Below are 72,089 nucleotides of genomic sequence, written 5' to 3' on the forward strand. Positions count from 1 at the left end.
CTCTGTCACCCAGGCTGGAGTGCAGTGGTGTATTCTTGGCTCACTGCAACCTCCACCTCCTAGGTTCAAGCAATTCTCCTGCCTCAACCTCCCCAGTAGCTAGGACTACAGGTGAGTGCCACCACACCCAGCTAATTTTTGTATTTTTAGAAGAGATGGGGTTTCACCATGTTGACCAGGCTGGTCTTGAACTCCAGACCTCAGGTGATTCGCCCACCTTGGCCTCCTAAAGTGCTGGGATTACAGGCATGAGCCACTGCACTCACTAAAAATAAAATTTTTATCTACAATCTAAACTCATCAGAAACATTTGCAAAATTGTTAGTCCTATCCACACCAGTCACTGCTCCTTTGCTTATTAAGATCCTTGCTCAATAAGTTATCCAATTACCCACAATTTACATTTTTTGGCACTATATTAAGTCCTCCACATTTGCAATCACCTGTATGCTACTCATCACTCAAAGATGAATGGCTGACCTATGTCATCAGGACAACAAATATTTCTTCTCTTGCACTTATTTTGTATACAATACAATTGATCTAGCTCCCAAGTCACTATGGGATGCAAATTCTATACTGAACATTCTTTAGCACAGCCATTTCTATCCTCGCTTCTTTGCCACTTTTTTCCCTACAACATGGACACCAGGTCAATATCTAAAAGAATTATAAAATATTTCTCTCTGTTAAAAGAACCTTTAGGAGATACTCCAGCACAGCCAGTGTCAAGCACTAAGGAGACAATCCAAGAGGGAATAATATCTGCCTCTCCTCCTACTATGCTTATACCACCCATCCAAGCCAGAAATAGGAGACCCAACACCACAGGCCAGTGAAGATGATGTGTCAACTCCAACTAGCTCTTTCCATGACAGTAAGGCATGTGGATTGCACTCCACAGCAGATAATATTCCAAAAAGAAGAACATGAGAAGAAACCATCATTGATTGAAGAGGCACCTGACCCTTGGCAATACCAAAGACTTTTCTAGGACTCACCTCACTGGGAATGACAGGGAACAGCAGTTCCTCAGAACTCACTGCCTGCCTCAGCAAGTACTACATAACTCATCAAATTTTCTAACAGTCAACTTGAAATGGAAGTTTGGAGGAAAATAGGAGCCCCTTCTTTCTGACGTCCTTAAATAGGACAGGCTCACCAAAAATATGACAGAAACAACATATTGAAATCTAGAATCAGGGGTATCCAAGACAGAGAATATAGTCATGGGTTCTTAATTTCTGTTTCTGGTTGGGTCCGTAAAGTGCCTTTCTCATCCCTCTTTTCCACTTGTCATTAGAGACGGAAATTAGAAACCATGGTTTCAGGCTGCTAAAAGCCTAAAGTAAAACAAATCAAAACAACAACAACAACAAAATAAGGCAGGCTGGATAAGCTTGATACATGTATTGTTTCCATTATTTGGCCAGGCTCACTTTTGCTCTTGTATTCCCTAACTCTCTGATCTTTTTGGAAGTTTGACTTTGACTCCAATAGTCACCTTTGAAGAGCTTCAGTAAGTATGCATTTCAGACACACTCCCCTGGCTGGATCCCCTGCAGTCATTCAGTCATAACCTAGTTTTCACTCACAGGTTTTAAATACTATTGATGGTAAGTAAAAGCTGTTTCTGCCTTCTTCCCACGTTAACATGCCTCAAGGAATTCTCCTCAAATTAAACAGACCTAAATTTTTATATAATTTTAATTAAAAACCAAATATATACTTTTAAAAATATTTTCTTCTGAACTTTCGAATCTCTTTATAGCCCTTTTAAAATTTTCATAAAGTAATTTAGAGCCAAACAGTTTTACAAGTCTTGTGGAGGAAAAATATTGTCTCTTTGCTAACCTATTTCTTGCCCTACTTAAGCAACTGTTTTTAACTCTTTCATAATTTTTAACTTGAAATAATATGATTTGCTTTTCAATTTTATCCATTTTTCTGTTGATTTCTAATTAATCAATAATTGTACAATTTTGAATAAGGATTTCAACATTGTAATTAGAATAAGTTTTCGGTAAGAAATTTTCAGAATCATTTTTGTTACACATAGAGTGACAGATTCTAATTTAATCATTCTCTCTTTTGTTGGATATTTATTTCTAACTTAGAGGAGAGATGGCCCTACATAAAGTAAAAATTAAAACACAATCCTGATTTAGAAATCCAGGCGGGAAGGTGACATTAACCTTCTCACAGAATGATGGTTATGCCTGGTGTGACCATGCCTTTAGGATTCTTGACAGATGAACACTTGCTTCAACAACAGGGCTCCATGGAGTTGTAAAGCCTAACAATATATTTCTAAGAACTAACACTCAGTGTGCCAGATAGCTGGGAAATGTAATTCCTGGTGTCTTGCTGGAAAACAAAAGCAAAAATAACTAAAAAGATGGCCTACTGCTGAACAATCCTTTTCCTATGATACCAATCAAAAGGCTTATGAAAATTAAGGTTTTCCACGACAGGAGGAAGGCTGTAGAAGGTGATGAGTCATTTTGTCTAAAGTCAATCCTCATCATCTAGAACAGAATAAAAGTCATCTTAACACTGCAAATCAGCTGCCCTGCCTTGACATCCAGACATGGATGTCCTACAGGGAGAAGAGATGAATGATAATGAAGATGACAAGCACTGGCATCACCACGAGTCTTGGGGAAAGGTCAGAAAAGCTAGAAGAGAAGCTGTGGCTTAAATAGCCATCACATGGCAGCTTTCAGGTTCAGTCATTTTTTATTTTTTTCTTTTCTTATGAAAAGGATCTTTTACTACTCAAGTTTTAAAGAAGTGGTCGTAATTCTAGTCATTGTTGGTATCTAGAACTATTTTTCAGTTTGCTAATTAAAAATTAAAATACACAATGCCATAAATGGTAACAGTAGTGCCACTCAACAAGGACTGTGGAAGTGCTTTCCCAGAGTGCACGCATAGGTATTTTAAGTCTCAATGCCTTTGCATATACCATTTTGTCTACGAGAGTCCTCCCTGCTCTCCTCCAACCCTCCAATCTCGTTAGCCAAGGAAATACCATTTAAGACACAGGCTCCAACAAGCCCCTCTCCCACAACTTTCCTAGGACCTAATTCTCTACTGACCAACAGGCAGAAACTGTTCTACACCTCCCTAGGGCACGCAATGATGCTGCTTCTTATGTTCCTATTCCACAACTGTCCTAGCTCACCCTTGTCCCAAGACCATTGTCCCTGTCTCCACAAGTTTTCCCACATCCCTGTGAATTTCTCTGAGACCTCTCACCTTGGTGCTGGAGATGGCTTAACTCAGAGAGAGACCTGTTCTGGAAAGCTGAGTGGGATTTTTCTGCAGCCTAGGTAAAGGTCCCACATGCTGAGCTCAGAGAACCACCAAAGCTATGCCATCCATCTCCTTTCAAGAACCACTTAGAAATGCCAGTTCAAAGACTATCCTAACAACCAAGACTACCCACATCCCAAGATATTTTAAGGGGAGGACTAAGAGAAAGAAGGCTACCCTTTTGGGTGCTTCAGGTTTTTAAAAAGAGACTATTCCCATCACCACACACCTACCCTCTCTACCGTGGTAGGAATGAAGAGTGGCTTCTTCTATTCCCCAAAGCAAAGGAAGAGGACTCCAGGAGCATCAATACTAATGTAACTTAAAATATAAAGTACAGTTTTGGCTGAGCACGTTAGCTCATGCCTGTAATCACTAACTTTGGAAGGCCAAAGCCAGCAGTTCACCTGAGGTCAGGAGTTCAAGACCACTCTGTCCAACATGGTGAAACCCTGTCTCAACTGAAAATACAAAAATTAGCTGGGCATGGTGACTCATACCTGTAATCCCAGCTACCTGGGAGGCTGAGGCAGGAGAATCACTTGAACCAGGGAGGCGGAGATTGCAATGAGCCAAGATTATACCACTGCACTCCAGTCCGGGCAACAAAGTGAGACTCCATCTCAAAAAAAAAAAAAATAAAAAATAAAAAAAAAAAAAAATATATATATATATATATATATATATATATGGATAGATAGATAGATATAAAACATACAATTTTATTTTCCTAATTTAGGCTCTTCTATAAAAAAACACCCAAGAGAAGAGCTCAAATGCAAAATTAATTTATTAGGAGGTACAAGAAATATTAGTAAGGAAGAGGAGAAATGAGAAAGGGAAGGGTGGGCAACTGGAGGTTAATGTCTTTGGAGAAATTCAGAGTCAGTGTAAACTACAAATCTGAACGTGTTCCCTTATGTGCAAGAGAGCTGGAGCATGTATACATCAACTCCAGTGAGTAATATGTTGAAGATTGCCTACAGAGAAGGGTGTTAGTATGCCAGCACTCCAAGCTTACTTCAGGTAACATAGTGATGACAAACTGGACAATGCTAGCAAGAGAGAAGGCTCTCAGACGAAGACATACAGGTGCTGAAAGTTACAAGATGGGCCTGGTTGCGCTAAAGTGGCAAAGACAAGGATATCAATGGAGCACTAAAAGCATCTGCTATATTTATTATCATTTTGCCAGTAAATGGTAGCTGTACATCACACTTTATATTGCATATTATCTACTGTATATAGAACATCAGTTTAAGTACAAGGTTAACACATACAAACACAGTGTGATTCTGGATAATCCCTTTTGGTCTCAGTTACAATGTACATATTATTAATTTTTAAAATTGCCTCACCAGATATTTTCAAGAGAGAGAAAAGAAAGACTACATGGTGTGAAGCATGTAGGGTGGCGGGTTGACTGGAGTCCCACTAAGGGTGTTATCCAGTAACTGAGCAGGAGTTCAATTTTTCTATATTCTAGAAGTGCTTTAACTGTACGAATTTAAAACTTTTAATTCTCAATATCCGTTGACTTATTTTATTTGACTTCGTCTTTCATATGGAATGACATTTCAATGAGAGAGGAAACTGCTTCGTATATTCATGAATTTTTCAAAGATTCACAGCCAGTGACAGTTTGACCTAACATTCAGTCCTCTTCTCAACTCAGTATTCTTTCCATTTATGAATCTCCTAAGTTCCTCCTTGACTTTCAGTTCTTAAAATTAACCAGAGCCCCTGGATATCAGCACAATACTAACACCAAAGTATTGCTATTGCTTTGAAGACAATGTTTATTTTCTTGTCAAACTGATGTTCATTTGATGATATCTCTACAGAAACAAGAACGCATACAATGTCAGACACACACGAATAAAGTGGAGGATCTATATTTTTAAGTGCATGGTCTTTTAAATTTCGTCAAAATATTCAGTACCAAAAAGATACATTACATTTTTAGAATAGGCTTTAGAGTTTCCTATGGTAATATAAAGGGTAGTAAGTTCTTTTTATTTCCTGTGCTGTCAGATATCCCAATAATGGGAAAAAAATGTTGTAATGAAACTAGTGGAAAAATACTGTCTGTACTGAGAGCCATACAATAAGAATGATTGCATTAGGTAGGCTTCATCTAATAAAATATATTGCTGTATTCCTGAAAGGGGAAATTTGGAGATGTGGGAAATGGGAGAAAGGCCCAGAGCACAATATAGTCAATAAAAGCTTTCCCTATAAGAAGGAGTATTATTTTTCTCCTTTTGTAGAGAGCTGGCACACATATTTTTAAATGAATGGTTACTTTAATTGGTTTTTGACATTTTGGAGTTTCTCACCTTAGAAGTACCAAAGGTTCACACTGGTTTTCTGCTTATAAACAATATATTTCATTTGGCCCTCCATTTAGACTAATACAATGATGATTAATGGTTGTTTAGTAAGTGTATTAGTCAAGTGGAGCTGCATAGCAGAATACCATAAACCAGGAGGCTTAGGTTTAAACAACAGAAATTTATTTCACACAGTTCTGAAGACTGAGAAGTTCAATATCAAGGTGCTGACTGATTCAGCTCCCCAGTGAGGGCTTTCTCTTCCTAATTCCCAGTTGGATGCCTTCTCACTGTGTCCTCACATGGCAGAGGGAGAGACAGAGGGAGAGAGAGGAGAGAGACAAAGAGAAAGAGAGAGAGAGAGAGAGAGCATTCTATTCTCTTCTTTTTCTTATAAATACACTAATCCCATTATGGCTATCCAACCTGTATTAGTCTGTTCACATGCTGCTAATAAAGACATAACTGAGACTGGATAATTTATAAAGGAAAGAGGTTTAATGACTCAAGGTTCAGCATGGCTGGGGAGGCCTCCAGAAGCTTACAATCATGGTGGAAGGGGAAGCAAACACATCTTTCTTCACATGGCAGCAGCAAGGAAAAGTGCAGCGTGAATCGGGGCAAAGCCTCTTATAAAACCATCAGATCTTATGAGAACTTACTATCATGAGAACAGCAGCATAGGGGGAACCAACCCCATGATTCACTTGCCTTCCACCAGGTCCCTCCCATAACACATGGTGATTATAGGGACTACTATTCAAGATGAGATTTGGGTGAGGAAGTTCTCCTGGATAACATCCTGTCATGTGTTTTCCAAGATGGTTCCATTCTCCTCATCACTTTCAGATATACCAATCAATCGTACATTTAGTCTTTTCACATAGTCCCATATTTCTTGGAGGCTTTGTTCAGTCCTTTTCATTCTTTTTCTCTAATCTTGTCTTCATGCCTTATTTCAGTAAGTTGATCTTCAGTCTCTCATATCCTTTCTTCCACTTGATTGACTCAACTATTGATACTTGTGTATGCATCATGAATGCTGTGTTTTTTAGCTCCATCAGGTCATTTATGTTACTCTCCAAACTAGTTATTCTAGTAAGAATTTTTTGTAACCTTTTATTAAGGTTCTTATCTTCATTGCATTGGGTTAGACCATGCTCCTTTAGCTCAGAAGAGTCTGTTATTACCTCCCTTCTGAAACCCACTTCTGTCAATTCCTCAATCTCATTCTCTGTTTAGCTTTGTGCCCCTGCTGGAGAGGAGCTGTGATCATTTGGAGAAGACGCATTCTGGTTTTGGGGAATTTTCCGTATTTTTTGTGCTGGTTTTTCCTCATCTTTGTAGATTTATCTACTTTTGATCTTTGAGGCCAATGATCTTTGGATGGGGTTTTTGTGTGAGGGTCCTTTTTCTTGGTGGTGTTGTTTGTTGCTTTCCGATTGTTAGTTTTCCTTCTAACAGTCAGGTCCCCCTCTTCTGCAGGTCTGCTGCAGTTTGCTGGAAGTCCACTCCAGATTCTCTTCACCTGGGTATCACCAGTGCAATACTGCAAAATGCCAATATTGCTGCCTGCTTCTTCTTCTGGAAGTTTCATCCCAGAGGGGCACCAGCCTGATGCCAGCCAGCACTATCTTGTATGAGGTGTCTGTTGACCCCTGTTGGGAGTTCTCTCCCAGTCAGGAGGCACGGAGGTCAGGCACCAACTTCAAGAGGCAGTCTGTCCCTTAGCAGAGCTTGAGCCCTGTGCTGGGAGATTCACCCTTGTCAGGATCAGCTGCTGTTTTCAGAGCTGGCAGGCAGGAAAGATTAAATCCACTTGAGCTGTACCCACAGCTGCCCCTTCCCCCAGGTGCTCCATCCCAGGGAGATGAGAGCTTTATCTGTAAGCCTTTGACTGAGGCAGCTGCCTTTCCTTCAGAGATGCCCTGCCCAGTGAGGAGGAATCTAGAGAAGCAGTCTGGACACAGCCATTTTGCCACACTGTGGTGAATTCTGCCCAGTCCAAACCTCCCAGCCTTCCTTAGCACTGTCATGGGAAAACCATGGGAAAACCAGCTACTACTAAAGCCTCAGTAAGGGCAGATGCCCCACCCCCCACCAAGCTGGATTGTCCTAGGTCAACTTCAGACTGCTGAGCTGGCAGTGAGAATTTCAAGCCAGTGGGTCTTAGCTTGCTGGGCTCTATGGGAACAGCATCTACTGAGCAAGATCTGGCCTGAGAATTTCAAGCCAGTGGTTCTTAGCTTGCTGGGCTCCATGGGAGCCATATCTACTGAGCAGCATCTACTTGGCTCCCTGGCTTCAGCCCCCTTTCTAGGGGAGTGAATGGTTCTGTCTCACTGGGTTTCCAGGTGCCACTCGGGTACAAAAAACCTCCTGCAGCTAGCTCGGTGTCTGCCCAAACAGCCTCCCAGTTTTGTGCTTGAAACCCAGGCCCCTGGTAGTTTATGCACATGAAGGAATCTTCTGATCTGTAAATTGCAAAAACCATGGGAAAAGCATAGTATCCAGGCAGGGTAGCACAGTCCCTCATGGCTTCCCTTGGCTGGGGGTGGGAAGTCCCCCAGGTCCTTGCACTTCCCAAGCGAAGCAACTCCCTACCCTGCTTCTGCTCACCCTCCATGGTTTGCACCCACTGCCTAACCAGTCCCAATGAGGTGCCCTGAGTACCTCAGTTGAAAATGCAGAAATCATCTGCCTTCTAGGCTGGTCTTGCTGAGAGCTGCAGACCAGACCCATTTCTTTCAGCTATCTTGGCTCCTCCTCCCCAAGGCACACATATTAATATGTATAAATTCTACTTAATATCTAGAAAGGGAATAAAAGAGTTATTGAGAAGATTATCATCTTCTCAATAATTCTGATGTCTATCAGAGATTTTCCTACAATATTAGAACATAATTTGATCATCTATGTAATAGTGGGACAGAAATGAGTGTTTCTACCTTTAAACATTGGAGCTTTTTTTTGTGTGAGTGATTTAGTTCAGAATAACCTCCTAATCAAGCCTAAAATGCAGCTCACCATTACATTTACAGAGTGTGAATTTACTACACAATGTGGTAAATCATTCATCCAACAAATATTGTCATGAGAAACGAAAGATACAAAGGTGAATATTTTATAGCCTTTGACTTATTGGAGATTGAACTCAAATGAGGAAAGCATTTAAGCAGACAAGAATAATGCAAAATAAGTACAAATTAGGTTGTAGTGAGAACACATAAGAGAGACAATCAACTCAGATTTGGGGATTCAGGGAAGGCTAGCAGTTGGTCGTGAGAGACATGGAAGGGCCCTTATATATTCCAGACAAAGGCACTGACACAAAGGAATGCACACCATCTCTGGGAAACCAAAACTAGTTTGCTGGGCTACAGAGTAGTGAGTAAGGACTATAAATGGTAACAAATGGGCTAGGCAGGTGGAGACCTTCCAAGTCATGTTAAAAAGCTGGAAATTTGTCTGAATATAATAATAGTTATTTAAGGGAGGTAAAGGAAGAAGATTTCATAATCTTATGCACATTTGAATGATCACTCTGGCTATGCCATGGATACTATTCTTAGAAAATGTAAGAATTATAGACAGGGAAATGCTGAAGGGTGTTCTAGCAATAATTCAGATGAAAAATAATTGGTGACCTCAACTAGAGTAGTGATGGTGGGTGTAGTGATAAATATATGTAGTTGAGAAATATTGACCAAATAGATTTTGTAGGCCCTAGTGATTGGCTGGCTGCCAGTAGGAAAGAGAAGAAATATTCAAAACTTCTGGTCTGGGCAATTGGACAGGTACTATGCCACTTACTACAGATTGGAAATTGAGAAAGAGGTACAGTTTTGGTGTGTTAAGCCATTCCCTGTAAATAAAATTAGTATTTATATTATAACATTTACCATTGTTTTAAATTGTCTCATATAATGCATATTTACAGGTAATAAATTCAAGGCTTAAAAACATTAAATAAGTTGCCTAAGATGACACAGATCATAAATGATAACACCAGGACTGGGACGAGATATTATATGTTGAACACTTTTGCTTATTGCACTCTGCCTCCCTCCCCTAAAACTGCATTAACTCTTATGAGGCATAATATCTTTAATATCTTTAGTAGAAATATCACTGACTTCCTGAATGTATTCTCATGCCCTGAAAGGGATGATATTACCTTCCAAGCTATTCAATTTACTCATCCAGCAAGGCAATTTCAACCCCCCGGAGTGTTCTATCTTCACCGGCATCTTTAGTTTTAAAAATAACAACCTTGAAATACCTTTTCTACTTTTCCCTTCAAAGTATTCCACAAGTAAGTTGGAAATATAGTTTGCTTAAAAAAAACCAACTTATTCAGAAGTAGGTTCTCTTCAGATAATTAAATTATCTTATTTTTGTGATAGTTCCATGACAAAAATACCATGAAGTCTATTTCTCTGACTATAGGTAAATCATTTACCATGGACAGTTTAAATATATTCCATTTTCTGTAGCAATTTTCCCTATATTACTATCTCAGCATCAGAGAGGTTTTCTGAGATCAGTAACAAAAGAGGCTTTGCTTATATAAATTAAGTAAAATCTAATTTTCCCAGATTTGTAAAATAATAATAAGTAATGGATACAATTTTTTCAGTCACAGTTTTCTTTCACACATTTTTATTATAACTCGGTATTGGCTAAAAATTATCTATATCAAAATCTAGTAAAAGGGATTCTGGGAGGATGGTAGCAGCAACAAGCTTTGAATCCCTACATAAAAATAGATAGTAAAACTACACAGAATCAACCATGGCAACATTAGAGAACAGACTATCCTCAGGAATGTCAAAAACACAAGCAGGTGAAGACAGACTATACAACCACAAAACTTGATGATATTAGCATTTGAGAAGGAAAAAAAACAAAGCATCTGATGGACCTGAAAATAAGAAAATTCCAAAAGAGCCAAAAACTCATCACTGGAAAGCACAGTAGGCTGATTTGGAAATAACTTAAAATTTGGAGAGGTTTTGCTTAACTCAACATTGGCAGGGGTCCATAAAGGGAGCTTAAAGGATTCATTAAAAGTCTGGCCACTATACCATGTGTACCCTTGCAATGGACTTGCCATGCTTTCTCTTCAGAGACTGCTCACATTCAGTAGAAACTCCTGGGAGCAGAATAAAAATCAAGTAGGGTATGTGAAACAGAGATGAAGAAAATAGAAGCTCCAGATAAAAGTGGGGAAGGGGAAGAGAGTTTGGAAATCTCAGAAAGCAAGTCACCATATTTTTGAACACTACACAAAAACAAGAAAAGAATGAACGCTGTGAAGGTAGAAAACCTATCTGAGCAGGACTTCCTTCCAAAATGCTGGGAAAACTAATTTCCCTTAAAAATGAGCAAAGATTAAGTATTGAGGGTGAATCCCATATGAAGTTATTATAAGAAAAAAAAAAGAGAAAGAGAGAGAATAAGGATCAGGATAGTATCCCTACAGATAATGCTCAATGCCCAAAACAGTATCCTATTTTACACAGAGCTAAAAGATATTAAGAAAACTATAAAAGAACAGTGAAAGAAAAATATAAATCAGTATCAGAAAACCTCAGAGATAAAATGGCAGTGCTCAAAAAAAAAAAAAAAAAAAAACACATATAAAATGAAGATTAAACCAGAGGGAACATAAAAGTCAGTAAACACTGAGATGATGAGAAAATAACTTATGAGAAATACATGCTGAAAAAGGGAGAAAAAAATTTAAATCAAATAAACATGATGAAGATATTTAAAAATTTGAGAGAAAGTGGTAAATATTTAAGACAGGTTTTAAAAATATGTATAAATAAGTCTCTGAAGAAAAAAACAAAGACAACAGAATCAATACAAAAACTGTAATTCAAAAAAAAAGACTTTCCTTAAATAAATTTGAATCTATATATTGAAAGTGCAGTTTATAAACACGAGGTCATCAAGAAAACTAAGAAAAACCAATACCAAATCATATTCTAATAAAACTACTAGATCTAGATTTTAACAAAAAAGAAAAACAATTGATCATCTAAGCAAAAGAAACAAAAATAGCAAATGACTCATAGATATTACATTGTTAGCAGACTTTTCAAGAGTCACACTTTCTTTCACAACAAAATGGAGGATATTCTAGGAAAGAAAATGTGAACCATAGATTTTAGATACAGTTATCAACACGAAAGACTGAAGTGAATATTGTTTCCATAAGCCCTTACTAAGGAATTAGTAGAGAATGAACATCAGACAACAAAATGACTAAAGAGAATTAAACATCTAGAATATATAGTTACTTTTAGAACTAAGACTAAATGAGGGTTAAAAAAAAAAAGGCTGCAGTATGCAATGGTATTAAGTTCAGGCAATGTAGATGTAGTGTAACTCTAAAAAATTGTGGCGCATGAAAAGGGCATATGCAATATACATATATGTATATATGTGTGTGTGTGTGTGTGTGTGTGTGTGTGTGTGTATATATATATATAATTTTTTTTTGAAGTAGAGTCTCCCCGTCATCCAGGCTGGAGTGCAAAGGTGCAACCTAAGCTCACTGCAACCCCTGCCTCCTAGGTTCAAGAGATTCTCCTGCCTCATCTTCCTGAGTACTTGGGATTACAGGGGCCCGCCACCATGCCCAGCTAATTTTTGTATTTTTAGTAGACATGGGGTTTCGCCATGTTGGTCAGGCTGGTCACAAACTCCTGACTTCAGGTGATCTGCCCACCTTGGCCTCCCAAAGTGCTGAGATTACTGCAATGAGCCACCGCGCACAGCTTCGAACGGTATTTTAATTGTTCTTGTTTATTATGTTGGGGATGATAGTATAGCATTGTTATTTTAAGACAGATGTGTATATGATGTAAGATAAAATAAACGGGCTATTGAAATTGTACTATCCCCTGTGATTTTGAGACTGATTATTTATATAATATAAATGAAGTTATGTGGAAATCCTGTAGTCTTGAATTTGAATTGCAAATATCAGGATGAAGTCATGAGGTATTCTCTTTAAAAAACTATGTATGTATGTTTTCTGCCCACTAAGACGCCCAGAAGAAGTGACCTGCTCAGTAGCAATGAATATTCCTTGCACCCAGACTGTAGTCTTCAATTGTCATTCCCTAGTAAAAGAAACCAGAGCTTCTTGAAGAATTGGTTGATTCCAGGCTCAGGACTAGGAAAAGGCATATGATGAACTAGGAAATCTTGTCAAATTGTATAGTGAGCAAGCTCTCACAAGTATCTAGGATCATGTTGAAAGGACTCAAGAGACCACTTGAAGATCACTGGCATTACGACCCCTAACATTACAAGTGAGAGATGAGCAGATATTACATGTCATCTGAAGAAACACACCACCACCTAGAGTCTTGCCAAAGGGATTCAATTTGAATTTAATTGAGCCTCTGGTTCCAGGTACTAATTTGCAGAAGACAGAGGTCATTGGTGAAGTATGCCATGAAAATGCAGTCAGCCAAATCTATCAGTGGGAAACTCTGCAGGTCAAAGGTCCTGAGTCTTTCAGCAGATGTAAGGTTAGAGGGGTAGAGGGATGAAAGGGGAAACTGTGAATTAAAAGAGACTTAAAAAACATTTCAAATAAAATTTCTAATGACAAGACTAAGCTATATTTTAAACTAGAGATTAACACCTCAGTGACAACACTATAAATAAAGCCAAGTTATTACTTTAGAAGTTGAGATAGTGGTAGCCTTTGGGGGGGCCACACATATGAAGGGACATCTGGGGATCCTGGCAAAGTTTCTTAACCTGCTGATGATTGTATGGGTGTTTACTTTAATAACTCAAAAAGTTATCGATTTATTTGTGAAGATTTTCTATATCTCTATTTTCTTTTAAAATAACATGTTTTTAAATCCAGCATAATACACAATTGATCTAAGAGAAAGGACCCATTTTATTATTGTAAATATTTAAAATGCTTTCTTTTTTAAGATTTCTTTTTAAGTTCAGGGGTATATGTACAGGTGTGTTGTATAGGTAAATGTGTGCCATGGGGTGTTATTGTGCAGATTATTTCATCACCCAGGTAGTAAGCCTAGTACCCATTAGTTGTTTTTCCTGATCTTCTCCCTCCTCCTACCCTCCAGCCCTGATAGATCCCAGTGTGTGTTGTTCCCCTTTCTGTATCCCTAAGTTCTCATCATTTAGCTCCCACTTAGTGAGAACATGCACACATCTGGCTCTGTGTTCCCACACTTAGTTTGCTAAGGATAATGGCCTTGAGCTCCATCTGTGTCCCCGCAAAGGACATGATCTCATTATTTTTATGGCTGCATAATATTCCATGGGTGCATATGTACTGCATTTTCTTAATCCAGTGTTTCATTGATGGGCATTTAGATTGATTCCATGTCTTTGCTATTGTGAATAGTGCTGCAGTGAACATATGCATGCATATGTTCTTTAGAATAAAATGATTTATATTCCTTTGGGTATATATCCGGTAATGGGATTACTGGGTCAAATGGTATTTCTGCCTTTAGGTCTCTTAGGAATCACCACACTGTCTTCCACAATGGGTGAACAAATTTACGCTCCCACCAATAGCGTGTAAGTCTTGCTTTTTCTCCGCAACTTCACTAGCATCTGTTATTTTTTGGCTTTTTAATAATAACCATTCTGATTGGTGTGAGATGATATCTCATTGTGGTTTTGATTTACATTTCTCTAATGATCAGTGATGTTGAGGTTTTTTTCATATGCTTATTGGCCTCATATATGTCTTCTTTTGAGAAGTGTTTATTCATGTCCTTTGTACACTTTTTAATGGGGTTGTTAAAACATTTTTATAATGAGATCATGTTTCATACGATCCACAGAGACCTCTGTGACTCTAGCTTTGAATTAATCAATTATCTGATATTTGAGAACTACTGTAATGAGCAGTCACTGGTATTCCCCTGCTTCATGTTGATATTCACAGACCCTGGCATGCAGTAAATAGTCAATAATAATCATTGAAAGAATAATGGCTGCTTTTCAGATGGGATATTTGGTCTTGAATTTTAAATTACTAACTTTAAATAGACACTCCTTTATTTGCCAGCCTTTATAAAACTACTATGGTATAGAGAAGCCAGTCCATTCTTTGTAACCTCACAATTAATCTGGGGATAATTCTATTTTGTTAAACAGAAATTCTAATCACTTAAATAATAAATATTAGTTTTTTATATAAAATTTTTCTAGAGAAATGTTTATCTACTTTAATAATCTCTTAAAAAATATAAATAAGAAAGTAATTATAGGTAGCTTTGTATTTTTTCATAAATATCAAGCCCATGACACTGGACAGTCAAAAAATTAAATTCTAGTTGAAGAATACAGACCAAAATTAAAGTAGTATTTCATTTATCCCCAGAAAATGTACATCAATATTTTATAAAGTGAAAAAAAAAAGTAAAAACCAATATCAAAAGTTTGGGAAAAAGAATATGAGCTTATAGTTATTTGATGCTCAAAATGCAGGACCTATTTCTGGTATAGATTCATTTTTAATTATGACCTGAGGTTTTTCCAATAGCTTTAATCAGGGTTATTTAACTGCCTTCTGCACATTTCTTCTCTCCTTTGTTCTTCCTCTTTAGAACTCTGGCTTCATTTTCTCAAGTGTAAAATCTATCTCTGCTTTCAAAATATGACTATTACATTTAGGTCTTCTTAAAAAGAGATCTATTTTGAGCTATTACATTTACTTTCCAAAATCATTACCTTTGTCTTGAACAGAGAACTCCAGAATAGCCTAAATGTCTAAAAAATAATTATCCGTGATTTTTTTTTCCCTGAGAATTCAAAGCCATTTTTATCCTATGCCCTAATTGGACCTATATAGTATTTCCCTGATAAATTCTATGTTACTCTTTCTGGTATTGTTACTAACATTTGACAAATTCACCCCATTCCACCTAGAAATAACCTGGAAAATTCCAAAAATATAAAGATACTCTGAAATTTATAATCAAAACTTTGCTAGTCCTTAATTTTGCCAACGAACTCATTTTTTCATACCCTTGTGTTTGTGATCACCAACTATCAAATCATCTCATGCAGAACTTAGCAAATGGTGATCACTTCAGAACAGACAACAAATTTACTAACTTTGTAATTAGTATCATTAAATTAAAGCTATTAATTTTATTCAACCATGAAAACTTTAGGGAAATCTGGAGCTTAGAAATAGGCAAATGGTGTCTATGTGGATAACATTTATTTTATTTCATTACTTGGCATCATATAGATACAAGGTGACAGGGAGGGCTCAATTCTGTACAACAATGGAAAAAATCCAATGGAAAAAATCACTCAGAAGTTCTGGTTCTCTGACACATATGTATACAATGATTAGAGAGGCACAGGCCTACAGGCAACATTCACTTAAGGAGAACATTTAGAACAATGACACACCTAACAATGACAAATGGAGGGCGTTTTCCTAGACCCAGCTCTGCTGTGTTAGGCCTTGCACAAATGTATCTGAGCAAAGGATGATAGAGGGCTAAATTCCATCCTGTGTTCCATTTGCCAAGCTCACACCCTGACATGGGACTGCCTATCTCAGCATGTCATCTTATGGCCAAGCGATACTGTCCAAGTGTTCACACTCATCAGAGGGATGCCAGTCCCTAACAGCCACAAAGGTCCTGCTTAGACCAGCACTGGGCCTATCTCATATCCACCTTAGAGCCACTGAATGAAAATATGTAGGAGTGGGCCCCATCACTTTCCAAAGTTCTCTAGTGATCTCTAATGATTCTCAATGGCTTAGGGCAATTTTAGAAACAGGGCTATTTCTTGCACAGCATCCTTTCCATACATATGAATCAGAGTTTAGGCTGTGAGAAGGCATGAGGCTTTCCAAGCTGAATGCTGTCCGGAATCACTCTCTAAAGCTCCTCCCACACTTTAGTTGTCTTTGTTTTCTTTGTCTCTCATGACATATATAGTATATTTTGTGAAGACAAAATTGAGTTTGCCCTGCATTGTATCTGCAGTGTCTAGCACAGTCCCTGGCATGGATTCATTAGATGTTTCTGAATGAATATATGTATGAATGGATAAATGGGTAGTTTGATGCAGGGATGAATTAATTAATATGTTCTGCCAAACCAAATGTTTTGTATTGACTGCTTTATCCTCATAATACATAGGCTGAATCCAGGAAGCCCAAAATCAACCCAATGCTCATTTAAAAATCTTATGCCAGGTATACACATAATTAAACAGAAAATTATATTTTCCCTTCATGGATTTCATAATAAACTGGTCATTTTGTCACTGTATGAAAATAAGTTACAACTTATAAAAATTATAACACTGAGAACAATCGCAGAGAAAAATGACAAAAATAACTTTCAGATATTCAGATCAGGAGGATTTGGGGAACAAATTTTGATAGTCTCAAATTTGCTTAAAGTTGAAATTGCTGGTTCAAGGAAGATGGATAAAAGGAAAAAAGAAAACAAAATTGGCAGCTGATTTAATAAACTACAACAAAATTAAGTAAGATTTATGTTTCATGTATTTAATAGCATGAGTGGATTTCCCCAGGGAGCCATCAATGACCAGACTTAGGCTTCCATATAAATATATTTTACAAATGGTATAACTATGACTCTTGGCCTAGGTGACAGCATGAAGAAATCAAGTGTTTATAGCCATCAGGTGATACCTATACTTCACTAATCTTGTTAATTCCCCTCTTAAAATAAGTTTATTCATCTATATTTCACAGGATTGTGTGCAAAAGAGACAAAAAGTGCCAGATATTTCACAGAATAGAGCAAATACAAAGTACATGTTAATTCTCAGCCACTGTTTTACTAATTGACATTACAGTATTACTATTCTATAACACTAAGGGGGCATGGGTCTTTCAAGTATAAAAGGAAGCCAACTATATACTTCAGGAGATCCCAGAGGCAGAGAAATGATCAAAGCCCATATGGAGTGTTAGGTATGACAACTTAGAAAAGAGGGAGTCAAGAAAAACAGGGCTGATTACAATGTCGAACTTTTAGAGTTTAAACTTACAAACTTCCTTAAAATATTCACTTGTGTCTCCCTCCCTTAAATCATAATTTGTGTCAATTTGTATTAGAATTTTTTTCATTCACTCTCTCTATTTAACCTCCTCTCCATTTTATTTCCTGTAGTATCCCTAACTTTACACATCTCATGTACTTTATGAAAACAGTATCCTTTGTCCCCACGATTGACCATAACACCCTGTGCGTTCTTATCTTTCTCTTTATCCAGATGAATATTGAAAGTTTATCCCTAGTATCATCACACTCATACTTAAATCATGAAAGTTTATCTCTAGTATCATCACACTCATATTTAAATCATGAATTCCTTTACTCCTCTCTCTTCTCTTCCTTCATCTTTCTCTCTGTCTTTTTTTTTTTTTTTTCTTCCTTTTTAAGACAGGGTCTCACTTTGTCATCCATCCTGGAGTGCAGTAGCACTATCTCAGCTTACTGCAGCCTTGGCCTCCTGGGCTCAATCTTCCCACCTTAGCCTCTTGAGTAGCTGGGACTACAGGTGTGTGCCATCGTGCCTGGCTAATTTTTGTATTTTTTAAGAGATGGGGTTTCATCTTGTTGCCTAGGCTGGTCTTGAACTCCTGAGCTCAAGTGATACACCTGCTGTTGCATCCCTATGTGTTGGGATTACAGTGGTGAGCCACCATGCTCTGTCCAGCTTCCTATTTACTAAAGGCCTAACCTTGGTGAAATCAACTCTTTACTTACTCTGCACCTGAATACAAGCAGCTGAACAGAGCAGAAGGAAGACTCACAACTGTGGTCTCTATTCAACTTTGAAAATACAAGTGGCTACTCAGCGCTGTCCTGCAATCTTGCTTCATTCTCCTAGTAAATTAGCTTTCTTCTTCTCTTAGAAAACCAATTCACACCCTCTTTCTTATACTCAAATTTTCATTATCTCTCTTACCCCCCACCATTTTTCTCACTCCCTCCTAATGACCTTGCCTTCTATTTCTCTGAGCAAACTAGAAACAATTAGGGAAAAAAATCTCCAATTTCCAGCACCAAATCTGCTAAAGTCCCTGCCTCTGTGCTCATATTCAATGCCTTCCTTTCTGTTACCACGTGTGTTCTTAACCTTTCTGTGTGCCCTGATGCCCTTTAGCAATCTGGTGAAGCTTGTGGACTTTTTTCAGAATAGTGTTCTAAATGCATAAAATGAAACGCCTATTAATACAAAGGAAACTGATTTTATTTACATTCAGTTATCTAAACATTTTTAAATTGTGATTTAGTAATATATGTACTTTTTTATTAATCTATAATATAAAATGACTTAGCAGGCAGTCTACTAGCTATCTGTTTTAATGTAGTGGTGTAGTAAATGATATTTTAAGATATTTCCAACGGTTATTATGTGATTTGAAAATAATCTGTATTAGTAGCTAATTCTGATTTGTTGACAACGTTTAATATTGAAGGAAATGTTAAATTTCAGTTAGAGATTAGTAAAAATAAAAATGTTGTATTTTGCCCATTCAAGTTCACAGACTTTATTTATCCTATGTATGTGTTTCCTGGAAGTCAGTGGATCCATGTTTACCATGCCAGATAAGGCAAACCCCTCCATTTGGGCATTAAATACCAGTTCCTGTAAGATATTCATAAGAAAACTGTGTAAGGGTTACATTCTTAAAATAATTCCCATCTCCTCACCTGTCTACTTAATTATTACCATTGGCATACAACTGTTTATTAATATCTTCCACCACAAAGCAAGCAAACAAACAAACAAACAAACAAAAAAACAAAAATAATTCCTGTAACTTTGTGTCCCTCACTTCTTTGTTTACTTTTATGGTAAAACTACTCAGAGGAGCTTGTTAGAATCATTGGTTCTGGCTCCACTTTCTCATCTCTATTTCTCTTATTGAAGCTAAAATAAATTTTTTCAAAATATAAATAATAAATTAAAAACTTTGATTAATCATGCTGAAGGAAAGACTACATTTATTTTTACTCCCTCAATCAGAAATGCTATTACCAAATAATTGTTATGTAAACAGAAAGTGGCTTACCAAATTGGTAACCAAAAAATCAAAAATGGACAAAGGAAAAATATTATACCAAAATCAGGCAGTTAATCAGTTAGTATCTTTTGAATTTTCAAAAAGACTTTGTTGTATTTTGAATATTTCTGAAATTTGTTGAGATTTATTTTATTGTATTAAATAAGTAATACAATTTGTACTTAACTTTTGCATTAGTCCATTTTAATACTGTTATGAAGAAATACCTGACACTGAGTAATCTACAAAGGAAAAGAGGTTTAATGGACTCACAGTTTCACATAGGTATGGAGGCCCCACAGTCATGGCAGCAGGCAAGAGAAGCATGTGCAGCGGAACTGCCCTTTATAAAGCTGTCAGATCTCCTGAGACTTGCACACTATTATGAGAACAGCATAGGAGAAACCTGTCCCAATAATTCAGTTACAGGGATTTTGGGAGCTACAATTCAAGATGAGATTTCGTGGGGACACAGCCAAACCATATCAACTTTGTATTCTTATTTAAGTGTTGTTACAAAATTGTAAAAGTTTTAGATTCCAAAAAACCTAGATCTATACCTCAGCAAAAGCAATACTTAAAGAGGTAATGGCTGAGAATATTTCAAAACTAATGGTGGACACCAATCCACACATTCCAAAAGACCAGCAAACCCTGAGCAGTATTAAAAACATAGACAAAAACAAAACACATAGCTACATTGCAGTGAAACTATTTTTTTTAAGTGAAAAAAAGATACCCTTAAGAGAATCTAAAGAGAAAGGACATGTTACTCTAAAGCCAGAGTTTCTCAACCTCAACATGATTGACATTTGAGACTGAATAATTCCTTGTTGTAGAGGGATTGCAAGATGTTTAGCAGAATTCCTGTCCTGTGCAACCAATGTCAGCAACATACCCACCCACCAACTTGAAGCAACTGAAATGTCTCCAGACAATCAAATATTCAATGGGGGGAAAAATCACACCTGGTTGAAAACCACTCTTCTAAAAAGAGCAATAGTAAACTGACAACTGACTTTTCCACAGAAAAAATAAAATCTGGAAGATCATGGAATACTTAACAGGAATCTAACCAACCCTTTAAATTAACACAAAATATAGGAGTTAGAGAAACAAGTCAAATAATATCACAGACAAATCTATAAGTAGCCTTATCTCTTAAAGAACTCAGCATCATAAGAGAAAAGCTAGGTTGGAAGAGGTTGTTCTAGATTTTAAATACAAAAGAATAAAAAGACATAATAGCCAAATACAGTATGGATATTGATTGAATTCTGATTTGAAAAGAAGGCTATAATAGAGTTTTAGGACACTGGCAGAAATTTGTATATGGACTAGATATAGATATTATCAGAAAAATTTGCTACATTTTTTAGACATGATAATAGTATTGTGCTTAAGTAAGAAAATGTCCTTATTCTTGGAATGTGAATAAAACATTTAAGGATGAAGTAGCATGATGTTGGCAATCCTTATTTTGAAATGGGCTGATATAAAATATTAATAATATATATTTAACGAAAAATATCGGTGCATATATATGTGAAAATGCTAACATTCTCTGTTGAAATTTTTCGTTAAAAACTTTTTCAGAGGCCGGGCGCGGTGGCTCAAGCCTGTAATCCCAGCACTTTGGGAGGCCGAGGCGGGTGGCTCACAAGGCCAAGAGATCGAGACCATCCTGGTCAACATGGTGAAACCCCGTCTCTACTAAAAATACAAAAAAATTAGCTGGGCATGGTGGCGCGTGCCTGTAGTCCCAGCTACTCGGGAGGCTGAGGCAGGAGAATTGCCTGAACCCAGGAGGTGGAGGTTGCGGTGAGCCGAGATTGCGCCATTGCACTCCAGCCTGGGTAACAAGAGCAAAACTCCGTCCAAAAAAAACAAAAAAAAAAAAACTTTTTCAGACTGGATAGCACATATGTACATACACATGCACACACACAGCTTGTTGTTTAAAAGACATGTAAAATATAAAGATATGTAACAACTGAAATTAACAAAATGAAAAATTATATGCCAGCAAACACTAATCAAGAAAACGCCATGTGTATTTAAGTATTAGATCAAATATACTTTAAGGCAAAAATAATTACTACAAATAAAGATATTTTATAATAAAATGTTCATCAAGAAGATGTAACATTTTAAAATTTCCATGACTATTGACAGAATTGCAAATATGTTGAAAAATCCACAATTAACATAAAAATTTAACACATTTTCCTCAATATTTGATGATACAAGAAGAGACAGGATCAGAAAAGATATAAAAGATTTGAAAATATGAATAACAAATATGAACAAACAAATATATATGGGACACAAAAACTAACAACTGCAGAAAACATTATTTTCAGGCATATTGTTTATCAAAATTGAACTTATGCTGGGTCATAAGGCAAATTTCAAAAAATTAAAATCTGGCTTCAGTGGAGTTAAGCTAGAAATCGATAACAAAAAGATAACTAGAAAATACCCACCTATTTAGAAATTAAGAAATACTAAATTATCCATGTATCAAATAATGAATTACAGTAAAAAATAGAAAATATTTTTATCTGATTATAAAAAAATTACATAATGGATTAACTATCAAAATTTATGTGATGCAGATAAAGAAGTGTTTAAAAAAATTTGTAGCCTTAAATGCATAGATTAGAAAATAAAGTTTGAAAATTAATGAACTAAGCATTGATCTCAAGATTAAGAGAATAAAAGGAAAAAATAAACTCAAGGAAAAAAGAAAAAAGTAAATATTTAAAAATTTTTAAAATAATATTAGAGGGAATTGACAAAGTCACAGCTTGATTATTTTAAAAAAACTAATAAGTTGTTAAAACTGTTGAATAAATAATAAAAAAAACACAAAAGAGACAACACATAAAACCAAAGAAATATTACTACAAATTCTTTAGACACTGCAAATGTATGAGCATGTTATAAATGACTTTATGCTAATAAAATGTTAAAAATTTAGGTAATATGAAAAAATCTAATAAAGAGTATCTAGCAATATAAATAAAGAAGAATTTTAGAAATATAAATAGTCCTGTGTAGTAAAGAAATTAAATTCATAATTTAAAACCTGTCTTAAAACTCTAGGCCAAGGTGGCTTTCCTGGTAAATTTTTCTAAACATATAAGAAATAGTAATAGTTATCTCCAATCTTACAAAAACCCTTAGAATATGGAAAAAAGGTCAGCACCATCCCACTTGTTTTATAAAGCAATTATAATCTTGATACTAAAACCTAACAAGAAAACCACCAGGAAAGAAAATCAAGTCCAACCTCATCCATGAACAAAGACAAAAATTCTAACCAACATGTTAACAAGTCAAATTCAACAAATAGAAAATAAAACATAATGAATAGATTTATGGCAAGAAAGCAAGGTTGTTTTAATACTTGAAAATCAATTTGTATAATTTATCACACATTAACAAAATTAAGAAAAATCATGTGATCTCAGCAAATATAGAGAAAAAAAGTTTTGTAGAATATGCCATTTATAATAATGAAAAAGTGCTCAGCAAACTAGAAGTTCCTTGAATAAGATTTTTTAAATATCAAAAATAATATGTGAAATATTATATAAGTTTGGTTAGGTTAATGAGTATGTCATCAGCCTTCCAAAAACGTTTTTTTTTTTTCTTTTTCAGAAAACCAGTAGCAACAATTTATAAAACAGTACCACTGACAATAGCATCAACAAATATCACATAGGTCTCTTTGCTTCCATTTTCTGAGTGAATGAATGCCTAAGGAGCCCCAGGTGAAAAGAGTAGGCAGAGATGAAGGCTGAGTAGAGAATGGCATGTTGAGTTACAGAAGTGAGAGAGGTTTTAAGTATTAATGAGAAAAGGCCACATACTGAAAAACCCAAACATGAGGTCCTACAAAGATGGAGGCAGCTGTGGCAGGATTTCCACTGACATTTTAGGTTATATTTCAAACACTTGAAATAAGAATAAAAGCAAGTTAAGGAAATCAATGTGCAAGGTCAGAATCATATACAGCCGTGTGGTTTACAAAATCTCACGTTATCAAAATATCGCACTGAGAAGCACTTTGTAAAAGTGGGGTTTACTTAGCTATAACATAGATACAATAAAAATTTACTTTTCTTTTGTATACAAATTTAACAAACATATTCAATCATGTAGCCATCACCACAACAAGATACAGCATATTGCTATCACACACAAAAGCTTCACTATGCTCATTTGCAGAAAATTTTCCCACTCCCGACCAACCCCTAGCCTTTGGCAAAGTTTGCTATGTTTTGTGTTCTTATAGTTTAGTCTCTCACAAAATGTCATGTGCCTCTTCGCTATCAGAAATATATTTTAAAAGAATGTAGCAATTTCTAAAATACTTCAAAGAGGGTTCACTATAGCATCATTTTAATGAAATAATTTCTGATGGCTTCATATTCTAAGCACAATTCTAAGTAAAATTCCCATGCATATTATAATCATGTGTATTAATTAGACAAAACATAGCACTGATTGAAATTTATATAAAATAATTTAAGATAATTATATAATCTTTCCTATGTGCCAGATAGCCTTTCAAACACTTTCATTTCTATTATAAATACTTTCACATGTAATAACTCATTTAATCCAACAAAACTATAAGAAAATTACTATAATCCTCATTTTATGGATAAGAAAATTGACAGACAAAATAATTTGCCCAAGGTCATATGACTAGTAAATGGCAAAACAACAATTCAAACCCAGGCAGGTTGGTTCGATATCCATACAATTAAAGAAAGTAGAATATAATTTTCACCTGTAATAAATTATATCATAGCAACCTGGAAATGGAGGCTGACCTAGTCATGTACCTGTGTATGTACGCTAATAAATTAGATTCATCAAGTCATAGCACATTGCATATGGAAAGGAATTTAAAGTTCATCATGCCAAATTCTCTCACGTTGTCACTGGGGAAATGGAGGCCAGAGAAAAACAAAAATTTGTCTAGTATTACTAGTCTAATTTATTGCCAATTTGGCAGCAAAATACAGACATTCTTTTCTACACCATTTCAAAATATTAAAGGCACTTCATGCCAGTTGTCTGTTCACCTCGAAGCAGATACACCATGCCAGCTGTCTGTCACATACAGTGGTCATTTCTGAACACCCTCAAGTGCCTTCATTCTTACAGACCCCATCTGAATAAAAATACATGATGTGCCTTACACATAGGTAATTATGTTTTGTTCCATGTGACCTTGCTAATGCAGCATCTTTATATGACCCAGAGGGCCTATGTGAGACATTTATGAGAGCTATACCTTACAGAGATACTTTCTACTGAAGAGTGATTAGAATATTCAATCCAACCCTTAAACTCCCCAGGGAAATGCAAATGAGAGATGCAGACATAGTCAGCAGGCACAAAGTGGTACAAAGGCAGAAATCACGGAGAGCAAAAGCAAAAAACAGAAGTCACGATGCACTAAATTTCATAAGGAGCCAAAGACTTCAGGTTAAAAATGAGAACTGCTAACAGAGGATCAAACAGGAATATGGAGGCATGGCTGAAAGAACTAAGTCAATAGGACTAGAGTGCCCCCAAGGTCAATAGGGTGGCTTTTATACTATGTCAGGGAACTCAAAGTGTGGATCGTGGTTAATCTAGCAACATGAGAATCACCTGGGAACTGATTAGAACTGTAAATTCTCAGAGCCCACTGAGACTTACTGACTTTAAGATGGGGGAGGCTAGGCAAACTGTGTTTTTAAGAAGCACCTGGGTGATTCTGAAACATCATCGCAGTTTGAGAACTACTGTACCACGTCAGTGACAACATCCTACTGACCTACTGAAATAGGTCAGTGACAGCGGTCTGTATGACATCCCCTTCCCATGAGCAACTACTGGATGCCTACACAGATTGTTTTTCCTCTTCCTTACTTCCCCCTTAGTCTTTTAAAATAAATCCTGGAGTAACCCCACGGTTTTTGTTCCTTGCAGTAATCTAATTAACAACCAGCCTCAAGTTCTGGAGAACTATATACAATCCATTTTAATGAACTGTTTGAAGTTCAAGTATTGAAATTATACTACTCTTTTGCATATTAATTACTTTTTTCATTTATTCATTAATTAAATATTATGTACTTACCTACCATGTGCCAACAGTACCTAGCAGTGAACATACAAAAATCCTTGTTCAAAATGAATAAATTAACAAGTAAATTATGAAGTATGTCACATGGTCATAAATGCTATGGGAAAAAAATAAAGAAGCAAGGAAGGAGGTAGAGTGCAGAGCAAGGTTTTGTGATTTTAAACAGGGTGGTCAGGAAGATGTCTCTGCTACGGTGACATTTGAGCTAAAACCTGAAGGTATGTGGGAGCAAGCCTTATCTTTTTCTGGGGTTAGGATCTCTTTGAGGATTATAGGAACAGCAAGGAGGCCAGTGTGGCTGGGATGAAGGAATGATGGGAAGAGCACTAGGCATAAAGCCAGAGAGGCCAATGGAAGGCTTGATGTGTGAGACTTCACGAGTGGTTGTAACGACGGGGTTTGATTCATTACTTTTGTAAGACATGGATATTTTACCTCTCCAATCACATAAACTTTAAGACCCTTTATTTAATAGGAATAAACTACCTAGTCTTTTAGCCTACAAAGTACAATTGTGCCATCTGAGAGTGCCAGACCGACCTCCTAGCTTTTACAATCATTAACTCCAGGCTAATTCTGGAGAGAGAAATAGCAAAACAGTGGTCTAAATTATCTTAACTACTTTACAGGGAGAATCAAAAAATAAATCTCTCATCTGGTTCTCTGGATATAGATAAATTCTATGCAGCATTTTGAGTAAAGAGACTTTATCTGACATGAAAATGACTCCACAGAGAGAATAATTCTCTTTTGGATAAGATTTGCCATCAGGAATGAGTTGCTGTCTGAAGACCTTTTGTTATTGAACACATAGAAAGTTACATGAAAATGTTCAGTTTGACATAGCTGCAAGACCTAAATTCATTTGAATCGACATGCATGGAAACAAGAGTGATTGTGAAGGGCACATGTCCTCATTGCAATGTCCCAGACACTGGGAGTCAGCAATGAATACAATTAACAATAGTCCCCCTGCCTCGTAGAGGGGGCGGGGGACCAGGACAAAAAAAATTAACACATAAGTGAAAAGTAGGCTAATTTTGGATTAATTTTAGATTGTTATGAGTGGTATGAAATTGGTATTAATTTTAGATTGTTATGAGTGGTAGCAGACAAGGAGTAACTGGCAGAGAAGGTGAATTTCTACTTTGAATTAATTCTTTGCGGAAGCCCTTTCTGAGGAGATATTTAAGTTAAAACCTAAATAATGAGAAGAAGCCAGGGTTGCAAAAATTGGGGATCAAAAACAATTCAGATGGTTTATGATCCACCATCTTGCTTAAGATTTATCTTGTGATCTATGGTTTTCATTTCTGTTTCATATACATTAATTTGTTTTAATCCTCACAATAAAATTGTGGCAAACATACAGTTGATATTAGAGAAATTAGGCTTCAGAGAGGCCAAAGACAGGATTTGCAGATGGGTCCTTGGCAGTCATTCCTTCTTGACCCAGTTTGTTGTTATTGTGATTCCAAAGAATATGACTATTCTCAAGTCTAGAAACACCAATATCATACACAGGATAGAAAACAAAAAAGAATTATATTTAGGCTTCAGTTATTTATAAAAGATATAAATAATTCATTTGCAACTATTTAACTATAGATTTTAACTGCTCTCTATTTTTCATTTAAGAGTTTCAGTTTTGGTCACCTAGATTTGAGGGTTTATAGTACCTTCTTATGCTAATTTTTGACTTGAATTTCTCTCTAAATTTGAACAACAATAGATAAATATTTTGTGAATGCTAAAAGAGTAGAACTTACTTTTAAAAAATGAAGCATATATATTACCCATATCTATAAATTTCCAGAATAAATCTATGTATGATTTTGAAAATCCATGGTTACCCAGAACAGGGATATAGTTGATGATCCAATTAGATTAGTAGAGGAGTTTTGAAATATGTAATACAAACTATTATGCTCTATTGTTGATATTAGTATTAAGAACTACATAAATATAAGTTGGTTTTTTTTTTTTTCTTTCCAATTCCTAGAGGCCTATACCACAGGAAAGACTGTCTATATTTTTTTTAGGATTTCTTTACTCCCTAGCATTCTAGCAACATCAACTATATAAATAACAAGAAGTTTTTTTCTAGCTTCTCTGGAAATGTGTGGTTTTCTGTGTCATTTTACAGTAAATTTCAGGGACTAGGTTAAGAAATATTCTTGTCATCTTTTCATGAAATAAGAAATTCTTTTTTGTCTCATGGATCTCAGAAGACTACAGTAATATGTTTAGCTACTATACACCATAACTGTGTGAAAAATATTTCTAAAGTGTACTGAAACATAGTATTTTGAAAGTATAATGTTTCCAGTTTAACATTAAAGCTGATTTTACCACACAGATCTATATCAGTATATAGTAAGCCAGTATGCAATTTCTAGGCTTTTGTGGGTGTAAATCCTAGTCAATGACTTTGGGTCACAGCTCCAGGCAGGAAAATAGAAGGGTAATGGCAAACATTGGCAGTGATGAAACTGAACAGTAGAGGCAAGTTGTGCTAATAATTGCAGTATTAAAAAGGCAGTATTTACTACTGATTATAATGTGCCAGATGCCAGGCTAAGCACTTAACTTACACTATCTTATTTACCTCTGACAACTTTTAATATAGTGACTGCCAGAATTATCTTATCTATTTTATATAAGAAATACTGATTTGCAAGAGATTAAACTTATCCAAGATCACATATTTATTCAGCAGTAGAGCCAGGCGACCATTTAGAGAACTCTGAATATAAAGCTTTCCTCTGTGGTAATATTGTAATAGTTCTGTGATATATATATATATGGCATATTTATATACTAGTACAACATTGTTCAACTGGTATCACACACAATACTACTTTAGAATAAATAATATCTCACATCAAAAGGATTTTACAGCTGAATAATCTTAAGAAGGCCTGCATATTAAATCCCTTTCTTGCAGAATTTCTACAGTAATCTGTTTAACCAGCATTTTCCAAGGGGTGTGTGTGTGTGTGTGTGTGTGTGTGTGTGTGTGTGTGAATATATGTGTGCTGTATAATACTTCATTAAATCCTGTGGGAAACATAATTGCAGAAAACACAGCACTAAGTATTTTTTAACTAATATTCAGATATAATCATTCAGAATAATAATTCACATCTATGTGAATGTAATTCAAACCTTGCCATTAAAAAAAAAAGCTTCAGAAAATTTTCAACTGCTTTTTACCCACAGCTATTGTTCCTGTCATCCACTCCTCATCAATACGTTTGTGAATGTGTAATATTCTACAGGGTGTCTGCAAAGTTGGGAAAAATGGAACAAACTTCTTAAGTAATTTTAGTTTACTTTTCAAATCATGTGCTCAATATATTTTCAGGTGGTATACTGTTTCAAAGATGAGAAAAAAACATGTAGGATCTGTGTTAACAGCAAGCTGATTATATGGCAGTCAAGTGTCTAAGGAGGCAGAGCAGAGAGATTGAGCAGATAGACTGAAAACAATTTTTGCTGGTCCTCATATACACTCCTAGAGTATTTGTATTTTATCTTACCATATATACCAGAGGTAGGCAAATCTTTTTTGTAAAGAATAAGATAGTAAATATCTTAGGCTTTCTGGGCCATACTGTCTCTGTCACAATATGTAATGCTGCCACCATAGTGCAAAAGTAGTTGATAGGTAAACAAAGAGATGTGCCTGTGTTTCAATAAAACCTCAAATATATTTGGCAGGCTCAATTTGGCTCATTGGCTGTAGTTTGCCCCACTCCTCAGCGCCAGTCCTCTTTGTCTTTCTTTCTTTGTTTTGTTTGTGGTTCTTTGTACGTTGTTTTTTATTATTAAACTTTAACTTCTGGGGTACATGGGCAGATCTTGCAGGATTGTTACACAGGTATACACACATGGTTTGCTGCCTCCATGCCCCCATCACCTACATTAGGTATTTCTCCTAATGTTATCCATCCCCAATCTCCCCAACCCCTGCTACCGTTCCCCTAGGCCCCTATCCCCTAACAGACCCCAGTATGTGATGTTCCCATCCCTGTGTCCATATGTTTTCATTGTTCGACACCCACTTGTGAGTGAGAACATGCTGTGTTTGGTTTTCTGTTCTTGTGTCAGCTTGCTGAGAATGATGGTTTCCAGTTTCATCAACGTCCCTGCAAAGGACATGAACTCATCTTTTTTTATGGCTGCATAGTATTCCATATTGTATATGTTCCATATTTTCTTTAACCAGTCTATACTTGATGGGTATGTGGGTTGGTTTCAAGTCTTTGCTATCATAAACAGTGCCGCAATGAACATATGTGTGCATGTGTCTTTATAATAGAACAATTTATAATCTTTTGGGTATATACCCAGTAATGGGATTGCTGGAACAAATGGTATTTCTATTTCTAGATCCTTAAGGAATCGTCACACTGTCTTCCACAATGTTTGAATTAATTTACACTCCCACCAACAGTGTAAAAGTGATCCTATTTCTCCATATCCTCTCCAGCATCTGTTGTCTCCAGATATTTTAATGATTGCCACTCTAGCTGGCATGAGATGGTATCTCAACGTGGTTTTGATTTGCATTTCTCTAATGACCAGTGATGAGGAGCATTTTTTTCATACGTTTGTTGGCCACATAAATGTCTTCTTTTGAAAAGTGTCTGTTCATATCCTGTGCCCACTTTTTGATGGGGTTGTTTGGTTTTTCTTGTGAATTTGTTTTAGTTCTTTGTAGATTCTGGATATTGGCCCTTTGTCAAATGGGTAGCTTGCAAATTTTTTTTCCCATTCTGTTGGCTGCCAGCTAACTCTAGTCATTGTTTCTTTTGCTGTGCAGAAGCTCTTAAGTTTAATTAGATCCCATTTGTCTATTTTGGCTTTTGTTGTCATTGCTTTTGATGTTTTAGTATAAAGTCCTTGCCTATGCCTACGTCCTGAATGGTATTGCCTAGGTTTTCTTCTAGGGTTTTTATGGTGTTAGGTCTTATGTTTAAATCTTTACTCAAGTATCTTGAGTTAATTTTTGTAAAGTGTAAAAAAGGGGTCCAGTTTCAGCTTTCTGCACATGGCTAGCCAGTTTTCCCAACTCCATTTATTAAACAGGCAATCCTTTCCTCATTGCTTGTTTTTGTCCAGTTTGTTGAAGATCAGATAGTTGTAGATGTGTGGCATTACTTCTGAGGCCTCTGTTCTGTTCCATTGGTATATATCTCTGTATTGGTACCAGTACAATGCTGCTTTGATTACTGTAGCCTTATACTATAGTTTGAACTCAGGTAGCATAATGCCTCTAGTTTTGTTCTCTCTGCTTAGGTTTGTCTTGCCTATGTGGGCTCTTTTTTGGTTTCATATGAAGTTTAAGGTGTTTTTTTCCAGTTCTGTGAAGAAGGTCAGTGGTAGCTTGATGGGGATAGCTATAAAGTAAATGAATCTATAAATTACTTTGGGCAGTATGGCCATTTTCATGGTATTGAGTCTTCCTAACCATGAACATGAAATGTTTTTACATCTGTTTGTGTCCTTTCTTATTTCCTTGAGCAGTGGTTTGTAGTTCTCCCTGAAGAGGTCCTTCACATCCCTTGTTAGTTGTATTCCTAGGTATTTTATTCTCTTTGTAGCAATTGTGAATGAGAGTTCACTATTGATTTGGCTGTTTGTCTGTGTGTATAGGAATGCTTGTGATTTTTGCACACTGATTTTGTATCCTGAGACTTTGCTGAAGTTGCTTATCAGCTTAAAGAGATTTTGGGCTGAGAAAATGGGGTCTTCTAAATATACAATCATGTTGTCAGCAAACAGAGACAATTTGACTTCCTCTTTTCCTAACTGAATACCATTTATTTCTTTTTCTTGCCTGATTGTTCTGGCTAGAACTTCCAATACTATACTGAATAGGAATGGTGAGAGACAGCAACCTTGTCTAGTGCCAGTTTTGAAAGGGAATGCCTCCAGTTTTTTTCCATTCAGTATGATATTGGCTGAGGGTTTATCATTAATAGCTTTTATTATTTTGAGATACATTCCATCGATACCTAATTTATTGAGAGTTTTTAGCATAAAGGCTGTTAAATATTGTCGAAGGCCTTCTCTGCATCTACTGAGATAATGTGTTTCTCTCTTTGGCTCTGTTTATGTGGTGGATCATGTTTATAGACTTGCATATGTTGAACCAGCCTTGCAACCCTGGGATGATGTCTACTTGATCATGATGGGTAAGCTTTTGGATGTGCTGTTGCATTTGGTTTGCCAGTATTTTGTTGAAGATTTTTTCATAGAAGTTCATCATAGATATTGGCCTGAAATTTTCGTTTTTAGTTGTGTCTCTGCCAGATTTTGGTATCAGGATGATACTGGTCCCATTAAATGAGTTAGGGAGTATTCCCTCTTTTTCTCTTATTTGGAATAGTTTCAGAAGGAATGGTACCAGCCCTCTTTGTGCATTTTGTAGAATTTGGCTGTGAACCCGTCTGGACCTGGACGTTTTTTGGTTGGTAGGCTATTAATTGCTGCCTCAACTTCTGACCTTGTTATTGGTCTATTCAGGAATTCAACTTCTTCCCGGGTTAGTCTTGGGAGAGTGTAAGTGTCCAGGAATTAGGCCATTTTGTCTAGATTTACTGGTTTATGTGCATAGAGTTGTTTGTAGTAATCTCTGATGGTAGTTTGTATTTCTGTGGAATCGGTGGTGATATCCCCTTTATCATTTTTTATTGCATCTATTCTATTCTTCTTTCTTTTCTTTATTAGTCTGGTTCTCTGTCTTTCACAATTTCATCTGAGGTGCAGCAGCAGCAGCAGCAGTGGACTTAGAAATTTGGAATATCAGACTCCACTGCTGACCCACTGAATCTGAATCTGTAATTAAAGGTCATCAGTTTAACTGCATGCATGCATTCAAGTTTGAGAAGCACAACTAAAAAATATTAAAGGGTTTTAAGCACGGGGATAACATAGACAGCTTTGTGCCATATGCAGTGTAAATTTTTCTGAATATTCCCCATCTAATGTTTTCCATATCTACAAACTGTCTGAAGTATTTAAGCCTCAGCTTGAATCTAATTCACCCATGAAACCATTTGCCACCAACCTGAAATAATTACTTCCTTCTCTGATTTCTTGGAACATGAATTAATGTTTTGTCATGTAATTATTTCTTTGACTTTTCATAGGTAATAATCTGTTCAAGCATAAGAATTATTCATACATTTTTCTGTATTTCACTCAAAACCTACCAATGCAATATTTGGAGTAAATAGTGTATTCTAAAAGGATCTGCCAGTTATGTAATTGACCATTGTAATTTAGACTGGGGCTACAGAGTTGTTCATTGTGGCATAGATACTGCATTAGGAGAGCATAGTTTTACATCCTACAGAAGCCAATTACAAGATGGACGTCGTGGAATGCGCCAATAGCCCCAGCTACTCCGGAGGCTGAGGCAGGACAATCACTTAAGCCTAAGAGTTCAGACTAGCAACATAATGAGACCCCTGCATCTTTTATTAAGCCAACTACAGATAGGCTGGGTAATCCTCAAAAAAGTATACCTCTAAGCTATGAGGGTTATTTATTTATTTATTTATTTGGCTGCAAAAGGACTGAGTCTGAAATATTGGATGGCTCAGGGCAAATTGATCAAAAGTTTGGAGGAAAAAAAAACACTCAGCAAGGGTATCATCTTTAAATATTTTCTCAACTCTTGCAAGTCTGATCTTCAGAAATAGCTATCAAAACTTTGTTTCACCATATCAAGAGGCCTGTACAGTTCCAAACCAAGTCTAAAAAGTGTAGACTCAGGCTGGGTCAACCTGCAGCATCTGTGGTATTTGTAACACTCTTGTAACCTCACCCAGAAAAGGTATCCAGCCTCCCAGGGTCAGTTCTACTGACTCAGAGTCTAAATTATCTCTGGAAGCTTTATTTACATAAGCTTGGGTCAATCTGCAGAAAAATGAACTTGAGCCTTTAGTTCTCCAGGACAATCTCCAGCCTGGAAATACCCAAGATTTGGAGTACTTACTGACTCCCTGTCTCCAGACAGTCTATCTAGTAAATGGACTGCCATTCTTCTAGTTTTCCGTATCGTAAAACTTCCTTTTGTGCATGTGTGGCTTTTTGATTTTGTTTTGTTTAAAGATGGGGTCTCACTATATTGTCCTGTCTCCAAACAGGGACCTTAGGATGGGGTAGAACATCCCAAGGTCCCTGTCTGGAGGAACATAAAGCCAAAGAAGGAAAAATTGAAAGACAGCCTGTCTAAGGGTGAAATCAGAATTAAGCTGAAAGACTCTGGTACAAATGATATGAATAGTTACAGAAGAGAGAAACCAGAACCTTCAAAGCAGAGCGAGCACATACAAAAGGAAGGAAAGTAGAAGGAAAACCCAGGAGTGATTCCCAGAGGTATAAGAATGTGACTGCAGCTCTTCATGCTGTGCCAGAGATCTTGTTCTTACAAATATCCCACATATTAAAAAGCAGAATAGGAGTCTATTCCATGTTTCATATATTTTTCTACTTAGGACAGAGCCAAGTGCAGTGGAACATTCCTGTAATACCAGTTACTCAAGAGGCTGAGATAGGAGGATTGCTTGAGCCCAGAAGTTTGAGACCTGCCTGGGCAATATAGTGAGACCCCCATCTTTAAACAGAACAAAATAAAAAAACCCACACATACACACAAAAAAGTTTTACAATACAGAAAATTGAAAGAATGGCTTATTTACTAGACAGTTTCTTTTACACAATAGATATCAGAATATTGCTTTAAAATGTTTGCATCAATTATTTTGGGAAGGTTTAGTTTCATTACTTTTGAAAAGGAAACTGCTTCAATATTCCCTTCCCTGGCCATCTAAGCCCTTCCCCAAGCTAACCTAGAATGAGGATTGGCACTAAAACATAATGAAATCCCATCGTAATTGAGGCCTGGCAGCCACAGTTCAATTTAATGCCTAAATATTATTAGGTTTTCTCAAAAGAAATGCCATTAAGGATGCATTAGGAAAGCAATGGGTTAGCTTTCCAGAAATCACCTATGAAAATGATGCCATGAATTATAGTAATGGAATAAAAGTTACCTGTGAGCACTTATAACAGGGCCTTGGGACTCCATACAAGATGATTTCATTGTTTTCTTACAAACATCTTTCAAGACAACTGTCAATGCATTTTCCATTTTATAGATGAGGAAACTGAGATGCCAATCTGACCCTTTGTTGCTTTTTTTTTTTTTTTGAATAAAAACGGCATATTCTTTATTTTGCCTACTTTAATTCAGAACAAAATGAACAAACATAATAAAAACCACAATACACAACATCCAATCCTGCTGTCAAGACTAGGGAGGGAATGGAGACTTGACACTCTTGTTTCCTGCCTCCAACACAAGGACAAGAGAGAACACCAGACATCAGCAGGGGAGCCAGCTGGGGCAGAGGCACTCGAGGCTGCAGTGGGAGCCGTAAGGACACTATACAAGAGCAGTTTTCCAACTATGAACTTCTAATCAACTTCTTCCATGTGAGACACATCCTCATTGCCCTCAAGGGGAGGGGAGATCTCATCAGGAACTGCAGCACTGGGTTCCTCTGCTGCCACTTCATCTTCATCAATACCTAGACCTAGCTTGAGACAAATACTGTGTGCAGCAGCTCAAGGAGTTTGATGGAAAGAGCTTGGTCTCAGTTACTAAGGATGGTCTGGAGCTCCCTGAGGATGAGGAGGAGAAGAAAATGGAAGAGAGCAAGGCAAAATTTGATAATCTCTGCAAGCTCATGAAAGAAATCTTTGATAAGAAGGTTGAGAAGGTGACAATCTCCAATAGGCTTGTGTCTTCACCCTACTGCATTGTGACCAGCACCTACAGCAGGACAGCCAATATGGAGTGGATCATGAAAGCCCAGGCACTTCGGCACAACTCCACCATGGAGGCCAAAAAGCATCCGGAGATCAACCCCGACCACCTCATTGTGGAGACACTGCGGCAGAAGACTGAGGCAGACAAGAATGACAAGGCAGTCAAGGACTTGGTGGTGCTGCTGTTTGAAACTGATCCTCTGTTTTTAACTACCACACAGATGGCACTGCACCATGCTGTGTGCTCAGCAGCCTATAGACTCCTGTCTTCAGAAGTGATCAGTTGCCTAACATAAAAGACCATCATTATCAGTACAAAAATGTTTGAGACACTGTCATTTTATGAATAATTTTACTAAGATAAAATAAATGTACGAACTTTTCAAATATCAATGACAGCATTTTTTCTTACAAATTCAGCCTTAGTACTCCAAATTTTTCTATTTTTATAATGCACAGAGGCCTAAGTGTTTCCCCAAACGTAACATGTCCATCAATTATCTTTAGATATCTTCCTGTAAAAAGGAAGCTAAAAGATTCCAATAATACTGAATTTAATTAGCATACAATGATTTACAGTACATTTCAGCATTTTAGCCCACACAGTTTCTATGTGAATGTTTCAGACTGGAGTAAGACAAAACCTCAATGAAAAATAAAGATGAATGTTCTGAAATGCATCAATTAATTGACTTAAACATGGTAAATGAAAACTAAAGAGACTCTTCAGAATGAAAATGTTTATGTGTGCTTTAAGAAATCTGCAGAAAAAAAAAGTTCACTAAAATATGTGATTCATGACCATTTTAAGGGTATATGTATGTCTTTATTTCTATTTAATTTATCCTCCAGAAATGTAAAATTCTGGAACTATAAAATTCTCTATTTTTATTTATATTTATTTCTATCTATTTTTATTTACACATCTAGTTGCCAGAATTTTAAAAAAACTACTTTAAAATGACTCATTGTCTAATTCCTTTCAAATCAAACTCCTTTAATTTTATGATCCATCTCTCACAGCCTGTTTTGCTGTTTCCATAAACTCTAAATGCAAGAGAAACATATGCAATTTCAGAATGTTGATAAGTATGTTATCAATAAATGTTAACCATTATTACTATCATTAAATGCTTTTAAGAATAAGCTAACCACAAACAATATAATAATAATGATAGCAAGATGTCCTTTCAGTAGGCGTAAGAAATCATTTTAACAAGCACTTATTGAGGGCTATGTGTCAGATGCTATTCTGAAAAGAAAGGTTACAAAGATAAATGGAGTATGATTACTTATCTTTCATGGAGCTCATAGTTGAATGGGGAAGAAAAACAAGCCCTCGAAAATGCCTTTTGGTGTAACAGAAGCAGGTTATAAGATTCAGTACGGATATAAAGCAAAAAGAAAATGGTCATCTTAAGGATAAAGTGATGTTTAAGCTAAGTCTTGAAAAATAAACAGGTGTTCACAAGATAAGAAGGAGAGTTACAAACTGAAAGAAAAGTGTGTGTAAGGATAAAGAAGGGGCAAAAGAACATGACATATTTGGGGAACGACTGGTAAATCAAGATGACTAAAGAATAACAGTACATCTACAAAGAAGGTATAGGTTTCTAGATGTAAAAAAAAAGTTATAGTTTAGCTTTAAATTTGTATATGAAGGCTTAGAAGTGGGACATCTAGGTATGAAAGCCTAGGACGTGGGTGCATACAGGTTTCTAGCTGAAGGAAAATATTTGATTTGAAGATGTAGATTTCACAATCATCAGCAGGCAGTTGTCAGTTGAAGTTCTGAAAATAGGTTAAGTCACTTGGAGAAAGTATATAGGATAATTGAAAAAGAGGCCTATGTTAGAAACCTTAGAAACTAATATTTAAGGGGCAGGATAGGAGCACAAGAAGAGGAAAGAACAGCCAGAATAGTAGTAAAATAATCAGTAAACTACACTATTTTAGAAGCTGAGACACACAAAAATAGGTACAATAGCACATGCCAATTGTCCCACATGCTCAGAAGGCTGAGGCAGAGGATAACTTGTGCCCAGGAGTTTGAGGCCAGGCTGGCCAACACAGCAAGACCCCATCTCTAAAATAATAATAATAACAATAATAATCATTAATTTTTTTTTTTAGAAAGAAGCTAACATAATGAAGACGCTAAGGAAGAAGAGAGTGGTCATTAGTGCCAAATTACACAGAGATATCATTCAGTGACCATGTAGAGTATGGATTTTCAAAAGAAACTCATTTTAATAGGCAAGAGGGTCAATTATCAATTAATACTAAAATTCCTATGTCCATCAACTCATGATCAGTATAATTTCCGAAACTACACAATATACTTGCCAAATATTACAGAGCTAATGGGTGGTTGAAGAAGCATTTGATTTCACAGCTTTCAAACCCCAAAGCCCATTCACAAACATTAAGTTTGTGTAGTGGATTGGAGACATTTCTATATTCTAACTCAGAATCTGTGGATATGACCTTAATTAAAGAAAAGGTCTTTGCAGATGTGATTAAGAATCTCAAGATGAGATCACTCTGAATTATCCAGGTGAGCCTTAAATCCAATGACCACTGTCCTTAGAGGCAACACACAGACAATAGACACAGGGAGAAAGGGAGAAGGTCATATGAAGGGAAACGTAGAGATTGGAGTAATACAGCAACAAGCTATTCTTTGGCACCATCAGAAGCTATAAAAGGCAAGGAAGAACTCTCCCCTGGAGACTTTGGAGAGAATATAGCCAGCATTACAAATTCTTTCATACTTCAAGCACCCAGAACTGTGAGAATACATTTCTGTTATTTTAAACCACCAAGTTTGTGGTAATTTGTATGGTTGCCCTAAAGAAATATAGATAATAACACTCCCCCTTGCCGACAACCTGCAATCATATTTTAGATAAAGAAATAATTCTAAGAAAAAGGAATTCAATTATTCAGATGAACATTTGTTAAATAAAAACTTCTGATTTAAAGAACTATTACTATGCATATATTTTAGAGAATCAAAGGTAATTTTTTATTTGAACTTAATATCACTGATGTAGCAATATCTCATAATAAACCATGAAAACAATGGCATTCAATTAAAACTTTTCATTACAACTTACAACAAATGCTTTTGAAAGAACAGAATGTTTTCTTCTAATATTTCATTACCTTAGTAAAGCAATCAACTGTGTCTTTTTTAGATCTAATCAAGAGCTTTCCAGAAAAAAATTACTGTATTCCAATTCTGTGAAGAAAGTTTTTGGTAGCTTGATGGGGATAGCATTGAATGTATTAATTCCTTTGGGCAGTATGGCCATTTTTACTATATTGAGTCTTCCTAACCATGAACATGGAATGTTTTTCCATCTTTTTGTGTCCTCTCTTATTTCCTTGAGCAGTGGTTTGTTGTTTCCCTTGAAGAGGTCCTTTACATCCCTTGTTAGTTGTATTCCTAGGTATTTTATTCTCTTTGTAGCAATTGTGAATGGAAGTTCGTCATGATTTGGCACTCTGTCTATTATTGGTGTATAGGAATGCTTGTGATTTTTGCACACTGATTTTGTATCCTGAGACTTTGCTGAAGTTGCTTAACAGCTTAAGGAGATTTTGGGCTGAGACGATGGGGTCTTCTAAATATACAATCATGTTATCTGCAAACAGGGACAATTTGATGTCGTCTCTTCCTATGTGAATACCTTTTATTTCCTTCTCTTGCCTGATGGCCCTAGACAGAACTTCCAATACTATGCTGAATAGGAGTGGTGAGAGAGGGCATCCTTGTCTTGTGCCAGGTTTCAAAGGGAATGATTCCAGCTTTTGCCAATTCAGTATGATATTGGCTGTGGGTTTGTCATAAATAACTCTCATTATTTTGAGATACACTCCATTGATACCTAGTTTATTGAGAGTTTTTAGCATAAAGCGCTGTTGGATTTTGTCAAAGGCATTCTGTGCATCTATTGAGATAATCATGTGGTTTTTGTCTTTGGTTCTGTTTACGTGGTGGATTATGTTTATAGATTTGCAGATGTTGAACCAGCCTTGCATCCCTGGGATGAAGCCAACTTGATCGTGTTGGATAAGCTTTTTGATGTGCTGTTGCATTCTGTTTGCAAGTATTTTATTGAAGATTTTTGCATCAGTGTTCATCATGGCTATTGGCCTGATATTTTCTTTTTTAGTTGTGTCTCTGCCAGATTTTGGTATCAGGACGATGTTGGTCCCATAAAATGAGTTAGGGAGGAGTCCCTCTTTTGTATTGTTTGGAATAGTTTCAGGAGTGGCACCAGCTCCTCTTTGTACATTGGTAGAATTCAGCTGTGAACCCATCCAGTCCTAGACTTTTTTGGGTTGATAGGCTATTAACTGCTGCCTCTACTTCAGACCTTGTTATTGGTGTATTCAGGGATTCAACTTCTTTCTGGTATAGTCTTGGGAGAGTATAAATGTCCAGGAATTTATCCATTTCTTCTATATTTACTGGTTTATCTGCATAGAGGTGTTTGTAGTAATCTCTGATGGTAGTTTGTATTTCTATGGGATCAGTGGCAATATCCCCTTTATCATTTGTTATTGTATCTATTTGAATCTTCTATCTTTTAAACTTCATAAGAGCCAAAAAGAGCCCACATAGCCAAGACAAACCTAAGCAAAAAATACAAAGCTGGAGGCATCACACTACCTGACTTCAAACTATATTACAAGGCTACTATAATCAAAACAGCATGGTACTGGTACCAAAAGAGAGAAGTAGAACAAAGGAACAGAACGGAGGCCTCAGAAGTAACACCACACAACTACAACCATCTGATCTTTGGCAAACCTGACAAAAACAAGCAATGGGGGAAGGATTCCTTATTTAACAAATGGTGTTGGGAAAACTGGTTAGCCATATGCAGAAAGCTAAGACTGGATCCCTTTGTTACACCTTATACAAAAATTAGCTCTAGATAGATTAAAGATTTAAACATGAGGCCTAACATCATAAAAACTCTAGAAGAAAACCTAGGCGATACCATTCAGGACATAGGAATGGGAAAAGACTTTATGACTAAAACACTAAAAGCAATGGCAACAAAAGCCAAAATAGATAAGTGGGATCTAATTAAACTTAAGAGCTTCTGCACAGCAAAGGAAACTATCAATAGAGTGAACTGGCAACCAACAGAATCGGAAAAAAATTCTTGCAATCTACCCATCAGACAAAGGGCTAATATCCAGAATCTACAGAGAAATTTAAACAAATTTACAAGAAAAAAACAACCCCATCAAAAAAACATTTTTCAAAAGAAGACATTTAAGCAGCCAACAAACATATGAAAAAAATCTCATAATCACTGATCATTAGAGAAATGCAAATCTAAACCACATTGAGATACCACCTCATACCAGTTAGAATGGCGATCATTAAGTAATCAGGAGACAACAGATGCTGGAGAGGGTGTGGAGAAATAAGAACACTTTTACACTGTTGGTGGGAGTGTAAATCAATTCAGCCATTGTGGAAGACAGTGTGGCAATTCCTCAAGGATCTAGAAATAGAAATTCCATTTGACCCAGCAATCCCATTACTGGGCATATACCCAAAGGATTATAAATCATTTTATTATAAAGACATACGCACACGTATGTTCATTGCAGCACTGTTTACAATAGCAAAGACCTGGAACCAACCCAAATGCCCATCAGTGATAGACTGGATAAAGAAAATGTGGAACATATACACCGTGGAATACTATGCAGCCATAAAAAGGGATGAGTTCATGTCCTTTGCAGGGACATGGATGAATCTGGAAACCATCATTCTCAGCAAAATGACACAATAACAGAAAATCAAACACCACATGTTCTTACTCATAGGCAGGTGGTGAACAATGAGAACACATGGACACAGGGAGGGGAACATCACACACTGGGTCCTGCCAGGTGATGGGTTAGGGGAGGAATAGCAGGGGATGGGGAGATTGGGAAGAGATAGTATTAGGAGAAATACCTAATGTAGATGACGGGGAAATGGATGCAGCAAACCACTACCATGGCACGTGTATACCTATTTAACAAACCTGCACAATCTGCACATGTACCCCAGAACATAAAGTATAATAAATAAATAAATATTACTGTATTCAACAACATTGAGATATTCTGGCATCACATAAAACTGACTTTAGTTTGAATACTGGAAAATATATTTATGATCCAAATTAAGAAGTATTATGTGGTGATCCTCCACTGGTATTTTCTCTGTGAATCAAATTCAAGGTTTTTAGCCTATAAAGGAAAGAAATTTCAGTTTTAATCTTTAAACATCAATATATACGATTTTATCAATGAGGTACCAAAGATAATACAAATTTTTCTCCAAAGGTATTTTATGTACTTCACAGTACTTGTGTCCCAGATTAATAAAGGATAAATGATTTTTGCATTGTATATGTAGCTTCATTTCCTTTTCTTATTTGACATTTTGACAGATCCTGCTTTTAGACACTATAACTCATTCAATATAATTGTGCTCTGTTTTATAGCTTGCCACATTGTATTTGAAAATTTCATTAAGTATTGTGATCTGAAAACATTATGGAATAAATGTGAACGTATTAATTTAGCTAACAGTGGTTCACATAAAGTGCAGATAATATTAAAATTGATGTTTTCTTCAACTGCTAGCAACACACACATTATGGCAAATTTAAAATATCATTACTTTGAAGGTTAGTCATGTTATACTAGTATTCAACAACTAAGATAAATATCAGAAATGAGATTTTACTTTAACGTAGAGTGCAGCAGGAATAGGAAATGAGGTTAGGGCATAAGAAATAAGTACTTTTTGGGGCTCCTAAGGCAATTTTGAGGTAATGTTGTGTTAATGGAAAGATTATGAACTTTGTACTCAGACATGATTTTCAGTTTCTGCTCCACCACTAACAGACTGAGTGACAGAACATGTAATAATTAACCTCTCTGAGATGTTACTCTGATCTGCATAACAGAAGAATATCTACTACCTCTGGACCGTTGTGAAGATTAAATTCAGTAAGTGATAAGACATCTAATAGCAACTGACAGATAGTAAATAATCTTTTCATGATTGATGTTGCTATTTTTCCACCTTTCTTTAGAATGTGAAGTTTTAAAAGGACATTTGTATGATTTGAGAGTCTTCTTAGACATGAAATAACCTATTTAATCAGCCAGTCTTCTCAGACTCTGCTACCATTTCTTGAGAAATTTGCCTTGTTGCTTAAAGATTATCTTATGGGAAATAAATCACGATATTTAAATCTGTCTTCATTGACACTATCATTATTATGTGACCTTGTAGTATTTTTCTGGGAAACTAAGCTCAAGCTCACTTCAGCGATATGCTATTCATGATGAATGATGAATTATATAGTTAGGAAAATATTTGACCCATGTTTTACTTTTACCTGATGTAAGACAACGATAAAATTTTCTGTTCCTCTTGGGTATAGGAAAGTAACAAAACACTGGAGTATGATAAACAGACTCCACAGCAGAATTAGACAGACTGAGCATCTCTCCTTTAAACTTAGTAACTAAGTTGAAAGATTAATTTAAAAGATTTCCTTTTTTTATGTGTTAAAAGTTATTCTTTAAAAATATCTGAGGCCAGGCTCAGTGGCTCACATCTGTAATCCTAACACTCTGGGAGTCTGAGGCAGGAAGATCACTTGAGCCCAGGAGTTCAAGACCAACCTAGGCAATATAGTCAGACCCTGTTTCTACAAATATTCAAAAAAATTAGCCAAGTATGGTGGCATGCACCTGTAGTCCCAACCACTTGGGAGGCTGAGGTAGAAGGATCACCTGAACCCAGCAGATGGAGGTTGTAGTGAAATGTGATCATGTCACTGCATTCCAGCCTGAGCAACACAGTGTCACTCTCTCAAAAAAAAAAAAAAAAATCCAATTATATGCTATTAGTCCAAAGGTGGTATCTTTCTCCTCTTGCAAAAACCTGGGGGAAATCATCACGATATCATCTTTTCAGGTGTATTACTGACTGTGAATTATACCACTGAGAAAATTTCAAGATCCTCTTCAAGAATAAGAAAGGGCAAAGTTCTGCCTTGGCTGTGGTCCTGGGAGACCCTTCTGGATGAGGAGTGAGGTGGGGCCAGCCCACCCTGTGTAGTAAGAAGCCTAGGCAGAGGGGAAGGATAACATTTACAAAGGAGGGCAGCTCAATGCCAAATAAACTACTTGCAGATGGAATCAAACTCAAAGGGGCCAGGAAGAAAGATGAAAAGTTGTTCCAAGGCACTAGGTCTATACACAGAACTAAACATGTTAAGAGGACAGATGAGTCTGAAAAGCCTCCAGTAAGCAGAGCCAGAGACCACCTGTGACATTATCTATGAAGTTGAATGGAGCCACTCAACGTAATTCAGTCCAAAGAATACAATCAGTAGAGCTCATCACCACTCAATAGCTCACTTCCCAAATGCTGGTTTAAAATAGAATCTCCAGTAACATATTTCTTCCCCAAATATTCTTTGACCACTTATGTTGCAAGGTTATCGATTATATGACTTTATCCATCAATATAAGCTGACCCTGAAACTTACCGTCACTAAAATATAATTCTCTGCCAGTTTAGGGGCAGCAAACATACAAAACGGACCTAGAGAGGAAGCAACTAAAGAAATACAAATCCAGTCTAGATAAGTGATATTATAAGAAACTGTTAGTATTTTTGTGTCGTATGATTTTGAAAAGCAATGTTTATCTTTGAAATATACAATATATTCTAAAATATTTCCTGATGAAAAGGCATGGTATCTGGAATTTGCTTTAAAATAATCTAGAAAGTAGTGGTGGAGCATGGATGAAACAAGCTTGGCCATAAATTAAGCATCGTTGAAGTTGGGTAATAGGGGTTCATTATTTTCTTCTCTCCACTTTCAAATGTATATATTTTTCATAATAAAAACTATTTTTGTTAAAAATCCTTGACTTTGGCCTCGTTGCCATTCATTTGGATTGATTTTTGCAGTCAGAATCACAATTCAAAACATATTAGAAGTTATTACAAGGAAATGATATTTCTATGACCATTGCCTCACAAAATAGACATGGGGTTATAAATAATAAACAAAAAATTCCTAGCTATTTCCTTACACATCAAAGATGTTCAATAAATAGTGGTCATTATTATTATCTGTTTGACTAATGTAGTCCAAAATGAGTACATCTAAAAATACAAATTGGAATCTTCCTAGAAATTGGTAAACTGAAGTTATGCCAGAAGATCCTCTCTCCACCCCTTGTCTCTGCCTTAGCTAATAAAATTTGTTGACATGTATTGAGAGCTTACTATGTACCAGCCACTGATCTAATACTTTGCATACATTAACTCACTTAGTCCTCACAATAGCCCTATGGAGTTGCTACAGAGTTAGAAAAACTGAGGTACTGCTAACAAATACAGAGTAGGAATATGAAGAAACAGCTTTTGTTCCTAACCTTGGGTTAGATTGTCTCTCCTATATGAGCATATCTGAAGAAACTAGAATATAGCTACATGAAAGTAAGAAATTATTTCACAGTATGCTGAATTTGGATATTTTCCCAACAACAACAACAAAAAGTAGACAACACTGAGGCTACCTTAGAATCATGTGATGTCAGACAGAATCAATTATAGTAATCCCATTTGCCTTGTCATGACTGGTTTAGGAATGGACCTACAGGCAATTTTGGCCAATAATACATGACAGAAAATCTAGTGGTAAGATTTTGTAAATGGTGTTCTTTGATATTACAAAGGAAAATGAACTTTTCTGCATTTGGACATTGTCTTGTGACATCTGGATGCGTGACAGCCATCTTGAGATCATGAGGTAAACGTGGTTCTAAGAGAAGCTTACATACTGAATAAACTAGATGTCCAATAAAACAAGAAAAACCTTAGCACTTTGGCAGCATGTTGCACTACTGATTAACCAACCATCGGCACTGCTATTTAGATCATTTGGCTCCACCCATTTTCTTCCTCATTTTGCACCACTCAGGTTTCAAAATTACAGAAGGAGGCAGCCAATGGACTTAGCTTGAGCCACATGCCCATCCCTTAGGTAATGGGAGTGGGACACCTGGCATGATACTACCATCAAAATGCTGGTGTGCTTTACCACAGGTAGGAGAGCTGATACTGGCAACCAAAAAAAAAAAAAAAAAAGTAGTAGTTTATTCTATGAAGAAAATAGGAAACTTCAGCTTTTCCCCCAGTATGTGATTTTTATATCAAGATTCAGGATTGATACAGTAACACTGGCCTTCAATAAATATTCAAACTAAATTCTAAATTTATATGCAAAGATTTAGATAATATATAATGTAATAAATATAATAATCAGACCTTAAAATTTCTTTAGGGTTTCAAATTTGAGTTCTTCTAAAAATACATTATTAGGACTTCCACCAAGATGACAGAATAGGAACAGGTCTAGAGCGCAGTTCCCAGTGAGAGCAACACAGAAGGCAAGTGATCTCTGCATTTCCAACCGAGATACCAGGTTCATCTCAATGGGACTGGTTGGATAGTGGGTGTAGCCCAAGGAGGGCAAACCAAGGCAGGGTGGGGTGCTGCCTCACCCGGGAAGTGCAACGAGCCAGAGGACCCCGTCCTACCCAATGGAGACCATTGGGGATGTTTCCTGCCACTCTGACACTCCGATTCAGATACTGTGATTTTCCCACGGTCTTCACAGCCCACAGACAAGGAGATTCCCACCGGGCCAACAAGCACCGTGGGATTCAAGCCCAAATCTGGGTAGCCAATTCAGATGGTGCCGCAGGTTTCCAGCACAAATCTGAGCAGCCGTTTTGGCTGGCACCTGGAATGCCTGCCTGACACAGTTGTCCATTCCCCTAAGAAAAGGGGCTGAAGACAGGGAGCCAAGTGATACATTATTATCTTCTTTTCAATTTCAATTGAGAATATGTTTACTCTCCATAATTTATATAGAGTAAAATGCCACCATCAAACAAAGTTACAGAATAATGCTTTGAATGATATGCCTATTACTATAATAAATACATCTCATTCATGTAGGATCACAGTTTACTTTGCTATACAATTACAAAAAGTACTTGACTATGACGAAAATCAAACTCTAAATATTTTAAATTATGTTTGTGTAATAGCTTACAATATTTTGTTCTAGAAGAAATATTGACATTTTTAGATCGTTAAGATTTCAAAGCTCTTAATTTCTTTCAAAAAGCAGTGTGAGTAAAAAAATATCACTACAGTGCCACTGTACTTTAGCCTGGGTGACAGAGCAATCTTGTCTTAAAAAAAAAAAAAAAAAAAAAAAAAAAAAACTGGAGGAACTGGAGTAAATGACTTTAAAAATGCAATCCACTCATTCAGCAGATACTTATTGGACTCTTCCTTGTTCCAAGTACCACAATAAATCTATGGTATACAATGATAAGCAAGATATATTACCTTACCTTCTTTCACAGTGCAGAAAGACAGACTCCAGTCTAAATAACCACCATAATAAATGCTATGTCAGAAGTCTACACTCAATTCTGTGCAAGATGAAGGAGCACTAAGATTCTCTTGGGGACTAAGAAAGTATGAGCTGGAGTTGGGGACAATATGAAATAAGTAGTACAAATACAGTTTGACTATAAAAGTCATGTAATTTCACACTTAAAATTAATAATTCAAGCCTGTAGAGTCACGGTTACATAATGTACATATTTTTAGAAAGATCACTCTGTCAGCAATGTGGAAATGGTTTAGTGTGGGATTAAGACTGGAATCAAGAACATAAGGAGAAAGAAATTTCAAGAGGGGAGACTTAGGACAGAGGCAAATAACTGAAGAGGAGACTTGCATATGAGGATATATAGAAGTTAGCATTCAGGACATTTTATGAGTGATTACAAAGCAGAGGAATGGAGTGAGAAAGGAGATTAAACCAGTGATTCTTAAAATGGTACCTGTTAGAAATATAAATTTATCAGGCCCCATCCTAGAGTGTCTGAGTCACAAATCCTGGGTATGGCACCTAGACATTCATGTTTAGCAAGCCCTCCAAGTGATTCTGATGTATGCTAAAATTTCAGAAGCCACTTAAAGCTACTGGTTTTCAAATATATATGCACTTGCAATAACCTGGGAAGCTTAGGAAAAGATTATGCTTATCCTAGATTCTGATTTAATTGGGACAGATGCTCCAATTGGGCAGAAAGGGTCTGTAGTGTGGGAGACCTAAAACATCAGAAAATCACTACTGAAATACTGTGTTCAGCCCAGCAGAAATGTAGGGAAACTTCATAATCTCAGAAATGCTGCCAGAGAACTAAAGCATTATCTGAGGCTTGGTGGACTTGGAATCAAGGCCAGCTCTGCCATTAGCTAGCTCCTGAGCTTGTGTGAGTCACTTAGCCTCTGGGAGCCTCAATTTCCTCCTCTCCGAAATAAAGCATTGACTAACAATCTGAAAGGTTCTTTGCAGTTCTTTGATTCTAACAGCAAATTGAAATTTAAGCTCTCTCAAGGACAAATCAAATACTTGATACTCTGTATCTCATTTGTGTATAATAATACTGTTTACTCTTAAAATTCACTATGTGTTTTATACTTTTATTTATAATAATAGAGACAGATACCCAGTTTGGGATAATTACTAACAAATACAGCTAATGCACTAGATCAAATTATTTTTAACCTTGAGCCACCCACCTCAATTTTATAATAGCAAAATACTATGAAAATCCTAATAGCCTCTAAAGGGTTGCTATAAAAACTAGCCTGAAAATATTATAATACCTATTTAGCTCTTGAACAATTTATTAGTAAAATTTTAAAGGTTGCACCCATTATCTAAGTTACGATTATTCTCTAAGCCTACTTAAAAAAAACTCAACTACTAGCTCTGAGGTGGGTAGATAAGAATAATGAATCACAAGTCTATGACTTTTATGTTTAGATGCAATTGCACACATCACATTTAGGGATTTGTGTCAAACTTGAGTTTAAATAGTAAAAACTGATTTTTCTATTTTGACTTGATTCACAAAATCTCAGGGCCCCTCAAAAACAATCTCTTTGCAAAAAAGACATCAAGCTATTTGAGATTTTTACTACAAAATCTACAATGTCTCAGATAAGCTATCTCTGATCTTAAATGAAATCTTGGTTGGCATAAAAGTTCATCATATTAGGACTCTTGATGGCTTCAGAGAAACACTTTATTAGATTCTAAAGCACTCAAGCCATACTACCAAAGAACAGGCTAACCTACAGGGTCTCTATAAATTACTCATGGCCCAGCTACCACTGGAGCCATAAAAGACATAGCCTCATAACCACAGAATTAACACAGAATTAGTTATTTATTCTGCCACCTCCAAAAGGAATATTTTTCATGTTATAAAAATCAAAAGAGACAAAGAAGGGCATTACATAATGCTAAGAGGATCAATACAACAAGAAGAGCTATTCAAAATATATATGCATCCAATACAGGAACACCTAGATACATAAAGCAAGTCCTTAACAACCTACAAAGAGACTTAGACTCCCGCACAATAACAGTGGGAGACTTTAACATTCCACTCTCAATATTAGGCAGATCAACAAGACAGAAAATCAACAAGGAAATCCAGGATTTGAATGCAGATCTGGACCAAGCGAACTTAATAGACATTTATAGAACTCTTAACCCCAAATCCACAGAAAATTCATTCTTCTCAGCACCACGTCGCACTTACTCTAAAATCGACCACATAATTGAAAGTAAATCACTCCACATCAAATGCAAAAAAACCGGAAATTATAACAAACAGTCTCTCAGGCTACAGTGCAATCAAATTAGAACTCAGAATTAAGAAACTAACTGAAAATCGTATAACTTCATGGAAAATGAACAACTGGCTCCTGAATGTACACTGGATAAACAATGAAATGAAGGCAGAAATAAAGATGTTCTTCGAAACCAATGAGAAAGAAGACACAACATACCAGAATCTCTGGGACGCATTTAAAGCAGTGTCTAGTGGGAAATTCATAGCAATAAATGCCCACATGAGGAGAAAGGAAAGGTCTAAAATCGACACCCTATCATCAAAATTGAAAGAGTTAGAGGAGCAAGATAAAAAAAAAAAAACAAAAAACTCAAAAACTAGCAGAAGATAAGAAATAACTAAGATCAGAGCAGAACTGAAGGGGATAGAGACACAAAAAGCACTTCAAAAAATCAACAAATCCCGGAGCTGGATTTTTGAAAAGATCAACAAAATAGATAGACTGCTAGCCAGACTAATAAAAAAGAAAAGAGAGAAGAATCAAATAGATGCAATAAAAAACGATAAAGGAAACATCACCACCGATTCCACAGAAATACAAACTACCATCAGAGATTACTACAAACAACTCTATGCACACAAACCAGTAAATCTGGAAGAAATGGGTAAATTCCTAGACACTTGCATTCTCCCAAGACTAAACCAGGAAGAAGTTGAATCCCTGAATAGACCAATTTAACAAGGGCTGAAGTTGAGGCAGTAATTAATAGCTTACCAACTAAAAAAAGCCCAGGTCCAGATGGGTTTACAGCCAAATCCTACCAGAAGTACAAAGAGGAGCTGGTACCATTCCTTCTGAAACTATTCCAAACAATACAAAAAGAGGGAATCCTCCCCAACTCACTTTATGAGACCAACATCATCCTAACACCAAAACCATGCAGAGAAACAATTAAAAAAGAAAATTTCAGGCCAATATCCATGATGAACATGGACACAAAAATCTTCAATAAAATACAGGCAAACAGAATGGAACAGCAAATCAAAAAGCTTATTCATCATGATCAAGTAGTCTTCATCCCAGGGATGTAAAGCTGGTTCAATATATGCAATTCTATAAATGTAATCCATCACATAAACAGAAACAAAGACAAAAACCACATGCTTATCTCAATAGAATCAGAGACGGCCTTTGACAAAATTCAACAGCCCTTTATGCTAATAACCCTGAATAAACTAGGTATTGATGGTATGTATCACAAAATAATAAAAGCTATTTATGACAAACCCACAGCCAATATCATAATGAACAGGCAAAAACTGGAAGCATTCCCTTTGAAGTCTGGCACAAGACAAGGACGTCCTCTCTCACCACTCCTATTAAATATAGTATTGGTAGTTCTAGCCAGAGCAATCAGGAAAGAAAAATAAATAAAGGGTATTCAATTAGGAAAAGAGGAAGCCAAATTGTCTCTATTTGCAGATGACATGTTAGTATATTTAGAAGACCCCATCGTCTTAGCCCAAAATCTCCTGAAACTGATAAGGCAACTTTAGCAAAGTCTCAGTATACAAAATCAATGTGCAGAAATCACAAGCATTTCTATACACCAATAACAGACTAAAAGAGAGCCAAATCAAAAGTGAACTCCCATTCACAATTGCAACAAAGAGAATAAAATACCTAGGAATATAACTACCAAAGGATCTAAAGGATCTCTTCAAGGAGAACTACAAGCCACTGCTCAAGGAAATAAGAGAGGACACAAACAGATGGAAAAACATTCCATGCTCATGGTTGGGAAGAATCAACATAGTAAAAATGGCCATACTGCCCAAAGTAATTTATAGATTCAATGCTATCCCCACCAAGCTACCAATGATCTTCTTCACAGAACTGGAAAAAAACACTTCAAACTTCATAGGGAACCAAAAGGGAGCCCGCATAGCCAAAACAATCCTAAGCAAAAAGAACAAAGCCAGAGGCATCATGCTGCCTGGCTTCAAACTATACTACAAGAGCACAGTAATCAAAACAGCATGGTACTGGTATCAAAACAAAGACATAGACCAATGGAACAGAACGAAGGCCTCAAAAGCATCAGCACATATCTACAATCATCTGATCTTTGACAAGCCTCAGAAAAACAAGCAATAAGGAAAGGATTCCTTGTTTAATAAATGGTGTTGGGAAAACTGGCTAGCAGTATGCAGAAAGCAGAAACTGGACCCTTCCTGACACCTTACACTAAAATTAACTCCAGATGGATTAAAGATCTAATCATAAGGCCTAACACCATAAAAACCCTAGAAGAAAACCTAGGCAAAACCATTCAGGACATAGGCATAGGCAAGGACTTCATGGCTAAAACACCAAAAGCAATGGCAACAAAAGCCAAAATAGACAAATCGGATCTAATTAAACTCCAGAACTTCTGTACAGCAAAGGAAACAATCATTAGAGCGAACTGGCAACCAACAGAATGGGAAAAAATTTTTGCAATCTACCCATCTGACAAAGGGCTAATATTCAGAATCTACAAAGAACTAAAACAGATTTATAAGAAAAAACAAACAAACCTATTCAAAGGCGGAAAAGAATATGAACAGAAACTTTTCAAAAGAAGACATATATGAGGCCAACAAACATATGAAAAAATGCTCATCATCACTGGTCATTAGAGAAATGCAAATTAAAACCACACTGAGACACCTTCTCACACCAGTTAGAATGGCAATCATTAAAAAATTTGGAGACAACAGATGCTGGAGAGGATGTGCAGAAATAGGAACACTTTTACACTGTTGGTGGGAATGCAAATTAGTTCAACCATCGTGGAAGACAGTGTGGCGATTCCTCAAGGACCTAGAAATAGAAATTCCATTTGACCCCGCAATCCCATTACTGGTTATATACCCAAAGTATTATAAATTGTTCTATTATAAGGACACATGCACCCATATGTTCACTGTGGCGCTGTTTACAATAGCAAAGACCTGGAACCAACCCAAATGTCCATCAATAATAGACCGGATAAAGAAAATGTGATTCATATACACAATGGAATATTATGCAGCCATAAAAAATGATGAGTTTGCATCCTTCACAGGGACATGGATGAATCTGGAAACCATCATTCTCAGGAAACTGACACAAGAACAGAAAACCAAACACCACATGTTATCACTCACAGGCAGGTGCTGAACAATCAGAACATGTGGACACAGGGAGGGGAACTTCACACACTCCCATCAGTTGTGGCGGGGGGGACTAGGGGAAAGACAGCGAGGAGTGGGGAGGGAAAGGAGGGATAATGAGGGGGGAAATACCAGATATAGGTGATAGGGAGATGAAGGCAGCAAACCACCTTGCCATGTGTGTACCTATGCAACAATCCTGCGTGATCTGCACATGTACCCCAGAACCTAAAGTACAATTAAAAAAAAACTCTAAGGCACTGTAAAATATGTTCCTGTCAATATTGACCTTGTACAAACACTCTCAACATGAAATTAGTTCCCAGCAACTTGAAATCAGTTTTTTATTTGGCATATAGGTAGAGCTTATCATTCCCAGTGAAACATTCTTCACATTGGATATTTCTAAGCAATGTAGAAGGTTCAAGCTATGCGTTAATTTATCAATATTGTTGCCTCATTTGTATATGACAAGTCTTTTGCACAGAAGTGAGGGATTTAACTAGTGAATGAATCTAGGTGAACACACATAATTTTTTTTTTTTGCCTTTACTAACCTCAGTCTTCTTTTATGAACTTTTTTTTTGTTTTGTTGAGGTATAACTGACAAAATTTGTATAGATTAATAGTATGCAATGAGATATTTTGATATAGCAACATAAGACATTGCGAAAAAATTGCCACAGTCAAACTAATAACATATTCATTAATGCATATGGTTTCCATTTTTGTCATTAGAATATTTAAGATCTACTCTCTTAGCAAACTTCAAGTACATCATATTGTTTCTTTATTTTTAATTTTTAAATTTCAATAGGTTTTTGGGAAACAGGTGGCGTTTAGTTACATGAATAATTTCTTTAGTGGCAGTTTCTGAGATTTTGGTACACCAATCCACCCAAGCAGTGTACCCCGTACCCGATGTGTAGCCTTTTATTTTTGCAAGCTGCCACCCTTTTCCCCGAATCTCCAAAGTCCAATATATCATTCTTATGCCTTTGTGTCTCAAACCTTAGCTCCCACATGTGAGAACATACAATGTTTGGTTTTGCATTCCTGAATTACTTTATTTAGAATATTCGAAGTCTCTAATTCCTTCTAGATTGCTGCAAACGCTATTATTTTGTTCCTTCTTATTGCTGAGTAGTATTCCATTGTGTGTATATATATACCACAATTTCTTTATCCACTCATTGATTGATGGGCATTTGGGCTGGTTTTTGCAATTGCAAAATGTGCTGCTATAAACATGCATGTGAACACAGCATCTTAAAAAGTTTTGTTATCTACTTGCAATTCTCCTGAAATCCTAAGAAAAATCATTTCTATAAAAATGGCCTCTGAAAGAGAGTCAAATGCTCATGATGGTGATTAAAATGCAGAAGAGTCATAAGCTGCCCAAAAAGAGATATTTCTTGACTGGAAAAAATTCTGTGGGGTGAATTATATGTCATAGGAAGTTATTGTATTGTACCTTCTGAAAATTTTGGAACATAGCTATTGCAAATGTTAAAGATCTTTTGTCATATAAAAAGACAAATAATAAAGAATCCTATGTAGTTGTTTACTTCAATACACTGTAGTAAGAGTAAACAAGATCACAATGTGAAATTACATAGTAAACTGTATGACGTCACAGATATTAAAAGATGGTAAAAACTATATAGATAAAAATAGTAAGATGCATCATGATTTTAAAATGCTAGAGTATAATAAAAGACAAAGCCCATTTGTGTAGTCCTTCTGAGAAAACAAAAACTTCTAGGTACATTTTGCTTCATTTATGTTTCCCCAGGTTTCTAAAAGGGAATTCTGTACGGAAGAACTACATGAGAAACAAAATTAGAAGCGCTGGAGGAGGGGGAGAGAGAGAGAGAGAGAGAGAGAGAGAGAGAGAGAGAGAGAGAGAGAGAGAGATCAATCTAAACTAAAGAACTAGAAGGTTTGTTTAATCTGTGTATTGTATGTGTTTAATTGTGGATAAGTGGAATTACAAAAAGAATATTTTGCAGTCCTATATCATTCTTATTTTTTAAATAAACTCGTGGGAGTTGTACATTGGTTATTGCTGGCAACAGTAGAGTAAAACTCTTCTGGGGAAATGTTTAAGAGACATATGTCTTTTGTTGGTTTTATTAATCAAATATTGAGAAGCCTATGATTTTATTACTTTAATATGTGTCTCAAAGTCTTGTAGAATAATTTAAATCTAGTGATAACCACAATATCTCATTATTGAAAGCCTGTATTTTTATTCTTAAAGATGTATTACCTTCTTTACTGAGATCCAAGTAATGGATTCTAGAATCACAGGTTTCAGAATTGGAAGAGGCCTTCTATGTCACTCTAACTTTCAACTGAAATTATAAATTATTTCTAAAACTTCCCAAGTCAGTAAGAATTCAGGTGCTCTTTGGACACTTCCAATAATGGGAAATCTCACTACTTTGGGAGATCTTCACTTGAATTTCAGTAAGCTCTGGGGTGCGCGCACGCACGTGCGCATGTGTGTTTTATTCATGTATTCACTTTAAATCTGTCCCTTTCTAATTTCTCTTAGTTCTAATTTTCTCATTTGAAGAATCAAAGAATAAATACTAAGTTCTCTATTCTGTTCCATAAGCCATTATCCTCAGCAAACTAATGCAAGGACAGAAAACCAAACACTGCATGTTCTTACTTATAAGTCGGAGTTGAACAATGAGAACACATAGACACAGGGAGGGGAACAACACTCACTGGGGCCTGCCAGGGGAGGGCAGTCGGGCAGAACATTAGGGAAAAGAGCTAATGCATGCTGGGCTTAATACCTAGGTGATGCGTTGTTAGGTGCAGCAAACCACCATGTCACACATTTAGCTATTTAACAAACATGCACATCCTGCCCAGAACTTTTAAAAAACAAAATTAACAAATTAACTTAAAAAGAAATAAATCTAATATCATTTCTAAAATAAAAACTCCATAAATGTTCAGAGATATCTATCACAAGTAAAACACTTGGAAGAGACTCTAGTATGAAGTAACCACTCAATAACACAAGCTGTTATTATTTTTTCATGAAAACCCCAATTTTTTAAATTTCTCCGACTTCTATAACTAGTTTATTCAAAATTCCCTTATTTAGAACGTCTTAAAGACCTTTCTCTACCTCAACCTGACACCATGTTAGAGACCCTCAAATTCTTCACAGAGAGTTCGAGAACCTGACCTGAGGTGAGAAGATGCTATGACTCTGTTTTCATCTTTATTTTTCTGCCCTTTTTTTTTTTTTACAAAGGCAGCTTTACTCAATCCAAAAAACAAATATTTATTGAAAAACTTATACTCTGTTCATGACACTATACAGTCTAGTTTTATTCCTAGGTGGCTTTAAAAAGAGAAATTATAATGTAGATTTTCCTTTACTTTTTTACAATGATTATTTATAGAATTTTGATCAATTATCAATATACATTAAAATCCATTTTCATTCTTAATGTTATCAACTGATACTATTCATCAGCTTTAATGTAACTATAATATGTATACTATATTACATTGTAAATGTTTATAAAATACAAGTACTTATTATTATTATACTTTTAATTTCTGGTGTACATGTGCAGAACGTGCAGGTTTGTTACACAGGTATACATGTGCCATGGTGGTTTACTGCACCCATCAATTTCTCATCTACATTGGGTATTTCTCCTAATGCTATTCCTCCCTTATTCCCCAAACCCCTGCTATCCCTCCCACCACTCAACACCTCCTGAAAGGCACCGGTGTGTGATGTTTTCCTCCCTGTGTCCATGAGTTCTCATTGTTCAACTCCCATTTATGAGTGAGAACATGTGGTGTTTGGTCGTCTGTTCTTGTGTTAGTTTGCTGAGAAAGATGGTTTCCAGCTTCATCCACGTCCCTGTAAAGGACATGAACTCATTCTTTTTATGGCTGCATACCATTCCACGGTGTATGTGCCACATTTTCTTTATCCAGTCTATCATGGATGGTTATTTGGGTTGGTTCCAAGTCTTTGCTATTGTCAACAGTGACACAACAAACATATGTGCGCATGTGTCTTTATAGTAGAGTGATTTATAATCCTTTGGGTATATACCCAGTAATGGGATTGCTGGGTCAAATGGTATTTCTGGTTAAAGATCATTGAGGAATTGGCACACTGTTTTCCACAACTGTTGAACTAATTTACACTCCCACCAAACAATGTAAAAGTGTTCTTATTTCTCCACATCCTCTCCAACATCTGTTGTTTCCTGACTTTTTAATTAACACCATTCTAACTGATGTGAGATGGTATCTCATTGTGGTTTTGATTTGCATTTCTCTAATCACCAGTGATGAGGAGCATTTTTTCATATGTCTAATTGGCTGCATAAATGTCTTGTTTTGAGAAATGTCTATTCACATCCTTAGCCCGCTTTTTGATGGAGTTGGTTTTTTCTTGTAAATTTTTTTGTAGATTCTGAATATTAGCCATTTGTCAGATAGATAGATTGAAAAAATTTTCTCCCATTCTGTAGGTTGCCTGTTTATTCTGATGATATTTTCTTTTGCTCCGCACTGCAGAAGCTCATTTATTTAATTAGATCCCATTTGTCAATTTTGACTCTGTTGCCATTGCTTTTGATGTTTTATTTATGAACTCTTGCTTATGCCTATGTCCTGAATGGTATGGCCTAGGTTTTCTTCTAGGGTTTTTATCATTGTAGATCTTTCATTTAAGTCTTTGGTCCATCTTGAGTTAATTTTTGTATAAGGTGTAAGGAAGGGATCCAGTTTTAGCTTCCTACATATAGGCAGCCAGTTTTCCCAACACCATTTATTAAATAGGGAATCCTTTCCCCATTGCTTGTTTTTGTCAGGTTTGTCAAAGATCAGATGGTTGTAGAAGTGTAGTGTTATTTCTGAAGCCTCTGTTCTGTTCCATTGAACAGATAAATAAAGAATACCTTTATTTCTTTCTCTTGCCTGATTGCCCTGTCCAGAACTTCCAACACTATGTTGAATAGAAGTGGTGAGAGAGGGAAACCTTGTCTTTCGCCTGTTTTCAAAGGGAATGCTTCCAGCTTTTGCCCATTCAGTATGATACTGGCTGTGGGTCTGCCATAAATAGCTCTTATTTTTTTGAGATACATTCCAGCAATGCCTAGTTTATTGAGAGTTTTTAGCAAGAAGGGCTGTTGAATTTTGTTGAAGGCCTTCTCTGCATCTATTGAGATAATCATGTTGTTTTTGTCTTTGGTTCTGTTTATGTGGTAGATTATATTTATTGGCTTTCGTATGCTGAAGCAGCTTTGCATCCCAGGGATGAAGCTGACTTGACTGTGGTGGACAAGATTTTCGATGAGCTGCTGGATTCGGTTTGCCAGTATTTTATTGAGGATTTACACACTGATATTCATCAGGGAAATTGGCCTAAAATTTTCCTTTTTTGTTGTGTCTCTGCCAAGTTTTGGTATCCGGATGATGCTGGCCTCATAAAATGAGTTAGAGAGGATTCCCTCTTTTTCTATTATTTGGAATAGTTTCAGAAGTAATGGTACCAGCTTCTCTTTGTACCTCTGGTAGAAACTGGCTGTGAATCCATCTGGTCCTGGACTTTTTTTGGTTGGTAGGGTATTAATTGCTGCCTCAATTTCAGAACTTGTTATTAGTCTATTCAGGGATTTGACTTCTTCCTGGTTTAGTCTTGGGAGGGTGTATGCATCCAAGAATTTGTCCATTTCTTCTGGATTTTCTAATTTATTTGCATAGAGTTGTTTATCCTATTCTCTAACGGTAGTTTGCATTTCTGTGGGATCAGTGCTGATATTCCTTTTATCATTTCTTATTATGCCTATTTGATTCTTCCCTCTTTTCTTCTTTATTATTCTGGCTAGTGGTCTATCTATTTTTTTGATCTTTTCAAAACCCAGCTCCTGGATTCACTGATTTTTTTGAAGGGTTTTTTGTGTCTCTATCTCCTTCAGTTCTGCTTTGATCTTAGTTATTTCTTGTCTTCTGGTAGCTTCTGAATTTGATTGCTCTTGCTTCTCTAGTTCTTTTAATTGTGATGATAGGGTGTCGATGTTATATCTTTCCTGCTTTCTCTTGTGGGCATTTAGTACTATAAATTTCGCTGTACACACTGCTTTAAATGTGTCCCAGAGATTCTGGTACATTGTGTCCTTGTTCTCAGTTCTCACTGGTTTCAAAGAACTTCTTTATTTCTGCCTTCATTTCGTTATTTGCCCGGTAGTCATTTAGGAACAGGTTGTTCAGTTTTCATGTAGTTATGTGGTTTTGAGTGAGTTTCTTAATCCTGAGTTCTAATTTGATTGCACTATAGTCTGTTTGCTATGGTTTCCATTCTTTTGCATTCGCTGAGGGGTGTTTTAGTTCCAATTATGTGGTCAATTTTAGAATAAGTGTGATGTGGTACTGAGAAGAATGTATATTCTGTGGACTTGCGGTGGAGAGTTCTGCAGATGTCTATTTGGTCCACTTGGTCCAGAGCTGAGTTCAAGTCCTGGATATCCTCGTTATCCAGAGCTGAGTTCAAGTCCTGGATATACTTGCTGATTTTCTGTCTCATTGATCTTTCTAATATTGACAGTGAGGTGTTAGATTCTGCCACTATTATAGTGTGGGAGTCTATGTCTCTTTGTACGTCTTTAAGAACTTGCTTTATGAATCTAGGTGCTCCTGTATTGGGCGCATATATATTTAGGTTAGTTAAGTGCTCATTATTTTTATAGAGCAAATCTCATTACAGCCAAAGTCTATAAAAAATGTTATTTCAGGATTCATTTTAGAATCCTCTAGGAAGATCCTAAATATCTTCAGAACAATAAAATTCCATCACAAAGAGAAGGTTGGAGGAGTCCTGTGAAGAATTATGAACAATTCTTATTAGAACACTTGACTAGTTAGGTCACAACCTAGGCACTCTGTTTTGACTTAAAGTAAATACACTCTTATGTTCAAGATGTTTAACTTGGACTGTATAATCATTACCATCAAATTATATTTTAAAATACTTATTAAAGGGAATTCCAATCAAAGATAGTGAAAACATAATTTTAATCAACACTTCTCTACAAAATCAGCCATCCTTCCTTCCAAAAATAGAATTAAAAATGGAGACAAAAATTCTATATTCGATGACACTGTCTAGTGCAGAGAATTTTGTGGTGAATGTAGTGGGAAGATGACAAGAGCATGCACATCTCTCTACTTGTCCAGAAACAGACTTATTCAAAAGTCAGTGCCAAATGTTGTATCAAGAGAACATACCTCCTTTTCAAGTGTCTGTGAAGATTTTATAAAAACAAACCAAATATTAAACTATTAAGAAAACTTAAATTCATCTCAAAACTTAGATTAATATGGGTCATTTTCTCTCATCCATATGGTTTATGTAATTACATTTAATTATGTAATTAAATGTAATTACATAAAACCAGTAATTATGTTTTAAAAATATTAAAAAATATCCTCCCTCCCAACTATAAATCAGAATAAAAACTCCCTCAGATAATTTTGGGTCCAAGTGAAAAGCAGTCTAAATTGCACATAATTTTAAAAATGGAGATTATGCAAGCAATATGACACCCCTGCTTTTTCTTTATCTGCCTCCTCCTGTGTTGCTCATTCTGTGCAAATCTGATGCACGTTTTACGAGGTGGTATCTTAAAGAAACATTGATGTTTATCATAACCAGGGAAAAGGCCAAGGAAATAAAGCTAAAAACAGAAAGTTGTCCAGTTTTCAAGTAGCAAAAAGTCTTAGCGTGAGTGGACAATTACGTCACTGAGGTCAGAATATAATTCCAGATCAATGGTCAGTCATTCAATGAAATAAATACATTCACACAGTTAGAAATAAAAGAACAATAACCATTTGAGCTCAATAGAAAAGACGCTAGTTTACTCCACAACTATTTTTCCATAGGCAACAATATATTCACGACTGGAAAGTTACCACCTGGTTTCAGCACATACAGGCTATTATTTTCATTCTCACTTTAAATCAGAACCCAGGGGATTCAGCTATACCACAGTTAAGCTAAAACAAACATAAAAATAACCTCAAGCATTCACATTACTTCACAAGAACAAATGAAAACAATTAATTAAATATGCAATCTAATTTTAAAAAAACAAGAATAATTTTTCAACATAATGAGTTTTAAAAATGAAAACTCAATTAGTAAATAATCCAGAAGCTGGTACTTTGAATAAAACAATAATATAGACTATCCACTATAATCTAATCTAGAAAGAAAAGTGCTAAAACACAAATATTCAAAAAGGAACTTAGAAGGAGAAAAATAGTTAAGATACAAAAAAAAAAAATTGTACGAATTGTTATAGAATGATTTTCTCAGTTCTGTGCAAATATATTTGAAAACCCAGAAGAAATGGATGATTTTCCCGTTTTCCCCCTTATTTCTATACCTCATTCCTGTTTCCCTTACACCTTAGGCATCCAGTCTATTTTGTTTAGTATATACACTTGTTCACGTATGTATTTACAAATGAACAGTTAATGTTTTATGTGTGTGTATTTCTAACATCTTATAATAGTATTATGTAATACATTTTCCTTTTATTTGTTAAATTTTTCTTTAAAACAACCAGGTTTCTAAGATCCATCTATATTGTCCTGTGTACAACTCACCAGTGTTTTTTTTTTAATTATTATTTTGTTTTGCTTTTTTTTTTTTTTTCATTTTGGCTAATTTCAGTGCTTTTGATTGCTGCATGTTATCTGCCCCCTTTCATGTATCCTCTCTTCCAGTAATGAACACCTAGGTTACCTCCAGCTCACCACCTACGTAACTAAGGTATAATGAATATCCTGTTACATGTCCACTTATTAATTCATATACAAACTTCACAATCCTACCATGTTACAGGTATGGAATTTAGGAATTAATTTCCCTAAGGAGTACTTTCCTAGAATGATTGTCACTCTATACTCCTTCCAGCAATGAAAAATGTTCCCATGTTTTCATGACCTTTTCAAATCTTAGCACTATTCACCTTTCCTATTCTTGTCAGCCTAAATTTAAAATGATATTTCATAATTGTTTTAATTTTCAGTCCTCTATTTTTAATACCTCTTCACATATTTTTCGGCTTTTGGTATATCTTCTTTAATAAACTGTTTGTCCATATATTTTTTGCATTTTTTCATCAAGACAGTTGTCCTCCTACTATTGATTAGGAGCTATTTCTTTCAATAGATACTAATCATTTGTTTTCCTTCAGTTCTAGCAACTGCAAAGATATTCTCTCCTTTTGATATCTCTCCATAAACATTGTGCATGGTATTTGATTTTTAGCAAAAATTCCAAATTTGGATGTAAAAGCTTCATTAGTATTACTGCCTTTGCCTTGTAGTTTATCTTTTAAGTTTTAATCAATAAGATCTTCACTGTCCCAAATTACAAAGAACTATTTTTAGTTTTGCTTTTTATATTTATTTCTTTAAACCATCTAAAATTACACTTATATGTGTTACAACATTGGGAGCCATTTTAATTTTTCCTCACAAAGTAAGTCAGTTTTCCCATTATCACCTACCCAACATCCTGTACTTCACGGAGCCATGTTTGAAATATAATAAGTTGTCACATATATTCAGTCCTGTCTCTGAACTGTCTTCTGTTGCATTGGTAGTTTATAAGTTCTTATACTAATACCATACTACCTTCGTAACAATGGCTTTGTTGCCTGTATTGTTGCTTTTTGATAATACTGACTTAGCTTTTCATGGACCAGTATTTTTTCCAAGTAATTTAAGTTTATTGAATTTCTGAAGCAATACTAGAATTTTGATGTGGATTGTATTGAGTATATAGATATGTTTAGAAATAATTTATATCAAATTAATACTAAGTCACTTTATCCAGAATCATGGAATCTCTTCATCTATTTAGATCACCTTCTATGCCTTTTTTATTAAAACTTTCAAGTTTTCTCTAAGTAGAGCTTGAGTGTTACTGGTTAAATTAATTCTTCAAATACTTCATTACTTCTAGTGCTTCAAGAAATTAAATCATAAAATAAGTCTGTTATTAGGTTTTTTAAGTTGTTTGTTCCTGCTACTGATTTTTAAAAATTGATCTTGTACCCAACAATTGAATTCTTTTTGTAGCTGTTATAATTTATCTACAAATTATTTGGGTACTTTTGTGTTTATGATCATTTCATCTGGACATTATGATAATTTTTAAATTTACATCCATCCTTTCCAAACTGTATTTTTCCTCATAGCACTGGCTAAGATTATTAATGATATATTAAACAGTAATGCCAATAATGGATAACCTTTTCCCATTCCTGTGGGAAGGCAATTCTCCATGGGTCTCTTATGTTTCTGGATGTTTTGCAAGAAAAAACATCAACTGCCTTTTTTATGGATTCTCTTTTCAGTATGGTTTGTATACCAAGCAGCCTGGGAAGAAAAAGAAACTACCTCCTTCTAAAGTAAAGGGCAAATTTCCTTACAGCCTTGGAAGAAAGGGATAGTGTCTCCAGAGTTAAGGGGCAGGTATTCTCATTACAAATTGCAATCAGGTGTCACTTAACCACAGGAATATGTTCTAAGAAATGTGTCCTCAGGCAATTTTGTCACTGGATTATACTAATACCATAGACTGTGTTTACCCAAACCTAGATAGTATAGCCTACTGCACACCTAGGCTAGATGGTCCAGCCTGTTCCTCTTAGGCTACCAACCTGTACAACATGTGACTGTATATGTTAATGTACTGAAAACTGTAGGCAATTGTAACACAATATTTGCCTAAATATTTGTGTATCTAAACATTAAAAAGATACAGTAAATAGGTGGTATAAACGATAAAATGGTATACTTCTTTAGGGCATTTACTGTGAATGAAGCTTGCAGGGCTGAAAGTTGCTTTGGGTGAGTTAGTGAATGAATGATGAGTGAATATGAAGGCCTAGAACTTTACTGTACATCACTGTAACTTTATATACACTGTACACTTGGACTACCCTAGATTTATTTATTTTTAATTATTTATTCAATAATAAATTAATCTTAGCTTACTGTAAATTTTTAAACTTTAAAATTTTTTCACTTTTTGACTTTTTGCAATAACAACTTAAAATGCAAACACACTGTACAGTTGAACTAAAATATTTTCTTTAGTTATTCTATAAACTTCTTATATTTTAAATTTTTTACTTCTTAAACTTTTTAAAAAACTAAAACACTATACATTAGCCTAGGCCTACAAAGGGTCAGAATCAACATCATTGCCTTCCATGTCCACATCTTGTAGCCCTGGAAGTTTTCAGGGACAATAACATGCATGGAATTGTGATCTCTTATGATGACAATGCCTTCTTCTGGATTACCTCCTGAAGGACCTGCCTGAGGCTGTTTTACAGTTAACTTCTTTTTTGTAAGTAGAATATGTAAAATCTAAAATTACAATTAAAATCATAGTACAGTATATATATAAACTAGTAACATAGTCATTTATCACTATTATCAAGTATTATATCTTGTATATAACTGTATCCACTATACTTGTATAGGATTGGCAGCACAATAGGTTTGTTTACATTAGCTATTTATTAAAGGGACTTCCAAACAAAGATGGTGAAAACATAATTTTATTCAACTCTTCTCTACAAAATCAGACATCCTTTCTTCCAAAAACAGAATAATAGAGACAAAAACTCTTTGATGATGACACTAGCATCACCAAAAACATGTGAGTAATGCATTGTGCTATGATGTTATGACAGCTACAGTATCACTAGGCAACAGGAACTGTTTGGTTCGTATGGGACCGCCTTTCTATAACACAGTCTGTTGCTGAACGAAACTTCATTATGACCAAAATGTCACTATGGGGCACATGACTGTATTTGCATTCCCTAAACTCAGGATTCCTCTTCTCTAACATCACCCTTACTGTGTGTATAGATGTTACCTGGCCCTCTGCACCTGTTCCTTTAGGAATTTGGGGCTGGGAAACTGGCAATAGAAAATAATAATATTTTGACTACTGCTATTGCAGTCTTTTATTTCTGAAACAGGAATTCTATATCTTTTGCCAAAAAACTGTGGCAAGCTGATTTATTAGTTTTGCAGGTTAGCTTGCAAAGGTAAAATGTACCAGCATTTCTTTGCAATATCCCCTAACTGGTAACAACACACATGTTCATCTGTGGTAGAATTAATAAATAAATTGCGGAAGGTTCCTAAACTTAAATAGTATACATCAAAGAGAAAGAACAAACCACTGTATTCCAAAACATGAATAAATTTTACAAACATTATGTTGAACAAATGAAGCTAGACACACAAAAGTATATTATTATTACAAGAAAACCAAATCAATAATTACAGATTAAAAATCAGCATAGTGGTTAAGGGAGGAAAGGTAGTAGCTAGAAGGAGAACAATGCGGCTTCTATACTCTTCAAACACTCTGCTAATGTGTTTCTATTCAAGGTTAGTTCAGTCTGTGAACACATTGATTTACACACTTATTTGCACACATCATTTCTACTTCAATGGAATTTATTGGAAAATATTATTTTTTGGATTAATCAACAGAAAATAATCTGTAGAACAGAAAAGAAAGTCATAAATAGACATACCTGTATATTAAAGGTGTCATATCTAATCAATTGGGAAAAGATATTATGCTGGCGTAACTGAATAGCTTCTTGGGAAATAAAAATAAAACAATGTTCTTTTCTAAGCTCTTATACCAAAATAAATTCACTGGTAAAAATTTAAATGAAAAAGTGATACCAAAGACTACTATCAAAAAAAGAAAATATCAAGCGTTGGCAAGGATGCATATTGTTGGTGGGACTATAAAATGGTGCAAACAGTTTGAATAACAATACGATTCCTTTAAAAATTAAAAATAGAACTACTACATGACAAGGTAATCCCACTTCTGGATATATATCCAAAGAATTTAAAGCAGATATATGCACATGAATTTTTATAGCACCACTACTTACAATAACCAAAAGGTGGAAGCTACCCAAATGTCCATCAGCAGATTAAACTAATAAAATGAAATACATACATATGATGGAATATTATTCAGCCTTAAAAAGGAAGAAAATACTGTCACATACTACAATGTAGATGAATCTTGAGGATACTATGCTAAGTAAAATAAGTCAGTTGTAAAAAGACAAATAATGTATGATTCCATTTATATGAGGTAGCTAAAATGGTCAAATTCATAAAGACAGAAAGTAGAATATTGATTACCAGAAGGCGGAGAAAGGGGGAAAAGATAAGTTGTTTAATAGGCAGAGTTTCAGTTTTGCTAGATGAATTTTTAGATATCTGTTTCAAAACAATATGAATATACTTACAACTAAATTGTGCACTTGAAAAGTGTTAAAATGGTAAATTTTATATGTGTTTTTACAACAATTTTTAAAAAAAATTTTAAAGCAATGCTATATTAGCACTTTATAATGGCAATTTATGGTTTTAATGTGAAATATTAAAAGTATAATGTGTCCCAAAGGAAAAGATTAATTTTCCTTAAAATACTTATTTTAGTAATAGGAAGTGTGGGCTTTTCAGCTTTGTTCTTTTTCAAGATTGCTTTGACTATTCATGGTCCCTTAAGATTCCATATGGATTTTAGCATGGCTTTTTAAATTTACACACACACACACACACACACACACACAAATAGAATTTTGATAGTGATTGATTGAATTGGCAGATCATGCTGAGTAATACTGGCATCATAACAATATCAAGTATTTCAATTTATGAACCTGGGATGTGTTTCCATTTATTCGTATCTTTAATTTCTTTCAGCAATATTTTGTACTTTTGTTGTATAATTTTTTCACTTCCTTGATCAGTTCCTAAATATTTTACTCTTTTTGATGTTATTGTGAATAAAATTTTTCAAAAAATTTTTTAGATTGTATTTTGTTAATGTATAGAAATGCAACTGATTTTTGTGTATTGACTTTGTATCCTGCTACATTGCTGAATGTATTTCCTTTAACAGTTTTTATGAAGTCTTTTGGGTTTTCTACATATAATATTATTTGTGAACAGAGATAATTTTACTTTTTCAATTTGGATAATTTTTATTTCTTTTTCTTGCCTAATTTCCCTGACTAGCATTTCCAGTACAATGTTGAATAGAAAGTGAAAGCAGCCATCTTTTTTTTGTTCCCGATCTTACAGGAAAGTGTTTAAGTCTTCCATAATGGAGTATGTTTTCTGCTGAATTTTCATAAATTGCCTTTATTATGTTAAGATAGTTTTCTTCCATTCCTAGTTTGTTGAATATTTTTAATTATGGGAGAGTGTTTTTTATCTCTGTTTCAATTTTTATGATTTCCTTTCTTTTGTTAGCTTCAGGTTTACTTTATTTTTACCTAGTTCCGTAAGTTATAAATTAGGTTTTTGATTTGAGATCTCTCCTTTTTAATGAAAGCATTTATGGTTCCAAATTTTTTCCTTAGAACTGCTTTTGCTATATCCCATAAATTTGATATGTTGTGATTTCATTTTTGTTTATCTCCAAATATTTGCTAATTTCCCTTGTGGTTTTTCATCTTTGATGTATTGATTGCTTAAGAATATGCTGTTTAATTTCTACAACTTTGTGAATTTTCTTGTGGTTTTACTTCTGTTAATTTCTAACTTTACCTCATTGTGATCATAGAAGGTACTTTTTCTGATATCTATGTTTTAAATTTATTTATCTTCTGTCTGGTTGCTGTATCCATGTTGAAAGTATAGTAATGAAGTCTTAACTATTATTGTAGAGATGCCTATCTGTTCCTACAATTCTTTGAGTTTGGGCTTTGTAAATTTTGATGGTCTGATATTAGGTGTATAAATGTTTTTTATTGTTATGTATTCTTGTTGTATTGACACTTTTATTAACATACAAAGTCCTTTTTTGTCTCTTGTAAGCATCTTTTTTTTTATTTCATGTCCCTGTAGTCTGGGATTACAATAGTCTGCTCTCTTTTTTCTTACTATTTGCATGAAATATCTTTTTCCAACCTTTCACTTTTACCTATTGTGTCTTTGGTTCTAAAGTGAGACTACTGTAGAATTGAATATGGTTTTAAAAATCCATTCTGCAGTTTCCATCTTTTGATTGGTGAATTTAACATATTTACATTTAAAGTAATTATCTATTAGGAGGGACTTCTGTCATTTTGCTAGGTGTTTTCTATATGCCTCATAGCTTTTTGTTCCTTATTTCTTGCATTACTGTCTTGTGTTTAATTTTTTATGTTTGAAATATTTAAGTTTCTTTCTTATTTTCTTTTGTATATATTCTATAGCTGTTTTCTTTCTGCTTACCATGGGGATTACATTTAACATCCTAAAGTTACAACACTGTAACTTTCTAACTTGAATTTTATTAAATTTGAGCTTAATTTCAGTAACATGCAAAACTCCTGCTCATCAAACAATTCTTTCTTTACCCCTTTTGACTGCTGATGTCTCAAAATTACAACTTTAAACACTGCATACCAAAAAGTATAGAAACTCATCATCCTTTTAAATGCATTAGTTACTTAATTTAAAAATGTAGTTATAAGCCAAAGTTACATAACACTTCATTTTAGACTAATAATTGTTTTTTTAAATGTATTAGTCTCTTAAATCATGCACAAAACAAAAAGTGGAGTTACAAACTGCTATTGCAATAGTAGCTTTTTAAGTTGCCAATATATTCATCTTTACTGAGAACTTTATTTATTCAGATGACTGTGCATTACTGTCTAGTGTCCCTTCATTTCATCCTGAAAGACTCTGGAGCATGTCTAGTAGGGCAGGTCAAGTGCTAGTGTACTCTCTCAAGCTTCTGCTTATCTGAGAATGTCTTTAACTTCCCCCTCATGTTTGAAGGACAATTTTGCTGGATATAAGATTCTTAGTTGACAGGATTTTGTTTCTTTTCCCTTTAGTACTTCTAATCTATCAGTCCACTGCCTTCAGGTCTCCAAGGTTTTGGATGAGAAATCTACTCATTATCTGATTGATCAGTTTTTATATGTGAAGAGTCATTTCTAATTGCTTTCAAGAGTCTTTGTCTTTAGCATTTGAAAATTTGATTATAATGTATCTCAATGTGAGTACCTTTAAGTTCATCTTACTTAGAGTTTGTAGAGTTTCCTTAATATTCATATTTGTGTCTTCCATCCAATTTGGGAAGTTTTAAACCATTATTATTTCAAATATTCTCTCTTTCCTCTTCTTTTTATTTTCTTTCTGGAACCCTCAGTGTGTGTATGCTGTTTTGCTTGATGGTGTCTCACAGGTCCCTTAGGCTCTGTTCATTTTTCTGAAACCATTTTTCTTCTCTTCCCCAATAATTTCAATTACCCTATTTTGAAGTTTGCTGACTTTTTATTGTCTTTAAATCCTTCTAGAAATTTTCCCATTTCAGTTACAGTGTTTTTTTAGCTCCAGATTGTTTTGTTTCTTTTTAGCTTTTCTATCTCCTTATTGATGTTTGCATTTTGTTCATATGTTATTTCCTAAATTTTTCCACATCTTTCTTTAGTTCTTTGAATATCTTTAAGACCATTATTTCCAAGTCTTTGTCTAATAGACCTACTATCAGGTATTTTTCAGGAATAGTTTCTGCTGATTTATTTTTTTCCTTTGAATGGGTGATAGTTTCCTGTTTTTGTTTGTTTCGTTTCTGTTTTTTTTGTTTTGTATGCTTTGTGGGTTTTTTTTCTCACTGAAAACTGGACATTTGCATGTAATAAAGTGCTAACTTTGGAAATCAGATTATTCCCTTCCCCAGGATTTTCTGCTTTTTTGTTGTTGCTTTTATTTATTGTTTTTGTTTTACAGATTGTTGTAGGCTGGTTTTGTGCCACATATCAGCCTAATGTGTAAACCTAAGGTCTTCTGAGATTTTCCTGAGCCTGCACCTTTCTTTGAGCATGCATGGTTACTTTCTAACTTTCCCTATATATACAGTTGCTTTTGAATGTCCTAGTATTTAATGTCTGGCTCCCATAAAGGGGGAAAAAATAAAAATAAAGGGTGAAGGCAAAAAAGGTACACTGGCCTAACTTTCTGGAAAGTCATTTCAGTCAGAAAGAAAGGAGCTTGCAATAAAGGGAGGTGTAGCAATAATGGCCACCCATCTTTTTGTCTGTACCTCTGTGATCAAAAGCAGCAATCAGCAATCACAGCACAGATCCTCAGTATCTGGAGAACAGGGTCTTTTTTTGTTAACCCTGACTCCTCTGCAAGGGTTGTGTGTACAAGCTGCTCCAGGAGCACAGTTTCTTGCCACAGAGCTCAGCATATGGGTAGCTTCTACTGTGCTACGAGCTGAAATTGACTGATATGAACCACACTTTATCATCCAACACTTCCTCTGGCAGTTGCAAGCCTTTAATAAACTTCAGAGTTCCAAAATAAATACATTTGACAGATTCTTCCAGTCAGTTGCTGTACATGTGGGCACACAGATTCCTGGTGCTTCTTAGTCTGCCATCATCTCAGAATCCTCTAAATTAATATTCTTTTAACCTAGCATATTGACAAAAAATATTTTAAAAAAAACTTCCACAATGCTTAGTACCGGTGAGGATGTGGAAAAAATTGGCATTCTTAATATGTTTGAGTTGGTGCTACCATTATTGGCACAGCTTTGTGATAGGCATATAACGAAATCTGTCAAAATTTAAAGCAACTTTGGCTCAGCTCCAAATACTAATACCTTAAGTCCAAATACCTAATTCCAAGTCTACTATGTATTCTCTTTCTTCCTTCTCTTTTCTGTCTTCTCTTCTCTCTCTCTCTCCTTTTGTCTGTCTCTTTCCCTATCACCTCCTTTTCCCTTTCTTTCTTTTCTTTTCATTGCAAAGCTTATTAATCTGAGCATCAAATGGAGAATTTAATTGTGTTTACAGTGACTTTCGTTATTCTGATCTGCATCAGAAATGGAAGCAAAGGAAAGAGACGGACATACCACAACCGCTTCTCTTCTTGTTGCCATCTACCAGAGAACCTAGAGCTTATTACAGTACTGTGTTTCACTTCAAAAAGAACTGCTCATTATGAAAATAACACCAGAAACTCATCATCATTTATTTGAAGCTCTTATGAAGCTTTTCATCTGAGCTTTAAAAGTTCTTCAAGATAGATATGATTCTGTTTATAAAGATAGTAGAATTCAGCAATAGATTAAGTGACTTGTTGAAGGATTCAAAGAAATCCACGATGAGACATCTGGGTTATCAGATTCCAACTTTTCTACTACAGTAACTAGATAATTTATATCACTTTTCATCTTTTCAGAACTCTTATTTTTAAGTGTTTATCATGTTTTTCTTTAATTTAAAATTTTAGAAATCTTTCATGAATAACTGTTTCACTTCAAATGCACCTAAATGTTGGGCATAGTGGCTCATTCCTATAATTCCAGCACTTTGGAAGCCAAGGCAGGAAGATCACTTGAGCCCAGGAGTTCAAGACCAGCCTGGGCAACATAGTGAGACCTTGTCTCTACACAGAAATCAAAAACTGTGGTGGGAGGATGGTTTGAGCTTGGCAGGTCGAGGCTGCAATGAGTCATGATTGCACCACTGTACTCCTGAATACACCCAATACCAGGGATATTTCTCACTACATATCTTAGAGACACTTCCACCCTTGTCAGTAGACAAGGCATGAGGAAAATGAGGGAGAGCAACTTAATTTACACCTGTAACTGAAGTGCAGTATCATCTTGAACAAATGATTTTGCTTGCATGCTTTAACATCTTAGGTGTAGAGTTTGGATAAAACAACTTTTTCTTAGGAAACTAGAAACTATTGAGGTAATTTTTGTAAAACCTTGGAGCTCAGTGATAATAAATAAAAAGAAATAACAAGACGCCACCTGCTGATTTAGGAACTGTAAAATGTGTATTGCCTCAAGAAGTTCTCTTCCCTAGCAATCACTCTTATTTATTGAGGCTCATGGTATGTTGGCAAAGGCAAGAAATATAAAGAATAGGGCAGAAAAATAAAAATAAAGTACCTGCCATATTGTCCCTATAAGCCAGGGTTTTGTCTCTGAATAATCAGATTCAATCCTAACCCCTTCATCTACCAGCAGTGTGGCTATCAGTTGGTTATTTAATCTCTGCCTCAGTTCCTCTGTCTGGAAAATGGGGCTAAACCTAAAACTCATATCATAAGATTGTCAAAGTATATTACTTAATACATGTAAATAACTTAGAAGAAAGTCTAGCACATTATAAGAACTGAAATATTAGCTGTTGATATTGTTACCATTAATGTTATTATTAACAATTAAACATAATTTATGTATAAA

The 72,089-nt window shown here is 35.6% G+C and overlaps 1 protein-coding gene across 1 annotated transcript; it reads left to right on the forward strand.

Moving 5' to 3' along the window:
* The first annotated feature begins 2,590 nt into the window (after positions 1 to 2,590).
* LOC116537765 (putative heat shock protein HSP 90-beta-3) lies at positions 2,591 to 36,045 on the forward strand. The gene is made up of 3 exons (XM_032260050.1): positions 2,591 to 2,668; positions 25,125 to 25,254; positions 35,525 to 36,045. Exons 1-3 carry the CDS (start codon positions 2,591 to 2,593, stop codon positions 36,043 to 36,045), a joined length of 729 nt encoding a protein of 242 aa, XP_032115941.1.
* The last annotated feature ends 36,044 nt before the right edge of the window (positions 36,046 to 72,089 follow it).

This window comes from Sapajus apella, unplaced genomic scaffold, assembly GCF_009761245.1.
Source record: "Sapajus apella isolate SASKATOON/1434 unplaced genomic scaffold, GSC_monkey_1.0 scaffold4, whole genome shotgun sequence".
NCBI lineage: Eukaryota > Metazoa > Chordata > Mammalia > Primates > Cebidae > Sapajus > Sapajus apella.

Coding starts and splice junctions, on each gene's coding strand:
- LOC116537765 (XM_032260050.1), top strand. CDS start 2,591: ATGGATGTCCTACAGGGAGAAGAGATGAATGATAATGAAGATGACAAG. Junction 2,669..25,124: donor ACCACGAGTCTTGGGGAAAG/GTCAGAAAAGCT, acceptor TAAACTCCCCAG/GGAAATGCAAATGAGAGATG. Junction 25,255..35,524: donor TAAGGAGCCAAAGACTTCAG/GTTAAAAATGAG, acceptor ACCTAGCTTGAG/ACAAATACTGTGTGCAGCAG.